The 71920-nt window shown below is 41.1% G+C and overlaps 3 protein-coding genes and 1 pseudogene across 6 annotated transcripts; 1 reads left to right on the forward strand and 3 right to left on the reverse strand.

The window, feature by feature from the left end:
• The first annotated feature begins 9843 nt into the window (after positions 1-9843).
• Positions 9844-30009, forward strand: gemin5 (gem nuclear organelle associated protein 5). Of its 2 annotated transcripts, none has more exons than XM_021618008.3 (28): positions 9844-11182; positions 11287-11441; positions 11572-11753; positions 13347-13501; positions 14373-14474; positions 14621-14753; positions 14891-15056; positions 15265-15477; positions 15584-15669; positions 15839-15921; positions 16492-16628; positions 16789-16862; positions 17080-17261; positions 17573-17712; positions 18003-18174; positions 18364-18570; positions 18712-18819; positions 18990-19112; positions 19760-19855; positions 25172-25309; positions 25527-25674; positions 25882-26001; positions 26149-26359; positions 26513-26773; positions 26964-27126; positions 29013-29523; positions 29632-29716; positions 29790-30009. In XM_021618008.3, exons 1-28 carry the CDS (start codon positions 11020-11022, stop codon positions 29949-29951), a joined length of 4476 nt encoding a protein of 1491 aa, XP_021473683.2. In that variant the 5' UTR covers positions 9844-11019; the 3' UTR covers positions 29952-30009. The 2 variants fall into 2 exon arrangements, with proteins under 2 accessions (XP_021473683.2, XP_021473684.2); XM_021618009.3 differs by having other exon boundaries at positions 13347-13498.
• On the reverse strand, positions 27145-28261 carry LOC149979985 (intelectin pseudogene; annotated as a pseudogene).
• Positions 30010-30405: 396 nt separating the features above from the next.
• Positions 30406-35623, reverse strand: cnot8 (CCR4-NOT transcription complex, subunit 8). 2 transcript variants are annotated; one of them, XM_021618012.3, is made up of 7 exons: positions 34662-35623; positions 32713-32891; positions 32412-32605; positions 32087-32248; positions 31787-31931; positions 31379-31489; positions 30406-31218 (listed from the first exon to the last, which is right to left on the reverse strand). In XM_021618012.3, exons 2-7 carry the CDS (start codon positions 32827-32829, stop codon positions 31090-31092), a joined length of 858 nt encoding a protein of 285 aa, XP_021473687.1. In that variant the 5' UTR covers positions 32830-32891; positions 34662-35623; the 3' UTR covers positions 30406-31089. The 2 variants fall into 2 exon arrangements, with proteins under 2 accessions (XP_021473687.1, XP_021473685.1); XM_021618010.3 differs by having other exon boundaries at positions 34801-35349.
• A 752-nt stretch (positions 35624-36375) lies between these two features.
• On the reverse strand, positions 36376-58294 carry LOC110533616 (protein FAM114A2). Of its 2 annotated transcripts, none has more exons than XM_021618014.3 (14): positions 58179-58294; positions 52602-52875; positions 51650-51749; positions 51364-51465; positions 51096-51187; positions 50860-50994; positions 50597-50755; positions 49935-50058; positions 47955-48040; positions 47641-47739; positions 47410-47549; positions 47158-47230; positions 38900-38953; positions 36376-37142 (listed from the first exon to the last, which is right to left on the reverse strand). In XM_021618014.3, exons 2-14 carry the CDS (start codon positions 52806-52808, stop codon positions 37041-37043), a joined length of 1473 nt encoding a protein of 490 aa, XP_021473689.2. In that variant the 5' UTR covers positions 52809-52875; positions 58179-58294; the 3' UTR covers positions 36376-37040. The 2 variants fall into 2 exon arrangements, with proteins under 2 accessions (XP_021473689.2, XP_021473688.2); XM_021618013.3 differs by having other exon boundaries at positions 52602-52898.
• Between the last annotated feature and the right edge of the window lie 13626 nt (positions 58295-71920).

The following is a 71920-nucleotide window of genomic DNA, read 5'->3' on the forward strand; positions in this document are numbered from 1 at the left end:
GTGTTGTAGTTTTTGTCGCACTGCTTTGCTTTATCTTGGTCAGGTCACAGATGTAAATGAGAACTTGTTATCAACTGGCCTACCTGGTTAAATAAAGGTGAAATAAAATTTTTTAAATAAAGAACAAATCATAGTTGTTATGCTGGGAAGTAGATGGTCATTCTTCCCTTTCCTCATAGTTTTCTCCCCTGAACAAAGTGACAGAATGTAGTTTATAATCCAACCCTAGCCTGTGGTTGACCAATTAGAATTCCTTGCAGTAAAATTGGGCCAAATAACAAGTATCCCATTTAATTTCAGGCTCAATGTATAGACAATTTGGACCGATGAGAACTTGCCACATGTAGCTATAAGTCCTGGACTGAAATTCCTCCCGTGTCCCTGACCCTATTTCCATTGATAATTAATTCCCTCTTGACCTATGTGTTGTGTATTTATCTTTGAATATTCTTACAATAACAAAAGAGTGAACAGGGTTATGGTAAACTAGATCAAATGAAATCTAAATCAAATTTGTAATTTGAGCAGGAATACAGCGTAGTGTGCACAATACAATGAAATAAGTAGATGACACAATCAAGGGAATATTTCATTACACAAGTTGTAAGAAAATCTGAAATCAACTCGGTGCTTGGCACGACAGATTTTGTCACATTTACCTTACCGCTGCAGGGAACTGTAACTTTTTTTAGAAACTGTATTTGTGCTGTACTATATATTTTTTTCTCAACCTTCCTAATATTAAGCAAATATTAAGCGCATTGCTTGAATTTACAACAGGTGTATAGCCTACCTGGCTGGCATGAAAATGAACGAGATTACGTATTTTTCCCCCTGCCCGTTTTGAGACAGTTACATGATAATGGTTCATTTAAAATCAAAACGAATTTCACACATATATTATTTAGTATATGTAAAGCCACAATTAAATCAAGAATAGTCTGATTAGCCTATAACTTGTGAATTATATATTAGCACTTGTGAATGAGGACCACCATAAGAAACAATGGCTTTAAAAAAAAAAATAACGTTGGGCTATAAGGTATGAGCTCTGCTTTGGTTTTTGCGCAGGCTGTACACACTACATCAGTCACTCATTCACAATTTGACAATCACTTAATAATGGATGCCGCCTTGAAATTCTAGGCATTATTATTAAATTGTGAATGAGTGACTGATGTAGTGTGTACAGCCTGCGCAAAAACCAAAGCAGAGCTCATACCTTTCATGCAACTTTTTTCAAATCATCATTACAGTCGCATCATTCAGCCTTACAATGTATTAAAATCAAAACATATAGCCCAATGTTTGTAGAACAACTAAAGTTATATTAATAACTAAAAAAAGCATACAGGAATACTTGTTTTTTTGTTAACCACTTAACACAGAATAGCTGCATGTGCGCACTCCCTCAAATCACTTGGAGAAAATATATTTTCTATTTTATTCAGCTTTATTCATTTGTATTCTTCATACTATATAATAATGTCCCGGATTTCGAAACAAATCTTGTCTGCTAAATTAACTAGTGTAGCCCACAGCCAATTGGCATAGCCAGATCAGGACACAACCTAAGAACTCAACAGTATGCTATTCTGTTCTTCTGAAATAGGCTACATTTTCTTAATATCATGCTTCTTTAGACCTGTCAAAAACACATTATGGATTTATTGTGATGGTGTAGGCTATATATTACATGGATTTATTACTTTTTAAAATGTAGATGTTCCAAAGGTCAGCATCAGTGGCTTGTGTGGAAGCCAGAAGATGTTAATGTGTTTATGTTAATTAACGGTCAATTACCGTGAGACCCACAGTTATTTGATTGACAATAAACCGACTGACGAAATTTCATGACCGCCACAGCCCTATACATGATCCAACATTTTGGACTGGGAAGCAATTTTTTGGGACTGGGAAGCAATTTTTTTGACATAACTTAAAATACATTACCTTCCATAAATCAAACTGGTGGAGAATGTTGGGAGTGCTGTGTTTTCTCACAGCACAGGTGGCACAGAAATACTTATCTGAGCCACAATACCCACAGGACCATAGATCAGCCTCCTCCAAAACTCCACACATACTGCAGATTGTGTTGGGTTGAAGACATTCCAGTTCTACTGCAGGCATGTGGAGTAGCTCCCTCAACACCTTCCAGGCCTCAACATACGCCACCTTCCTTTATTTAAGCTGATGGATGTGGAGGAGGTGCATCACTGCAGCTGGGCACAACTTCTGCTACAGAGGGAAGCGTCTGCTCTCCCAGTACTTACTAGAGAGTAGTGACAATTGTTACTGAGTGGACTATCCTGGTTAAATTAAGTTGACTAGAACTGAACAGAACAATTTTCTCACCAACCCAAGTCGATGGCAGGGGTGTAGGCGCTTTCGCGCCTCTAGTCAGGCATCTGTAAAGAAAAACAAGACAATGACAACTGATACATAGGACACATAATTATCTATCATAATTCATGACTAGTAGAGTTACTTTGCTTACACTCAATTATTTTCTTATAGGGAATGTAAAGACGGTTATGGGTAGGAAGTTGTGATTTGCATGGCCATAACTAGTCTGAAATGGCACCAGAGACAGGTGATGAAACATATGTAATATCTAATACTTTCCTAGTCTAGTGGTTCTCAACTTTTTGGGTCATTATAGCCCCGATCACATCTTGCTCTGCCAATAATGCCCAGAAAGAACCGTCTCATATGCATTTTAAATGTAGTCATATTATCATATAAAATTAGTCTTTCTAAGTACTCACTTTGGATATTGATTCCTGGTTGGGAACCACTGGCCTAATCTATCCACATAAGCCACATTAGGTCATGACTTTGTCTATCAGTTCCTTTCATCCCAATTGTCTTCTCATTTGATTGGCATAAACAAAGGATAGGGGGATTTTCCACCATAAAACCTATACCAGTCATTTAATTTCTTAAAGCGAGTGATCAAGCGCACCTTCATGTTGAGGAACATACAGTGCATTCGGAAAGTATTCAGACCTCTTCGATTTTCAAGTCTCTGTCCTTGAGTGGCGAAGCATCTCCATCCAACCTGACTTGAGAGGATCTGCAGAGAATAATGGGAGAAACTCCCTAAATACAGGTGAACCAAGCTTGTAGCGTCATACCCAAGAAGACTCGAGGCTGTAATCACTGCCAAAGGTGCTTCAACAAAGTACTGAGTAAAGGGTCTGAATACTTATGTAAATGTGATTTTTTTGGGGGGCAAAAATGTATAAAAATCTGTTTTTGCTTTGTAATTATGGGGTATAGTGTGTAATCAACTTAATCCATTTTAGAATAAGACTGTAACGTAACAAAATGTGGAAAAACTCAAGGGGTCTGAATACTTTCTGAATGTACTGTAGGCAACATCCTAATTCTCCACCCCTTTTCAGAAGTGTGCACTTGCACACACCCTGTCATTATTTTAAAATTATGTGAACGGTGTAAGCATTGGCTAGGAGTTTAAATACACACCAGAATGTGAAAATGAAAATGACTGTGGTTGATACATTTTGCCTACTTGGAAATTACCATATGAAATGTTGTTTTGAACCTGGCACCCCTCTGTCTGATTCACATCGCGTGATTTATGATGATACTATAGTTCTCGATGATATCAACTGATTGGTTCTGTATAGGGTGCAGTGTTGCCAGCTAATTTTCAGGGTAAGTTGCTAGAGGCAGGTTGATTTGTTGCTAAAAGTTGCTAAATGACATTGTGATGTCATTGCGTAATAACGTAAAACTACGTCATTACGTAGAATACACAATAACATTACTCAAATTGACTGGAAAAGGAGCCAAGATGGCGGCTTGAACAGACGTTTTTTTACTGAGCTCCTTACCAAACTTCAGAAAGATTGTGAAAAAAAAAAGTTTACAGTCATTACTATTTTTATTTGTTCAAAATATAAGACCTTTCCTGTGACTGGAATGATAATTGGATCATTTATTTCAGCGTGTCCATGCAAAGTCGTGACAAAAAAAGAAAGGAAGAAGTTAGCCGTTCTATTGCTAATCAACAAGAGAGAAACGTGCTTATAGACAACTGCCATAACTACGCTTGGCCCATGGATAATATCATGCTTTCGAATGCTGTTGAAGATGACGATGACGAATTCCCCTCTTTACCAGTTACTCCGTGCAAACCTCCACCCTCCAAAAAACCTAACATGAACTCTGACATCGTGGCTACCCTCTCCTTACTCATCAACTCCAGGTGTGACGACATTGAGAAAATGGTAGGCGCGAACACCATGGTTATCGAAGGCTTGAAAAAGACTGTGGAGTTTGTATGTGGTTAAATCAAGGATGTGAATACGAGAGTGGCAAAAGTTGAAAAAAATGTGGAAAGGGTGGAAAAGAATAACAATGTCTACCATAGACGTCTCACTGATCTGGAACAATACACAAGAAAATGGAACCTGAGACTCTACGGCTTGCCAGAGGTGGAGAATGAAGATGTGCGAGGAGAGGCTATCCGCATCTGCCAAGAAGTTTTGCCTGCAGAGAAGAACAAAGTTGGTGATACCATCGACGTTGTGCATCGCCTCGGCAAGAAGCAACAGCAAAACGATTCAAGACCTATGGGTATCATCATCCTATTCACTGCCAGATTCTACAGGGATGCTGTCTGGAAAGCTGCTAGGAAGAACGCCTTCCTTCAGAGCCATGGTATGCGTTTCGCCGAGCATCTCAGCCCGGAAGACATAGAAAGAAGGAACAAGTTGTGGCCAACGATCAAGATAGCATGAAATGAGGGGAAGGATGCTTACTTCGTCGGAGAACGAGGCTTCATCAACGGTTCAGAAATCCATATTCCTCCCTAAAACCTCACCAGAAGGAACAGGTTGATGGTTTCAGCCATGGTATTCTCATTTTCCTTATGTTGTTTACCTAACAAGCATCAGGTGACTATTTTTCAGGAATAATCAGGTATTTCAATTTTATTTTATTCTTGTATGACCAGAAGACCTATTTTGTTTACAAACTTACGAAGAAGATTGAAAGCTGTATTTATTTTTGATGTATACAGTAACTTAGATACTGTTTTAAAGGGCAGACAGGTCTGCTCTGACTTTACACGGTTATTGCTCTATTTAGTTATTAATACTTATTTCCAAAAAAGGTCTTAGGAACGTTTATATGTAAAACATTTTTTATTCAATTATTTTATGATCAGTTTTCATATGTACTTAAAATAGTAGGTACCCTTTTATTTAAATTGTTATTTGTTGTTTTATTTCTCAGAATAGTTCCTGATTACACTAAAGAGGGTTTTTAGTCTCTCTTACTACAATAACCCTTGGTTTGGTCTTGAACATAATTTCCAGTTGAGTTGAATTTCAAAGCCAGTTAACGTCTAGCTCAAAGGTTATGGAATAAGCTATTTTCACTATAAATAGACTTAAATGGTGCAGATCTCGGTTCCTTATTGTTTACGTTTACTGCTCCTACGTCTTTGACTCATCCTACTACAATTTATACTTTTATAAAAATCTTTGTTGTTTTGTCTTTGTCTATAGTTTCTCTTAGGGAGTTACGAAACAATATGAAGGGCAAGGCCTTCATTTTATTTGCTAAACAATTTCAAACAGTCTCACTCAATTTCGGCTGATGCCAACTTCTGGAGGTCACAGTGGGGCAACGATATTTTGCTTTCCCATGGTTTCTGAACGCTCTGCTGGTGTCACTACAATGAAAAATACCTTTGGTGGTAATATTCTACACTCGGAATGTGACCCCTTTGGTCACTTTATTTGTCTTGTGATCAGTTACAATGACATTACACTCATTACTGTAAACTTCTACGGAAACAACACCAAACATGAGAATGATGAGTTGCTTGAATCGATAGAGAAACATATACTTCATTGGTTATCTAAATTTCCCAATTCGTTATTATTGATAGGAGGGGACTTTAACATTACAATAGATAATTCAACTGATAGGTGGCCCCCAGGTAGGCCAACCAATCAGAATGTGGGTTTAATACTTTTTATGGAAAAGTTTGATCTTACTGATATATGGAGAGAGAGGTTTCTGGCTAACAGATCATTCACTTGGAGTAACAAAACAGGTTCCAGACAATCCAGAATAGATTTTTGGCTTATATCCAAATGTATTGATAGTGAGTGTGTTACTACAAATATTTGTACTACTCCCCTCACAGACCATAGGGCTATTTACATTGATATCAAAATATTTACCCCTGATACGAACCTTGGTAGAGCATCCTACTGGAAGCTAAATAGCTCATTATTAAATAATGATATAGTTAAATTTGAGGTTAAAGATCTGCTCACACACTTTTGGGAAAGGGCTTGTGAAGAAAAATCTTATTGCAAGAACTGGGAGCTCTTTAAATTTGAGGTGTCCAAATACCTTAGAAAATATGGTAGTAATCTTGCTAAGACCAGAAGAGCTGAGGAGGAAAAGGTGATCATTAAGATAACTTCCCTTTAAAAGCAGAAGGAGCCTTTATTAGATCTATGAAAAAATGGATTGAGGAGGGAGAACAGAATTCATCCTATTTCTTTAGACTTGAGAAATTTCACTCTAAAAATAACACTATCCATTAAACATTGATGGTGTTATTACAGATTACCAAAAATGTATCGCTAAATACTGTAGCAATTTTTACAGAAAATTGTATAGCTCTACGTACTGTCAGGAATCCACAGATATGTTTTTTAACTCACTGAATAATGTTCACTCTATCAGTGATATAGAATCTAAACAGTGTGATGAACCCATCAAAGTTGAAGAGATTATAGAGTCTATCAAACATCTAAAGAACAATAAATCACCAGGTGTTGATGGAATTACATCAGAATTTTACAAATTATTTTCTGAACAAGTAGCTCCCTTCCTATTTGAAGTATTTTTTAGAGAGTATTAAAAACAATGTTCTCCCTACTACAATGAGTCAGGGGTTAATAACACTGATACCTAAGCCTAAAAAAGAAGTGCTGCTCATCGATAACCGGCGTCCAATTTGTCTTCTTAATAATGACTATAAGATATTAGCCTTACTACTTGCAAAAAGAATTAAAGAAGTCCTGGATGCAATCATTGATGAAACACAGTCTGGCTTCATGAGGAACAGACATATTTCTAACAATGTCAGACTAGTATTATACACACTTGACTACTCAGACCTAATAACTGAGGATAGCTTCATATTCTTTTTAGATTTTTATAAAGCATTTGACACAGTAGAGCATCAGTTTCTCTTCCACTCCCTTGAGAGACTTGGCTTTGGGGATTTTTTCTGTAAGGCTATTAAGACTCTCTATGCAAATGGTAACAGCTCTATCAAATTGAAATATGGCACCTCACCTAGATTTGAGTTAAAGAGAGGAATTAGGCAAGGTTGTACTATCTCTCCGTACCTGTTTTTATTAATCACCCAACTTCTTGCAAATTCTTTAAACAGTCCTGTACAAGGTATTTCCATAGCTGGTAAAGAAATTATTATAAGCCAGCTGGCTGACGATACTACACTTTTTTTGAAAGACGCTAACCAAATTCCCATATCGATCAATGTGATACAATCCTTTTGTCACACCCTGACGTTTCTTGTTTTATTAGTTTGTTCATGTGTAGTTTCTTTATTAAAGAACCATGAATAGTAACCACGCTGCATTTTGGTCCTCCTCTCCTTCAACTCAAGAAAACCGTTACACCTTTTCCAAAGCGTCTGGTCTATATCTTAACATGAATAAATGTGAACTCATAGCTGTCAAAGATTAACCCTCTTATTAAAAAAAACAGAAGAAACTAAATCAATGGCTACAGAGGGACTTATCTTTAAAAGGTAGAGTCCTAATAACCAAGGCTAAAGGTATCTCTAGACTAACATATGGTGCTCTATCTTTATATCTTGACAGTAAAATAAGCCAGGAGATAGACCAGATGCTTTTCAACTTTCTTTGGAGAAACCGTACCCATTACATTAGGAAAACTGTTGTAATGAACACTTATGAGAATGGTGGACTGAATTTTCTGGACTTTACTACTTTAAATAATACTTTTAAGATCAATTAGATAAAACAATTCCTAAGAAGACCCACTTTATCTGGAATTTTATTCCTCATGTCTTCTCTACTTTTGGTGGCCTTAACTTCATGTTGTTTTGCAATTATAATATTGACAAAGTTCCAGTGAAACTATCTGCTTTTCATCGGCAGGTTTTCTTGTCATGGTCCTTAATTTATAAACACAATTTTTCTCCACACAGGTATTATATATGGAATAATCGGGATATATTGTATAAAAACACCTCTTTGTTTTTAGAATATTGGTTCTGAAGTAATATCCTATTGGTGAGCCAACTGGTAAATGCAGAGGGTCTTTTACTCAGTTATAAAGAATTCTTATCACTTTACAAGGTCCCTGTAACACCTGTAACACCAATTGTTTTAGATGCCATTCCCTCAGGTGTTGCTATGTTATTCAGGAACGTGTCAAGACCTGACCCTCAGAGCCTACCTTCTATTGACCCTGTTGACTCATCAGTAGGAAAGATTTGTTTCTCTTTTGGTCCATTCAACAACAGAGCGATACGATTCTTGTGTCAGCCTTATTGGAATGGATTTATTGATAATATCTGTTGGAAAAAAGTTTGGATGTTGCCACACACATACCTACTTGTTAACAAAATGAAGGAAGTTTCCTTTAAAATTATTCATAAATATTATCCTGCCAACCACTCTATGAAGAAGTTTAAGGAAAACATCAACTCAAATTTCTCCTTTTGTAATGACCACCCAGAAACAGTGTTGCATCTTTTTTGGCATTGTATGCATGTAAGAAACCTGGCAAGACATCCGTAGGTTTATAATTGAACATATTTATGAAGATTTTACACTATTGTGGAGAGATGTACTGTTTGGATTCTTTACATACAATAGAAATAAGCTGAAACATTTTTATGTAATTAATTTCATTATTCTTTTGGCCAAATTTCATGTACACAAATGTAAATTTACAAACAGAAAACAACATTTTCGTACCCTACAAAAAGAAATTGAACTGTATTTTAAGACGGTTAAATGCACTACTAACAAAAAAGCTGTTTGAATTGTAAGTATATGCATGTCCCTTATTAAGGTCCTTGTGTAATTGTAATGTGATATTGTACCCCCTAGCTCGATTGTCCATTGTTTGTAGTCTATGTCTGCTTGTGTTCCCTCATGTGCTTTATGTATTGATTTGTTGTTAATAAAAAAAATTTAGAGGGGAAATGCATGCATTTTAGCGTTTGAGTCACTTTAGCGTTTGAGTCAAGTTGCTAAAAGTTGCTAAAAGTTCAAAATATATATATTTTTTAAATAGATACATTTGTTGTTAGGTGCTGTTTGGATAAAAAAAAGTTGCCAGGGTAGTCTGAAAAGTTGCTAAATCTAGCAACAGAATTGCTAAATTGGCATCAGTGGGCACGTCTCGTCAAAGAGTACAGTATGAAGATATACAGTATGAAGATAGGCTAAAACCAAATACTTTTCCAATGGGAACAAATTAGTCATAGTGGGCAGAACAAGCAAGGAGGCGGGCAGAGCCAAGCAAGAGCTAGCGAAATCCCACTGGTGCGTTCTAGCATCATTTGCATATTTCATAGGGGAGCGTTTGCAAAGGGTAAAGTCTTCAAAACGTAGTCCACTCTGGAAACGACAAACTGTATTGGAATCAAATGTTTAATGATGAGAACATTTCCAGAATGTCGGCCCAAATCTATTGCGTTCCATCTTCTCCCACTTTAGGCCAGTGGGCTTCCTCTACCATATTTCAAATGATATTTGTCACGTGCCGAATACAACAGGTGACACTGGCCATATTCAGCTGGTGTCGAGTGTTCGTAAATGAATCAGTTATTCTGCGCTCTCGAATTAACAATGACCATCGCGAACGCACAAATACTATAACTCTTAGCTAAGAATGACATATAGTTAATATACTGGCAAGTTCGATGTACTGGTACTAGCTAACATCACTCGGGAGCCCCAAGTTTGACTTTTTATTAAACTAGGCAAGTCAGTTGAGAACAAATTCTTACTCACAATGACGGCCTACCAAAAGACAAAAGCCTCCTGCGGGGATGGGGCTGGGATTTAAAATGTTTTAAATAAAAATATAGGACAATACAAACGTCACGACAAGAGGGACCTAAAACGACAACATAACACGGTGGCAACACAAAACAGGGTACAAACATTGTTGGGCACAGACAACAGCACAATGGGCAAGAAGGTATAGACAACAGCATGATATGCTGCGGTTCGTAAGGATAGCGTAGCTAACACGTCAGCCAACGTAATATATTTGAAAAGTCAATGCTTTATTACAATGCTCAACCTTTCTTAACATTTGTCATAATTGTCAGCAATGAAATTGTATCCGATAACGTCGGACTTCGGCTGCATATTTTCCACAATTTTCTTGAAATCTGAAACCGTTGTGAAGTCACGCCCTTCTCTGAAGAGTTAGCATTATGGCCCTAAAAGCACGTACATAGTGTGCACTGCTTGAATATTTCGTATGCTGGCGTATTTAGTACGATATCCATGATATAACCAATAAGCATACTACATACTCAAATGCGTCACAAATAGTATGGTTAGTGCAGTTGGTATAAGTATTCGAACACAGCTCGCGTTTAGCCTATCTTCATACTGTACTGTTCTTGTTGTGGTTTCGTTTTATCATTGTTAAAATCTTCATATACAGTCAATTATTAAAATGCATAATATAGAAATATGAGCTGATAAGACAAAATGTATTTATCAAATGCGAAGGAAAAAAAGGCAAGCATACTGACATAGTTTAACCCTTCTCTGGTTCCGTACTCTTTACGACAATTGGGTCAATCATACGGCTTTCGTTCTGTTTATGATGCTGCATGAACGCTCTACTTGAATAAGACATGTGCTTTTGAATCGTTCTTTATTCCCCAGTGATGTGAATAGGTTTTGATTTACTGTATATCAATTTAGATTCTGAATGTCGATTACTCCTTTCACAATGCACGAGAGACTTCTTCCAGCCTCTCCAAACTGGTACTCTTCGCGATGCAGTGACACGAATGACAAGGGTTTATTGGCGTTTGGAGCTAAAAACACCATATATTTGGTTGACGTTACAGCATCATCCTCTACAGTTGTTGGTAAGTACCCTATTATTCTTATGTTAGCCATTGTGTGTTCTAGAAGTCAGTCAGTGGACATGTATCAAATAAACATGGCTAATTCTAATTTGTCTTGCTTTCAGGTGAACTGGTTGGCCACAGAGAGAGAGTGTCTGGCTTCTCATTCTGCCAGCATGCCGGCCAAAGCCATAATTGTGCCAGTACTTCTGATGATGGGACTGTTAAATTCTGGGACACAAATGAGAAGGTCCTGGTAAAGGAGCATAAAACTCACCAGGTAAGTTCCACTCTGAGACCTTTTTGAATAGTGTTGATTCCATATTGTCTCTCTCTCCCAGGTATAAGATACAATACTTTGAAAAACTTTTTTCTATGAGAAAATGTATCTAAGTCTATTATGTGTACAGAACACCATCACAGCCCTCCACTGGTCCCCTGGGGAAAAGAACCTTGTGGTGTCAGGGGATGAGAAGGGCATTGTGGTCTGCTACCAGTACAACACTGGTGAATCTCAAAGCTTCTTCCCCGAACCAAGGAATATCTTCTGCCTGTCCTGCTCCCCTCACAACTGGCACTATGTTGCTGTGGGGTATGATATTTAACCTCTAGTGGTGCATGCATGCACAATAATTGCTTATGCTGAGAAGTGTACATTTTAGGGCTGTCCACGACTAAAAAAAATCTTGGTCGACCGAAAGTCGTCTGCTCAAAACGTGTATTTTTCCATGTAAATATACACCCTATGTGTTTTAATAAAATAAACAATAAATGCAATGAGCTGTCTGATGCTTTAAGCTCACTGTTTGATGAAATAAGACACAAATTACTCAAAGGGGAGCTAGAGATCAAGATAAACAGAAGAAGAAGAAAATGTAACGAGTCCCGACCATCCTCCCACTCCTACTGGCTTTCCCAAATTCTGTCGTTACTCTCCTGAAGTTGCTGGCAATAGGCTACACGAGGAGTCTGCAAACTTTCTCATGTGGAATGCCAATTTATCTTACAATTTCTATCGATCTGTGGGCCAGTTATGGTTTTCTTATGCATATTTTCGTGGAAGTTTCATTGAATTTATAATAACGTCTTCGGTATTTCAACATCATTGTCATGTGGTTAATCAAAATTCGATGAATATTATACAAACCCAAAAAGTAACTCCCATTGCCAACTATGTAAAAAAAAAATAGCCTATAAAGCTTAGAAATAAAAACATTCCAGCCTGCAGGTAGAAAATATCTTGAGTTTAAATATAAATATCCTATAAGTCACATTGGCATGGCATGTCTGCAACGAACTTCAAAGATTGTATCAACTATTAACTTGGCTCCGGCCTGAAGCTCCTTGCAATCAGAAATATGTTCAGATCCCCAAATGGGCACATTTATATTCCTACATTTGTGCACCGGCCAGGTAGCCTATAGGCCTACTTCAAAGCGTAATCAGGTGCACGTCCTTACTCAACATTGACAGGAGCGCTCCAAACAAAAGACTGACTAAATTTACAAAACTCATGAATGGAATGAAATTAACCAAAATGTGTTTCTTGTGTAGCATAGGTTGTGCGCTCTGCAAACAATGTGTCCACTTTGACAATGAGAACAGTAAAATACTGGAGTCATAATATATTTAATGCATTAACAGACATTACAGTAACCAAACAAACATTGTAGATTAGGAATTAACGGTAAATATACTACTGGCAATATATGTAATGGGGAATTGATGTACACTAACAATAAAACGCAAACAGTTCACACAATGAAGTTATGAAACAATGAATGTGCACAATGGCTGGAAAGTGCATTCTGGAGAGAGATGTGCCTTGTGCAGCCACATTCCCCTTCTTGGACTGTCCCATCCCACAGCCTCCGCAATGGATTAGATCACTGAGATGGGCGTCAATAAGATGGGTGTCTCGTGTGCCATTAAAAACTAATATATATTAATATTTTCTACTGCTCGACAACAACAACAAAAATCTAGGTTGAAGTAATAAATACATTTAATTAAATAACCAAAAAAATCTAGGTTGACCAACAGCCTATCGACCCGTTAAATAATTGGGGTCAGCCCTAGTACATTTCACAGCATCCATCGATATGCATCACGAACGGCAAATACCAGTGACAAATTACTTCCCAGGAAAACATTACATATGGTTATGTATCTTAATCTCTCTTAGGTACAAAGATGGCATGATTGTGCTGATTGACATCAGTAAGAAAGGTGAGGTGGTGCATCGTCTCCGTGGCCATGACGACGAGATCCACGCCCTGGCATGGGCTCCACTACCCAATGAGGAGGTGCTTTACAGCAGAGTAGACGACAACACAGGTGGTGTGTTATGAAAGATGCTGTGCCGAGCCATCCTAAATGTATTCAGTCAGTGACAAGTGGCATGATGAGAGAACTATCTATTTTTTAGTCATCAATGTTTTTAAGATACGTTTTACCCCTTTGTCCACCAATGCAAAGCCTAAGGCCAGAAACCTTGGTGTCTTTTTTTTTTACCCTGACCTAAACCTCGAGCTGCATGTGAAGAAGGTTGTCCAGTCCTGCTCATCTAAGAAATATAGTTAAAGTCAAGTATTTTATTTCAGTCACTGATCTGGAGAAAGTTATACATGCTTTTATTTCCTCACACCTATATTACTGTAACTCAGTCAGAAATCACTCCGTCTATAGTAAGTTCAAAATGCAGCTTGGCTTTTAAGAAGCACTATTTCTTAGCCATTACCATACCATTGCACCTATTTTAGCTTCTCTTAGCTGGCTACCTACCTGTCACTTCGAAAATAATAGAAAATTGTACTACGCGTTTAAGGCTTGGTTTAGCCTCATCCTATATCGGATCTTTTATCTCCCTACGAATCAGGAAGCAGCCGGAGATCCTCTGGCAAGGCACTGTTGACAAGGCACTCATACATTAAAAGACACTGAAATCCTGATCATCTCTGGCAGACTATTCCAAAGTCTAGGTTGAAAACAGAGAGACCTTTTGCCCTTTAGGGCCCCTAGACTTTGGAATGGTCTGCCAGAGGAGATCAGGATTTCAGTTTCTTTTAATGTATGAGTTTAATTAGCTTTTCTTTTTCATTGTCCTTTCTCTTGTCTTTTTGTTTCTTTGTTATTACTGTGTTATTACTGTTTTATTATTCTTATGTGAATCACTTTAATTTGTTACTTATAATTAAAATAATATTTTCAGAAACGACCAATGGGATGACCGAGGGCAAAGAAAAGGGGTGTTATCTTGCATCTGGGAGCAAGGACCAAACCATAAGAATCTGGAGCACGCTGAAGGGCAAAGGTGAGACGATATCCTAACTGAGTTAACAACCTGCATCCTCCATAGCTTTATCTGCGTATCATACTACTATTGAGAGTTTGTGCAGTATGCTCTTTAAGAGGGTCCCATCTCTTGGAGTTAAAGATGATTATGTCTCTCTCTGTCAGGTGTGATGACCATGAAGCTACCGTTCCTGAAGAGACGAGGGACAGGGGTGGATCCTGCAGTCAAGGAGAGACTCTGGCTCACTGTGCACTGGCCCAAGGGGAAGCCAACGCAAGTCGTGTCAAGCTGCTTTGGGTATGAACTATAAAAACATAATTGAGGATGGTACAGTTAATTGTGATAAATATGTTTTAGTCGGTAACTCGCTAATACTTAATTATTTTGATCATTCGTTTTGCCCAGACTGTACTAACATCCCCCTGTATGTGAAGGGGTGAGCTGATCTTGTGGGACCTCACCAAGGGAGGCAAGCAGAAGTGGAGCCTGTTAGGAGCATCCTCAGAGGGCCAGAACCACAGCAGGATTGTGTTCAACATGAGCTCAGTGTGTGTTGAGGACAACAGAGAGCTCCTGCTCAGCACCTCAATGGACAGAGAGGTGAGATGAGGGTTAAACCCTCTCGATGTAGCTTTAGCAAGCAATTTACTGACTGTCTATTGACAACAGTGACATTTTGAGTATGGTGTGAAATTGTGCCCTATAAGTGGTCAATCAAACATGCGGTTTATGAGCAGTACTTAGCGTGCATATGTGCCGAGAAGGATTACAGAATTTCTCACAAATTTGCTTCTTATCATTATTCCAGATAAAATGCTGGGATCTGTCGTCGTTGGACTGCTGCTGGACCCTTCCCACCCTGGGGGGGTTTGTGTACACCCTGGCCTTCTCTCCTGTGGGTACAGGCTGCTTGGCCCTGGGGGTGGGAGACGGCATGATCCGCGTGTGGAGCACCCTCTCAATCCAGAACAAGTACGACACCAAGACCTTCTGGCAGGGCATCAAGTCCAAAGTCACAGCGGTAAGAGACTCTTAGGGCATATTGATATCAGTTATTGACTAATGGTTTATGGTAAAACTGAATATGGCTAGCGTGTGTGTGTTTGACAATTATTTGTTCATTACAGCTGTCCTGGCATCCAACAAAAGAAGGATCCTTAGCTTTTGGAACCGATGACGGCAAAGTTGGCATTTACGATGCTTTCTCTAACAAGTAAAACTCTTCATCTACAACTTTCTCTTAACTCTAGTATCTGAGATACTGTATGTTGGCAGTTTAATCAAATCCATACTGTTAGTGATTATCAACACTTCTCACCAAGATAATGACATTTCATGTCTGTTATGACGTTAATGAAAGGTCTTTATTGTGTTGTTTCCAGGCCGCCTCAGGTATCCAGCACTTATCACAAAAAGACTGTGTACACATTAGCCTGGGGACCCCCAGTCCCTCCTCTGTCATTTGGTAAGCTCTTAACTTAATAAGTGTAAGTGTGTGTGTACTGTATGCTGAGCACCCTCTGACCCAGCAACTTCTCTGAGTGGACGTTGTGCCAAAGCCATGAGTCAGCAGAAAGCATGCATCTCTTGACACTTTTTTAAATTTACTCCATAATTCAATGAGTTGCGAAAACAATTATCTCTCTCCCTGAGCCATTCATTGGGAAATGAAGATGGTGGAAAGTACATTTTACCAGCTGCCGGCAGATGACATTTTGATTACCGTATCAGTCATTCAGTATTTTGAAGCAGTAAACATAATTGCTCCTGTGAGAAAGATTTGCTGATGGTTTCTAAACCAACAAAGACCTGTTAATTTGTTTAGACACTTTCTGTTGGAAAGGCTCCAGAATGTCATGTGGACATTGAGATTGAGATGTGACGTCTTGAGGGTTATCAATAACTGATTAGTGTTGTCAGACTCTGCAACCATCAGATAATATACCATAATATACGCTGGATGAGTATGATTGTGTGTGAATAAGCAAGACAAGGGGGTGCTGGAACAGTGTATAACAGTCAGCGTGTCATCCAGGTGGAACAGGAGACCGTCTGTCCTACAGCCTGTATAGCTGTGCTGGAGAGGGCATCATCCTACAGCATGACCCCTGGAAACTGGCGGGAGAGGCCACAGACATTGACAGGGTCATCAAGGACACCAACAGCATCAAGGTGAGATGGAAAGGCTATCTACATTTATGCATTTCCTTTTCAGCAGAATCCTCTACTTAATTAAAAGTATTTTACCCAATCACTGCATGTGGCGATGTGCAATTGAATATAATGTTGGTAATTCGAATAGGTTTTGAAGGTCATGTTCTATTTTCTGCAGCACAAGCTGTCACCCCACACAGATCTCAGCTGGAAACCAGATGGTAAAGTTGTGGCCATCGGCAATGAGGACGGGTGAGTCCTCTCATTCCCTTAAACTGTGTATATAGGCCTGGAGAATTGCCTGGAACCAACTGTGGTCTAGAATGATTGAGTGCCTATCTAAAATAAGACTACAGCTGTAATGATGCATTTACTGTAATGTGGTAGATTTTATTTATGTATCCATTTACAGTAGGTCACAAAGTGCTTGAAACTGACTAACTGTATTTCCTGGCTTTGTCTCTTTCAGGTCTGTAGAGGTATACCAGGCTCCGACTCTCAAGCTGCTGTGTACCATCCAGCAGCACCATAAGATCATCAACGTGCTGCGCTGGCACCATGACCACAGTTCCCTGCCCGAGCTGCAGTACCTCCTGGCCTCTGGGTCCAGCAATGCCTTGGTCTATGTCCACGACCTCCGCACTGTCATAGGTGAGGAGAGTTCCCCAGGGGTGTATTCTAAGAGCTGAATCTTATTTTGAGATCTGAGTGTTTAACTTAAATATTCTATTGATATGTTGTCAGATCTGTGTGAAAGACAAGTGTGCATATCTCAAGGTATGATGCAGTGAGGGTAATATGGGATGTAGAGACAGCAGTAGGCCAGCGGAGGTCTCCATTGTGAACAGTAGCTATGATAACCAATGGCCTTGGAAGATGTTTTTGCTATGCAGGAGTTAGCCATTTCTGGTTAATTTCACAGTATTTTGAAGTGGTCACTGTTTTTCTTTGTCCTTGTTCAGAGACTCCTCCAGAGATTCCCGTTGTGATGACCGAGGCGTATCGGAGCCTGGCGGGTCACACAGCCAAGATCACTGGCCTGGCCTGGAGCCCCCACCACGACGGGAGACTGGTCACCGTCTGTTACGACGGTACAGCACAGGTCCGTCCCAATGTGTTATTTACCTAACGACAGCTACACGGACCCAGCCTTTACACCTTTTACTAGTGCCTACTGTTTTCTTCCATGTGGTTCTATATAGTGATGGAGGGAAAATTGATATAGTTGCATGTCGCAATATTATTTTGATCGATTTTATTATATTGATACATGGACTCCAAGTATCGTTTCTTTTTTGTTGTTGCTAGGTGGCGTTTGCTAGGTAGCGTTTGCTAGTGCTAGTTGGCTGTACCTGTGCCATTTATAGCAAATTAAATCTATATGGTCCCCAGGTGTGGGACGTGCAGAAGGAGGAGGGGCTGTGCAACTACAGGGGTCACAGGGGCCGGCTGCTGTGTGTCCAGTGGTCTCCTGTGGACCCGGACATGGTCTGGACAGGAGCAGATGACTTCACTGTGCAGGAGTGGGCTGTGTCCAAGCAGGAATTCACCAAGCCCCCCAAAAGTAACAACATCTTTTTTATTTCTAGTTTTATTCACAACGTTGCTTTTTAGAATGTTGCTGGTTGTGTAAATGGTCAACATTTGATAATTTTCATATATTTGATTGTAAAGATCCATAACACTTAGAGTGCAATGAATTGTATATTGTTCTAATGATAATACAAAGGTAAAAATGTATTTCTCTTCTTAGCGAAAAAGACACTTGACCAAGTTAAGGCCAAGTTAAAGGCCAAGAAGAAGAAGAAGGCAACTGGGAAAGGAGGAACAAAGGCGGAGGAGAGCTTGTCTCTAATTGGAGAGGGGAATAAAGGAGGGGCGTCCCCGGCACCAGGAGAAAGACCATCTGACAACGAGGAGGAGGAGGGGAGCGAGACCACTAGCATCTCCTCAGTGACAGGTAGCACTGCAGTCATGTCCAATCTACTATTACATTCAGTCTGTCTCAATCCAGTCATCTCCTTCAATTGCATCTGCCATATGCAATCTGTAAATAATGACAATATCATACAGCTCACACATACTACTCTTTTTATTTTAGTCTCTTCATCCAGTAATCAGATGGACAGACCTGTGATGGAGAAAGTGCAAAATGGAGGGAAATCCTTACTCACTGTAAAGAAAGAAATAAAAAAAGTGGAGAAAACAGGTACTGTATGGAATCCTATCAAAATACACAAAGAAATTGTTCATAGGGCACAGAGTTTTTCCTAACCACGTGAACTAACCAAGAAAAACATAGGGCCCTTTATTAAATGACAAGTGTAAGTATCCGTCTCCATCCACTCCAACCCCTCTTGTGGTCTGTCTTTCCTCCAGAGGTGACTCTGAAGAAGAGGAAACCTCGCTCCATGCTGCCCCTCAGTACCTCCATGGACCACCGCCCCAGAGAAGACCTCCAGCAGGACTGTCTCAACCTGGCAACAGTCAGGCACTCTGAGGGTGAGACTCAATCCATCCTTATCTGGATTATACTACAAGATTAGACATGTAGCCCAGTAGCTACACCTTTTGAGGACCTATATCAGGGATCATCAGCTAGATTCAACTGTGGGACGATTTATTTGGGGGTCGGGGGGCCAGAACATAATTACAAATAGGTGGTAGACTGCAAATTGACTGCAAGAAGCCCAAACAGTTATTTTTGACTAAATTATTTTTGACTAAAAGGTAATCATTTCAAACCTCACTTACATTTGTATACAATCACGTGTCTCTCTATTATGCGTAGGGAAAAATAAATAAATATATATATATATAGGAACAGATTTCTTAAATTAAAATCACTTGGCGCTGATTTCCTGATGTTTTTAGTCTGTTTTTTTGCTCAGAATTTAGGGGGCCAAATAAACCCCAGTTGGGGTACCCTGACCAAAACAATGAACAAGTACTCAACTATTGTTTCCTGACTACATTTTCCTGTGTAGGCACCGGGATAAAAAAAAGCACCAGGATTTGTCTTTATTTAAGTCTGCATCATAAGATTCATGAGACATGGTCCAGAAAGATAAGTGGTCATTTTTTTTCTGTCCACCATAGAGCAGCGTTTGACTCTGACCCTGTCTTTGTCCATCCCTGTCTATCCTCAGCCTCTCCAGCCCACTGTGTCCCAGGCCTGGGAGATCACATCCAACTGGGTCTGTTCGCAGACAGAGATGCCCTCTATAGGATGTTCCAAGAGGAGGGTGAGTACACTATCTTATGTTGTATTATATGATTGTTATTACACGTTCATAACGATTACATACTTTTTAACACTTTAATAGCACTTATTATAACACTTTCATAATACATATACATGTGTTATAATGCTTTCTCTATGTGTCTGTGTATACATGTATGTGTGTATATACAGTACCAGTCAAAAGTTTGGACACCTACTCATTCCAGGGTTTTTCTGTATTTTTACTATATTCTACATTGTACAATAAGAATGAAGACATCAAAACTATGAAATAACATGAAGTAACCCACTTTTTTTTCTTCTTTTTTTTAACTAATCAAAATTTATTTTAGAATCTTCGAATTAGACACCCTTTGCATTGATGACAGCTTTACACACTCTTGGCATTCTCTCAACCAGCTTCACCTTGAATGCTTTTCCAACAGTCTTGAAGGAGTTCCCACATGCTGAGCACTTGTTGGCTGCTTTTCCTTCGCTCTGCGTTCCAACTCATCCCAAACCATCTCAATTGGGTTGAGGTGGGTGACTGGAGGCCAGGTCATCTGATGCAGCACTCCATAACTCTCCTTCTTGGTCAAATAGCCCTTACACAGCCTGGGGGAGTGTTGGATCTTTGTCCTGTTGAAAAACAAGTGATAGTTCCACTAATCGCAAACCAGATGCGATGGCATATCGCTGCAGAATGCTGTGGTAGCCATGCTGGTTGTGTGCCTTGAATTGGAAATAAATCCCAAAAGCAAAGCACACCATCACACCTCCACTTCCATGCTTCACGTTTGGAACCACACATGCGGCTATCATTCGTTCACCTACTCTGCGTCTCACAAAGACTCATCAGACCAAATGACAGATTTCCACCGGTCTAATTTCCATTTCTCGTGTTTCTTGGCCCAAGCAAGTCTCTTCTTCTTATTGGTGTCCTTTAGTAGTGGTTTCTTTGCAGTGATCGATCATGAAGGCCTGATTCACGCAGTTTCCTCTGAACAGTTGATGTGAAGGTTACTTGAACTCTGAAGAATGTATTTGGGCTGCAATTTCTTAGACTGGTAATGTCTGCAGCAGTGGTAACTCTGGGTCTTCCTTTCCTGTGGCAGTCCTCATGAGAGCCAGTTTTATCATAGCGCTTGATGGTTTTTGCGACTGCACTTGAAACTTACAAAACTCTTGAAGTGTTCCGCAGTGACTGACCTTCATGTCTTGAAGTAATGATGGACTGTCATTTCTCTTTGCTTATTTGAGCTGTTATTGCCATACTGTGGACTTGGTATTTTACTAAATAGGGCTATGTTCTGTATATCATCCCTACCTTGTCACAACACAACTGATTGGCTCAAACGCATTAAGAAGGACATACATTTCACAAATTAACTTTTAACAAGGCACACCTGTTAATTGAAATGCATTCCAGGTGGCTACCTCATGAATTTGGTTAAGACAATGCCAAGTGTCCAAAGCTGTCAAGGCAAAGGGTGGCTTCTTTGAAGAATCTCAAATGAAAAATATAGTTAGATTTAACACTTTTTGGGGGGAGGTTACTACCTGATTCCATATGTGTTATTTCATAGTTTCGATGTGTTCACTATTATTCTACAATGTAGAAAATAGTAAAAATAAAGAAAAACCCTTGAATGAGTAGGTGTCCAAACTTATGACTGGTACTGTGTGTATGTATGTGTGTGTGTATATTTCACACACACTACATGACCATAGAGTATGTGGACAACTGGTGTGGATGAAATGGCCAATTCCCCTCATTTGAAAGGGTGTCTATAAACCTTACTGTATATACAGTGCATTTGGAAAATATTCAGACCCCTTTCCTTCAACATTTTGTTACGTTACACCTGTCTGTATAACGTCCCACAGTTGACGGTACATGTCAAGAGTAAAAACCAAGCCATCAGGTCGAAGGAATTGTCGGTAGAGCTCCAAGATAGGATTGTGTCGAGGCACAGACCTGGGTTAGGGTACCAAATAATATCTGCAGCGTTGAAGGTCCCCAAGGACACAGTGCCCTCCATCATTCTTAAATGGAAGAAGTTTGGAAACACCATGACTCTTCCTAGAGCTGCTTGTCTGGCCAAACTGAGCAATCAGGGGAGAAGGGCCTTGGTCAGGAGGTGACCAAGAACCCGATCGTCACTCTGATAGAGCTCCAGAGTTCCTCTGTGGAGAAGGGGGAACATTCCAGAAGGACACCCATCTCTGCAGCACTTCACCAATCAGTCCTTTATGGTAGAGTGGCCAGACGGAAGGCACTCCTCAGTAGAAGGCACTCCTCAGTAGAAGACAGCCTGCTTGGAGTTTGCCAAAAGGCACCTGAAGAAACTCAGACCATGAGAAACAAGATAATCTGGTCTGTTGAAACCAACATTGAACTCTTTGACCTGAATGCCAAGCGTCATATCTGGAGGAAACCCGGCACCATCTCTACGATGAAGCATGGTGATGGAAGCATCATGCTATGTAGATGTGTTTCAGCATCAGGGACAAGGATACTAGTCAGGACCGAGGCAAAGATGAACAGAGTAAAGTACAGAGAGATCCTTGATGAAAACCGGCTCCAGAGCACTCGACGTCAGACTGGGGTGAAGATTCATCTTCCAACAGGACAACGACCCTAAGCACACTGAGGCTAGAAATGTGCATCCTGTAGCACAAACTCAAAAAAGATCTGTGACACTGTAAAGTCCATGGATAATAAGAGCCCCTCCTCCCAGCTGCCCACTGCACTGAGGCTAGGAAACATTGTCACCACCGATAAATCCACTATAGTTGAACATTTCAATAAGCATTTTTCTACGGCTGGCCATGCTTTACACCTGGCTACCCCTATCCCAGTCAACTGCCCTGCAACCCCCCACAGCAACTCGCCCAAGCCTCCCCATTTCTCCTTCACCCAAGTCCAGATAGCTGATGTTCTGAAAGAGCTGCAAAATCTGGACCCCTACAAATCAGCCAGGCTAGACAATCTGGACCCTCTCTTTCTAAAATGATCTGGCAAAATTGTTGCAACCCCTATTTACTAGCCTGTTCAACCTCTTTCGTATTGTCTGAGATTCCCAAAGATTGGAAAGCTGCCACAGTCATCCCCCTCTTCAAAGGGGGTAACACTCTAGACCCAAACTGCTACAGACCTATATCTATCCTACCCTGCCTTTCTAAGGTTTACGAAAGTTAACAGATCACCCACCATTTCGAATCCCACCGTACCTTCTCTATGCAATCTGTTTTCAGAGCTGGTCATGGGTGCACCTCAGCCACGCTCAAGGTCCTAAACGATATCATAACCGCCATCAATAAGAGACATTACTGTGCAGCTGTATTCATCGACCTGGCCAAGGCTTTCGACTCTGTCAATCACCACATTCTTATCGGCAGACTCAACAGCCTTGGTTTCTCAAATTACTACCTCGCCTGGTTCACTAACTACATCTCAGATAGAGTTCAGTGTGTCAAATCGGAGGGCCTGTTGTCCGGACCTCTGGCAGTCTCTATGGGGGAGGGTTCAATTCTCGTGTCGACTCTCTTCTCTGTATACATCAATGATGTCGCTCTTGCTTCTGGTGATTCTCTGATCCACCTCTACGCAGACGACAACATTCTGTATACTTCTGGCCCTTCTTTGTACACCGTGTTAACTAACCTTCAGATGAGCTTCAATGCCATACAACTCTCCTTCCGTGGCCTCCAACTGCTCTTAAACGCAAGTAAAACTAAGTGCATGCTCTTCGACCGTTCGCTGCCTGCACCTGCCCGCCCGTCCGTCCAGCATCACTACTCTGGACGGTTCTGACAACTACAAATACCTAGGCGTCTGCTTAGATTGTAAACTCTCATTCCAGACTCACATTAAGCATCCCCAATCCAAAGTTAAATCTAGAATCGGCTTCCTATTTCGCAACAAAGCATCCTTCACTAATGCTGCCAAACATACCCTCATAAAACGGACCACCCTACCGATACTCGACTTCGGCGACGTAATTTACAAAATAGCCTCCAACAGTCTACTCAACAAATTGGATGCAGTCTTTCACAGTGCCATCCGTTTAGTCACCAAAGTCACATATACTACCCACCACTGCAACCTGTACACTCGTTGGCTGGCCCTCGCTTCAAACTCGTCGCCAAACCCATTTGCTCCATGTCATCTACAAGTCTTTGCTAGGTAAAGCTCCGCCCTATCTCACCTCACTGGTCACCATAGCAGCACCCACTCTTAGCATGCGCTCCAGCAGGTATATCTCACTGGTCACCCCCAAAGCCAATTCCTCATTTGGCTGCCTTTCCTTCCAGTTCTTTGCTGCCAATGACTGGAACGAACTGCAAAAATCACTGAAGCTGGAGACTCATATCTCCCTCACTAGCTTTAAGCACCAGCTGTCAGAGCAGCTCACAGGTCACTGCACCTATACATAGCCCATCTGTAAATATCCCATCCAACTACCTCACCTCAATACTGTTATTTATATATCTTGCTCCTTTGCACCCCAGTATCTCTACTTGCACATCTATCCCTCCTGTGTTTAATTGGTATATTGTAATTACTTCGCCACCATGGCCTATTTATTGCCTTAACTCCCTTATCTTACCTCATTTGCACACACTGTAGATAGACTTTTTCTATTGTATAATTGACTGTATGTTTGTTTATTCCATGTGTAACTCTGTGTTGTTGTATGTGTCGAACTGCTTTGCTATATTTTGGCCAGGTCGCAATTGTAAATGAGAACTTGTTCTCAACTAGCCTACCTGGTTAAATAAAATAAATAAATAAACACAGCCAAGACAATGCATGAGTTTCTTCGGGACAAGTCTCTAAATGTCCTTCAGTGGCCCAGCCAGAGCCAAGACATGAACCCAATTGAGCATCTCTGGAGAGACCTGGAAATAGCTGTGCAGTGACGCTACCCAGGATCTGCAGAGAAAAATGGGATCCCCAAATACAGGTGTACAAAGCTTGTAGCGTCATACTCAAGAACACTGAAGGCTGTGATCGCTGCCAAAGGTGCTTCAACAAAGTACTGAGTAATGGATCTGAATATTTATGTAAATAAAATATTTCTGTATTTTTTGTTGTAATAAATGTTAAATTTCTAAACCTGTTTCCGCTTTGTCATTGTGGGGTGTGTTGTGTGTAGATGTACATTTCTTTAATCCATTTTAGAATACAGCTGTAACGTAACAAAATGTTGATAAAGTGAAAGGGACTGAATACTTTCCGACTGCACTGTGCGTGTGTGTGTGTGCGGATAAAAGGTGACTGACAAATCACTTCCATTCTTCTTATGTTGTGGTGTCCCTTTGAATCCTGTAGAGGAGGGCCATGTGGAGGCAGGTCACTATGAGTCTGCGGTGTACCTGAGACTATGGAAAGGTGACATCGCTGGAGCTCTGCAGGTGGCCACTGAGAAAGGAGAGTTGAGTGATCACCTGCTCTCAGTTGCACCTATGGGTAAGTAATTTTAATTGTAAAATGGTTTTATTTCTTTATTTATTCCATTTTAGAATGCATTTTTCGAATATTAAGTTGTTCTGATTCAACAACCAACTAGTCAATTTGTTAGTTTTTGATTAGTATAATTTTTTTGTTCTCTTGCTCTTTGACATGGTGAAGTACTGTATGAATGGATGCATGCAGGTGTGTAATAACACTTGTGAAACCCTCTCAGCTGGTTACCAGGTGTGGCTGACGACCGTGGAGGTCTATGTGAAGCAGCTGTGTCTTCAGGAGCAGTTCCTCAAGGCTGCCTCCCATCTTCTCTCCATCAACAAGGTCTACGAGGCCATCGACCTCCTCAAGTCCCACCAGCTCTACAGGTCATTCAGCAGACACACACACGTTCGTCTGTTTATTTTACACATAAATGATGAAATAAAGAATAAAAAAGTTAGTGTTGTAGGAGGATCCATTAGAGTAACTTCTAAGTGGTAGGGTTTTAGATTGTGCTACCTGTGACTGACCTATCAATGGGAGTGATCATTGTAATCTCTTAAGCTGTGAGTGAAATGTTTGTGCTTTCTCAGGGAGGCCATAGCCCTGGCCAAGGCTAGGCTGCAGCCAGATGACCCTGTGCTCAAGAAGCTCTACACCACCTGGGCAGCCGTGCTGGAGAAAGACGGCCACTTGTCTACTGCTGCTAAATGGTAATTAAGACTAACCTTTACCTATTTTCATTAATAAAACTGCGTCTTGGTGTAAAAGTGCACTGTGCAAAGCAGGTAGAGTAAAATCTGGTTCCTCTAAATAGCCGACTTGATGCTAAAGGAACTCGCTGTGTATTTATCACTCAGTTATCTCGCCGTGGACTCCAGCTTCGACGCAGCCAAAGTCATCGCCAAGAAAAACGACCCTGTCTCACTGAAGACGGCCGCCAGTCTGGCGAGGATCGCCGGCGAAAGCGACCTGTCCTATTCACTCTCCCTGAGATGTGCCAAAGACCTGGCGTCCTCTCAGGATTGGCTGGGAGCACAGCAACTCCTCAGCACACATGAGAGCCTATTGGTAAGTTGCCCTGAATTGGCCGATGCTTATAGATGAAGATGCTTATAGATGAAGATGCTATATATAGTCCCATTGATTAGCTATAGATGATGGTCAGATAAGAGTTGCGTGTTGATTTTCATGCTTTATCTATACTGTCCCCCTCTGCTATAGGCCCACCGGTTACATTACTGCACTATTGAGCTGCTCACTGTGAGTCTAACAGGGACCGACATAGTGACTTGGACCTGTTCCTCCATCCATCCCTGGTCTGCTCCTTGTAAGAATCAAGATGGCTTCCTGGCTACCCTGAGGGCTGTGTGGGAGAGAGGGTTTGCTGTCTCCCCCAGCAACCCAGAGATACTCAAAGCTCTTCACCAACAACTGAAGGCTATAGAGAATCCTCAAACAACACCTAACGTTCCTATGAAACAGGTAGGCCATCAGTGGACAGAGGCTGGGCTGGGGTGAAATTATTCTGCTGATGGGATGGAGAGATATTGATAGATCTTAATCTGAAAATGTAAGTTTGTAGACATTTAGGAGACGATCTACTCTGTAGACAGTGGTGCCTCTGCCTGTGTTTTCATCTGAACCCACTGTAAATGCTCTTGTCCCCCTCCAGCTTCTGATCCAGGTGTCCCTTGACCTGACCCTGGGTGCAGTGAGCTGGTTGCTAGGTGACTGGGGGGCAGCCCTAGAGAAGCTGTTGCAGGGCGTGGCCAGAGGGAATGAGGCGGGTCACTTCTTGCTGATGTCAGAGACCTGTAGGCTGTTGTTTCCTCAAGGTGACTCAACATCTTAGTTTACCCATCTTTATTATCCATGGCAAGGATTACACACTGACACATAAGAATATAAATTTATACAATGGATTATTTTGTGCACATATACTGTATTTGTACAGTACCTTCAATTTAGAAATGCTACCATAGAGCAATGCCCAATACATATAATGTTAACAGGTATTTTTTTTTTTCATACAACAGCCATTCTCTTCAGTCTTATACAAAATCCATAAACCAATCTTATACAGTTGGTGGCACAGAATGGTTAGTAAGTTAAACATTGTTTTACTGTAATATAATGCATTGATGACATGTTTAATATGGATTTTAATGGTGGAAGAGGCATGGCAGCTTCAGAGATCTCCTTAGATGCACTCCAGCCTGTGCCGTGTGCATGGACATCCCAGTCAATGGACATCCTAGTATAGGAGCGGCCCCAGGGAAGTGTCCACCTCCTCCAATACCGTAGTGTTCAGAGTTGCAGCCAGAGCAGATGGCCATGGCTGCTCGTTCATTATTGATCGCTCTGAATGTGATGACGCCAGGCTTAAACTAATTTCTTGGCTTGGGTCCATAAAAGTCTCTGGTGTGTCTGTGGTTGTAAATAAGAATGACTGGTCCTCTGTTGCAAGACCCTACATTGTATATCACCGGGTAACACTTGAAGAGTTGGTTTCCCTTTTGAAGGGTGAGGAAGTGTCTCTGTGTGGTAGAGCAGGATGGAGGCCAGGTTCCAGTATTCCATAGGAGTTGTTAGGGACCTGCTTCACTGACATGTCCTCAGCCATGGTGTCATAATACCCAGGGCTCTTGGAAGTTGTTGGCGCTTGCGCCCTCTGGTGTTCCAAAAGTGGCCCAGTTCCCCTCTCCGTCTGGGCGGTTTGTTTTTATTTTATTTAACTAAGAAAGTCCGTTAACATTCTTATTTACAATGACGGCCAAACCCTAGGGTTGCTGCCCTGCTGGCTGGACCAGCGGTTGCCTACCCTGCTGGCTGGACCAGCGGTTGCCTACCCTGCTGGCTGGACCAGCGGTTGCCTACCTCGCACTTCCCGTAAATGTTGTTCTCGTGCATGCTCGCCACAAGTGTCCAGCTGCCAGTGGTGGTCATATCACTGAAGGTCTGGTATATCATCCCACTTGCTGTGTTCAGGTAATACAGCCCATCTTCATGTTGGTCACATCGGTCCCTTATTTCTTTGCAGCTTATGGCAATGGCTTCTGTTTCAAAGCCAGTTCTGGCCACTGCATGCCTGTCCTCCTGTACTGCTTGTGCAAGTTGAGGCAGTGAAGTGAAATGAGTTGTAAGTCTGTCTACGTGTTATATATTGAAAACATCAGTAGAGGGGGATCATCAACAGGAGAACACAGATAAATGTCTGAGTCTCTGACTATAGGAGGTTCTGTTTGTGTTCAAGTCTTGGCAATACTTTTATTTATACCCATGTGCTCTTATTTCCCATGTCTGAGAGAGAACTGAAAAGAGAGCTATAAGGATTTACTGTAATGGCATTTACTGGAAAGTACTAGCCCATCTCAGCAAAATTGTGTTGATAACAAGAATGGTAAAACAGCTAAACAATGATAAGCCTAGTTGATTATCAATAACATTCACAAGAGGCCTCACGTTTGATAAAATGTACTGTTATACTTTTAATCTGTGTGAATTAGTCCATTCCAGGAAAAAAGGCCCAACCCTTTAACTGCAGTTGCACTTTAAAAAAAAAATGTGCACAGCCTGGTGACAACCTGTGCCTACAGTACTCAATATCACTGGAAGTGTGGACACTAACACTGTATGGTCCTCGTCTTTCAAATGTACGAAATAAATGCATCCTTTAAACCAATGTGAAATTCTCATATTAATTCTACTCTTTCTCTGCCAGGTATCGACTCCATCTCAGAACACAAAAAGATGGTGGACCCCTCGGATGAGAAGGCCTTGGCTGCAGCTCGGAGCCTGGAGGCGTTTGTGTGTTACCAGGACCTCTACCACATGTGGTGGAGCCTCAGCACTAACACAGCAGGAGCTCAGAGAGACATGACTGATGGACTGCACTCAGCCAGCGAGAACCACATCAATGGATTAGACGGCCACGTTACTGACACTCCAAATGGAGATGGGATGGGATGGTGTGTGAGCGCTCAGAATGGAGATGTGAAGATGGGAGTGTGTGTGAACGCTTGCCAGGTGCTGCTGTCTGAGCCCCACGCAACCTGCCAGGCCACACAGAGGGCTATAGCAAAGATCCAGCAGAGACTGGCCTCCATGGTGCACCAGCACAGCCAAACCCAGGAGACTAAAGCCAGCCATGGGGAGGGACGGACTGAAAAGCCCACCTCGGCCCAGGGCTCCACTCCAACAGACAGCCAAGAGTCCACTGATGCAGGACAAGGGTACAGCATATTTTTTCTCATTGTGTCTTTGGACATTAGTTAGCTGTTTAGACGATAAAGATAACTGCAATAATTTGTTAGTTGATGTAAGTTATGATTGTTTTTCAGAGCTGACACTGAATCTCTACCCTGCTTGATTGCCATGGTTTCTGAGCACCACAAAGAGTTGGCTGACATCCCAGAACATGTCAAAGTAAGACACCCTCATACTTTTTTACTGAACTTTTTCCTGATGCCATTCTTTAAAATATTTTATTTTATTTCAGAAATATCCATACCCAGATGTTCTGGAGTGCTGCTTAGTTCTGCTCTATTTGAGTAAGAGTTCCGATCTTGTTCCTGATCACCTAAAGAATGAAGCAGTGGCCTTGATCCACAAGTATGGAACTTCCTCTCTCCGCAAAGCCTCCCAGCAATTCCTATCTTAATGGTTATTTTTCTTCAGTCTGAACAAAGTCAATGCACATCAATAAACATTTTCACTAAGCTAAGTCTGATTTACTATACATGGGTATATGAATACCAGCCTTCAAATACATTTGTATTGATTCAGAAGTAGGATTTTAGTTCAATGTCTTTGCACTGCTGGGGGCCTAGGCCCACTCAATCGTGTACATTACCGTGGTTAGAGTATCCCTCGATCATAGGACCTGATGTCTAGTAAGGCTCTAAATAAAAATTCCAGGTCGCACAGCAAAATATTTAGGAGCATGTGAGAATTGGTTGCATGTCTGGCTCTGTCACAGCTATAGCAAAAGCTTGGTCTGGGACGAAATGGCAGCATATGGATAAAAAGGCTCTGCAGTGCAACCATTTCACGACAATGTAGCCCAATTAAACAGCAACAGAATTGGTTCAATAAGGCATGCCCAAAATAGGAAATACTATTGAAAATAGATTTTTTTTAATATACAACTGTTTCAAACAATGCATGTTGTAAAAACAATAGCAACCACAAACCATCTTTTTAAACAGAGCAGTGAACAAATTAAAAGCAAATGTTGCACAGAACTGCAGTGTGCCCCTAACACATTTATACTCAGACCAGCCTGGCACCCATCTAAAACTTCAGTGAAATTTTACTTTAAAATGGTACGATCCCTACAAGCATGTATCCAACAAAGAACTGGTTTTCTGATTGATACCAAGGCTTGAGCTACAATTGGGTTTAAATAACGTTTGTTTTGAAAAGCAGTGCAGAGAATTGTTGAGCACTTTCAAATGCTAAACTTCTTATTTGAAGTACAATACAAGAGCTGGTCCCATGCTTTTAAAAGAGTTGTTACTGCAATGCTGATAAACAAAGGTTTCTGAATACTGGTCCTGGGTGATAAAGGCTCAATAGTGGTACAATAGGGAATTTGAATGTGACAATCTGCAGTAAAATCAACTATGACAGAACAAAATGGGTTCAAGAGGAGAGTCTGGTAACCAATGTCCTTTTTGCAGCTGGTGAAGCTGGACACAGAAATTAATCTCATGTATTCTGGGAGTGGGGGGAGAAAATAAACATCTACTGGATAGGTTAAAACAAGTGCGGCTTCCACTTGATGGCCTCGCGGTCGATCAGTGCTTGTTGTTGGTTTCCTCTTGGGAAGAGCTCGAGATGCCGTTCTGATTTTGAGTGGACCCAGAGCCCAATCCATACAATCGCCCACAATACTTTGCGTCATCAATGTTGTCTTCAAAGAAAAGCTGCAAAAGAAGACAACTTGTTTCATGTAACTCCCAAGATGCCAGTCCTCATCGAGACTAGTTCTCAAACTTCCCAATCTTTTCCTTCCTGACCACTAAGTACAACGTTAAAATCTGTCCTTTCACCTATTAGTTGTCATGGAAGACAGACAATAGGTACCTCTTTCATCCTAAAGAAGGCCATCCCTGTGAGCAGCGAATCTGAACCGGCCTGGTGTTGTCTCCCGATCCTCTTTAGTTCCAGCTGGTCAGCCACCTCCTGGAGTCCTCCCTGAACAAACACACAATTGACATATGCTCTGCCTCAGAGGAAGTCAAAGGACATTTCATGTCAGTCACATTTTTTAAAGTTGGACACCTCACTATAGGCCAGCATTGACTAACAGGTGGTTTGATGAGCCATGCTTGTGTGATGGAGTAACCTTGCCTGAGACTTAACTTGCATTAGGTAATCAAGCTAATGCTTCAGCTCAGCAGGCTAACAAAGTTGAGACATTTGGCAGCCAACAGTGCGTTCATTGGTTTTGCAAATACCATAATAAGCAAGTTACCAGGAATGTCTCTTTACCTTCAAGTTTTTGCAGCTCTTCATCAGATATTTGACATCATAGATTGCAGGGAAGAAGAGATTGAGGATCTGGAAGAACTCATGTTCCTCCTCAGGTAGCCGAGTGTCTGTTAATAGCTTCACCAGGTAGCCAAAATCATACCCGCTGCAAATGAGAAATACGGCAAGGAGATTCATTACAACTTGATTTTGCAAATGACTACTAGGGCACTGTTGGGAGTGTTCATGACTAGGGCCCAGAGTTTATCCTGTTTACCAGAAAAAAATGCTAGGCCCACTGACATCGCAACACATCCCTACCTGTGAAAGGAGAGCCACTTGACATTTTCACACAGCACTAAACCGGATGTCATCAGGAGCTCAGCAAAGTAGAGTGTGTCAATCCCCTCTTCCTCGTGCTTTTTGAATTGGAGGCCGGAGTTCTGAAGTAAGTCTATCGAGTCCTGGGAGTACATATCCTCTCTGTTTACAAAAGAACAGAATGGAACAAACAGTGAAACAACAAACAGACTATTACTCAAGAGCCTTCTAATGAGGCATCAGATCCTACCCCAAAAACATAAGCATAGCATAGTTTTAATCTCATTACTGGCTATACTGTTTTATAACAAGGATTAAGACCCACGTTAAATTAAATTTGAAATTGAACTGCCATGTCGTCGTTCCAGGGGGATAGTCTCCATCCTCGTTCATAAATGACAGTCCCAGCTGGATGATTTTCAGAAGGTCCACGTTGCACCTCAAGAGCTGGTACTGGTAGTCTACCGTACTGCGAAACTCGCCAATGGGTCGAACCACCACTCCGGGGAATTCTGTGTCCTGTTGGAACAAGGACATCATTAATGACAAAAAAAGTTTACGCAATACATACCAAAACCTTCATAGATCTACTAAGAATTAATGAAAAAGTTAGCATGATATATTACCATGGCAATGAAGTTGTAGCTTTGAATTATCTGTCGGATTTTCCTCATTTCCTCATCCACATTGCTTGCCCAGACCTCACAGATAATCTGACTGGTATCTGCCAGTGCAGCTGGCATTTTTGCAGGTTGAGGAAAGGACTGAAAACCCTGACAATTCTGCAGCACTTTCAGGGAACAGTCTGTTGAAAAAAATTCAAGAAGAGGTTGAACGTTATCTATGCCATTCAGCTAAACATCAATTAACTGCAAAATGATAGTTAAAGTTGTGTGCAGTAGCTAGAGTTAACACAAACTATATATACACACACACACAAAAGTATGTAGACACCCCTTCAAAATGTGTGGATTCAGCTATTTCAACCACACCCATTGCTGACAAGTGTATAAAAATCAAGCACACCGCCATGGAATCTCCATAGACAAACATTGACAGTAGAATGGCCATACTGAAGAACTGTGACTTTCAACAGGTCACTGTCATATAGGATGCTACCTTTCCAACAAGTCAGTTTGTCAAATGTCTGCCCTGCAAGAGCTGCCCGGACAACTAAATGCTGTTATTTTGAAGATGAAATGTCTAGGAGCAACAACGGCTCAGTCGCAAAGTGGAAGGCAACACAAGCTCACAGAACAGGACCGCAGAGTGCTGAAGCATGTAAAAATCTGTCCTTGGTTGCAACTTCAGCACAAGAACTGTTCCTAGGGAATTTAATGAAATGGGTTTCCATGGCCAAGCAACCACACACAAGCCTAAAATCACCTTGCGCCAAGCATCGACTGGAGTTGTGTAAAGCTCACCGCTATTGGACTCTAGAGCAGTGGAAATGCTTTCTCTTGAGTGATGAATCACACTTCACAAATCTGGGTTTGTCAGATGCCAGGAGAACATTATGCATAGTGCCAACTGTAAAGTTTGGTGGAGGAGGAAAAATGTCTGGTGCTGTTTCATGGTTCAGATTAGGCCCCTTTAGTTCCAGTGAAGGGAAATCTTAATGCAACAGCATACAATGACATACAAGACAATTCTGTGTTTCCAACTGTGGCAACAGTTTGGGAAAGGCTCTTTTCTGTTTCAGCATGAAACACGTGCACAAGGCGAGGTCCATACAGAAATGGTTTATCGAGATCGGTGTGGAAGAATTTGACTGGCCTGCAGAGCCCTGACCACAATCCCATCAGTCACCTTTGGGATGAATTGGAACTTCGACTGCGAGCCTAGCCCCACATCAATGCCCTACCTCACTAATGGTCTTGCGGCTGAATAGAAGCCTACGCTGCAATGTTCCAACATCTAGTGGAAAGCTGTTATAGCAGCAACGGGGGGGACCAACTCCATATGAATGCCCATGATTTTGGAATGAGATGTTCGACGAGCAGGTATCCACATACTTTTGGTCATGTGGTGTACATGTCTGGGCGCCTAAATCAAAACCTGACTGGCCTGTGTGATGCCAGCGAGATAAAGAGCAAACGAACTTGGCTGGATAAAACAACCCCGGTGTTGGTTTTCTGCAAATGAATTAGTTTATTGTATAAACACTGAACTAGCTAAGGTTACCTAGCAACAATTAAATGACGGACAACAAACTATGCAGTAGCTAACTAGCATCCAAATGGCATGTAGCATTAGCTGCCGTTAACTAGCCCAGATACTGTGGAAACAATATTGCATGCCAATGCTAGCTAGCCACACTGGAAGTTAACTAAAATAAAATGTTCGCTACCTCGAATCAGTCTTCTATTACACATAGTTAGCCACAACAGCACGTAGCCAAGCTACATTGGGATAGCTAGCTAGCTCAGTTTGCCAGCATTGTTGACGTCAAGATGGCTATCTAGCTGGAAACCACCAGGCTAGCCAACTCACGTTGGGAATTGTTTTGACTTAAACATATTATTGTATTAGCTAGCTACTATGAAACGTGTAAAGCACAAATAACAATATCTACCTGATCCGTCGTATGATCTTGTTCCGTTGGGGCTACTGCTAGCCCTTGCTAACGTTGCTGCATAACGTTGGCTTCCTTACTCTATCGGAAGTCATAGAAATACATCTAGGCAGGCGCAGTAAAAAAAAAAAAAACTCACCTTCACGTCTCCCTTGATGCTCTGACCAGTAGCTAGAGTATGGACTGTGGAGCATACACCACCTTATTGTTATCCACCCGTTTCCCCCCCAGAGAAATGCAAACTTAAATGGCTACACATCTATAGCGTGTAACTTCAATGATGTCGCTCTTACTGCTGGTGATTCTCTGATCCACCTCTACGCAGACGACACCATTCTGTATACTTCTGGCCCTTTTTTGGACACTGTGTTAACAACCCTCCAGGCAAGCTTCAATGGCCTCCAATTGCTCTTAAATACAAGTAAAACTAAATGCATGCTCTTCAACCGATCGCTGCCTGCACCTGCCCGCCTGTCCAGCATCACTACTCTGGACGGCTCTGACTTTGAATACGTGGACAACTACAAATACCTAGGTGTCTGGTTAGACTGTAAACTCTCCTTCCATACCCACATCAAACATCTCCAATCCAAAGTTAAATCTAGAATTGGCTTCCTATTTCGCAACAAAGCATCCTTCACTCATGCTGCCAAACATACCCTTGTAAAACTGACAATCCTACCAATCCTCGACTTCGGCGATGTCATTTACAAAATAGCTTCCAATACTCTACTCAGCAAACTCCAATACCCTACTCAACAAATTGGATGCAGGCTATCACAGTGCAATCCGTTTTGTCACCAAAGCCCCATATACTACCCACCATTGCGACCTGTACGTTCTCGTTGGCTGGACCTCGCTTCATACTCGTCGCCAAACCCACTGGCTCCATGTCATCTACAAGACCCTGCTAGGTAAAGTCCCCCCTTATCTCAGCTCGCTGGTCACCATAGCAACACCCACCTGAAGCACGCGTTCCAGCAGGTATATCTCTCTGGTCACCCCCAAAACCAATTATTTATTTGGCCGCCTCTCCTTCCAGTTCTCTGAAACTGGAAACACTTATCTCCCTCACTAGCTTTAAGCACCAACTGTCAGAGCAGCTCACAGATGACTGCATCTGTACATAGCCCACCCATGATTTAGCCCAAACAACTACCTATTTCCCTACTGTATTTATTTTATTTATTTAGCTCCTTTGCACCCCATTATTTTTATTTCTACTTTGCACATTCTTCCACTGCAAATCTACCATTCCAGTGTTTTACTTGCTATATTGTATTTACTTTGCCACCATGGCCTTTTTTTGCCTTTACCTCCCTTATCTCACCTCATTTGCTCACATCGTATATAGACTTGTTTATACTGTATTATTGACTGTATGTTTGTTTTACTCCATGTGTAACTCTGTGTCGTTGTATGTGTCGAACTGCTTTGCTTTATCTTGGCCAGGTCGCAATTGCCTACCTGGTTAAATAAAGGTGAAATAAATAAATAAAATAAAAACTTTATAGTTGTCAATGTGGTTGGTTTCATGTCATGACCCTATATATCAAGGTTTCAGCACAATAATTTCCTAATTATCCAGGAGTTAATTGGTTTGTAAAAGTTTTTACAAATGAAATGCTTTATAAATTGTGTCACATTTCCTCAAATCTTCAACTGGATGGACGTTGGTATGCCACAATAATCAATGTGAAGCTTTAATAGGATGTAAGACATTATCTTTATTTGAAAAGCGTAAAATACCTGATGTAAAATAGCTCAAAAAGTCAAAGGAAAACCTGATACAGTTCCAAGACACAGATGACCACAATCACTTTTCCTACTAAGATACAATTACAATAGTTGTCATCATTCAATTACTAATATTCTGGTTATACAATTACACCTGAAGATAAACAGGGAGGCATGTGTGCCAAAGCAATATCACATTCATTTGCAATACAGACACCTGAAGTACTTATCCTGAAGGGGGTTATCCTGAAGTCCTGGTGTTATGAATAATGCATTGAATCATGGTAATTGTGAGACATGGAAAAGTCTATATTCAGAATTTCTCAATTAATGTCAGTACATAAGCACAGTATTTGTATGAGAAACGCAGACATCAATGTCATTCAAACATGTCAGCTCTAGACTCCTCAAATACTGTCCATTGGTATATCTACTGTACTGGTATATCTACTAACAGCACTACAATACTCCACAACGAGTAAACACCGTTTGTCAAAGGTAAATTTCTTCTGAGGCGTGGCACTTTAGATAGGCATCGAAATAAATATAAAATAAAGCTGAGGAAGTATTTTTAAAACCGCAATGACATGTATATGCTTTTTGTCAGGGTCCCTTGTTCGCACAGCTGGCAGAGAGATGTGGTCACTGTTGGTTAGAGTCAGCACTACTTTGAATGTGGGACACCTCTAATACAGGCATGAGGAGCTGGAAGGAATCCTGGATGTACGATGCACTGTTTGAAGCCTAAAGAAGACGAGATACATACAGTACATAGATACAGTTGAAGTCAGAAGTTTACATACACTTAGGTTGGAGTCATTAAAACTCGTTTTTCAACCACTTCACACATTTCTTGTTAACAAACTATAGTTTTGGTTAGGACATCTACTTTGTGCATGACACAAGTCATTTTTCCAACAATTGTTTACAGACAGATTATTTCATTTATAATTCACTGTATCAAAATTCCAGTGGGTCAGAAGTTTACATACACTAAGTTCACTGTGCATTTAAACAGCTTGGAAAATTCCTGAAAATGATGTCATGGCTTTAGAAGCGTCTGATAGGACAATTGACATCATTTGAGTGTACCTGTAGATATATTTCAAGGCCTACCTTCAAACTCAGTGTCTCTTTGCTAGACATCATGGGAAAATCAAATGAAATCAGCCAAGACCTCAGAAAACAAATTGTAGACCTCCACAAGTCTGTTTCATCCTTGGGAGCAATTTCCAAATGCCTGAAGGTACAACATTTATCTGTACAAACAATAGTACGCAAGTATAAACACCATGGGACCACGCAGCCGTCATACCGTTCAGGAAGGAGACGCGTTCTATCTCCTAGAGATGAATGTACTTTGGTGCGAAAAGTGCAAATCAATCCCAGAACAACAGCAAAGGACCTTGTGAAGATGCTGGAGGAAACAGGTACAAAAGTGTCTATATCCACAGTAAAACGAGTCCTATATCAACATAACCTGAAAGGCCGCTCAGCAAGGAAGAAGCCACTGCTCCAAAACCACCATAAAAAAGCCAGACTACGGTTTGCAACTGCACATGGGGACAAAGATCGTACTTTTTGGAGAAATGTCCTCTGGTCTGATGAAACAAAAATAGAATTGTTTGGCCATAATGTTATGTTTGGAGGAAACAGGGGGAGGCTTGCAAGCCGAAGAACACCATCCCAACAGTGAAGAACGGGGGTGGCAGCATCATGCTTTGGGGGTGATTTGCTGCAGGAGGGACTGGTGCACTTCACAAAATACATGGCATCGTGAGGCAGGAAAGTTATGTGGATATATTGAAGCAACATCTCAAGACATCAGTCAGGAAGTTAAAGTTTGCTCGCAAATGGGTCTTCTAAATGGACAATGACCCCAAGCATACTTACAAAGTTGTGGCAAAATGGCTTAAGGACAACAGAGTCAAGGTATTGGAGTGGGCATCACAAAGCCCTGACCTCAGACCTATAGAAAATGTGTGTGAGAGCAAGGAGGCCTACAAACCTGACTCAGTTACACCAGCTCTGTCAGGAGGAATGGACCAAAGTTCACCCAACTTATTGTGGGAAGCTTGTGGAAGGCTACCCAAAACGTTTGACCCAAGTTAAACAATTTTAAAGGCAATGCTGCCAAATGCTAATTGAGTGTATGTAAACGTCTGACCCACTGGGAATGTGATGAAAGAAATAAAAGCTGAAATAAATCATTCTCTATCCTATTATTCTGACATTTCACATTCTTAAAATAAAATGCTGATTCTAACTGACCGAAGACATGGAATTCTTACTAGGATTAAATGTCAGGAATTGTGAAAAAACTGAGTTTAAATGTATTTGGTTAAGGTGTATGTAAACTTCCGACTTCAACTGTACATAAACGATGCAACACATTTGTAAATCTGTCACACACACAAACACACATTGTTATGATTCAGCTTTCAGACAGAATGAAGAGGATGTGATATGCAGCAATGTACGATAATTAATTCGATACAAACCTCCAAAAATACTCCCGTTATGAGTGGATTGAGGACATCTCCATTTTCATTTGACTGCAAAACAAAATGTTTTGGTCTTATTAGTCAGTGAACTAGGAATCTTATACACCTATTAAAGGGATACTTAGGGATTTTGGCAATATAGCCCTTTATTTACTTCCCCAGAGTCAGCTGAACTCACTCACGGATACCATTTTTATGTCTCTGCATCCAGTATGAAGGAAGTTAGAGGTAGTTTTGCGAGCCAATGCTAACTAGTGTTAGCACAATGACTGAACGTCTATGGTATCTACTAGCATGCTTGAAAAAGAAAAGGAGAACTCGGATGCAATAATTGTATAATTAACTTTTTGACAGACAAGCTGTCTTCATCAGTGTATAATGACAAACACTGCAGTTCACTAATTTATATACTTGGAAAGAACACACACAGGTGTCTGTAATCATGGCCAAGTGTAAAATGGCCATAAAAAAAAAATTGCACTCCCCTTCCCAAATGTACACATATTTTCACATGACCCTCCCCCCTCATATAATTATCTCAAAATAATGTTTATGGCCACAAAGAACAATAACTGTAGAGAACCTGTGTTTATAAACATGGATATCGACTTAGACACTTCAGCATGCAGTCAATGCCACCATGGGCTACAGGCCAGAAGGATAAGGGTTCGTCAAACAACACAGACGAGCTTACTCTCCCTGTCTGTTTTATTACACTACAATCAGAGCCTGGTGCAGACAATGATCAGCTAGGGGGAAATCAGATTTTTTTTATGCCATTTATAATTATACAGTGCCTTCAGAAAGTATTCAGACCCCTTGACTTTTTACACATTTTGTTACGTTACAGCCTTATTCTAAAATGTATTAAATATGATTTTTTCCCTCAGCAATCTACACACAATACCCCAGAAATGTTTGTAAATGTATTGAACATTAAAAACAGAAACACCTTATTTACATAAGTATTCAGACCCTTTGCTATGAGACTCAAAATTGATCTCAGCTTCATCCTGTTTCCATTGATCATCCTTGAGATGTTTCTACATCTTGGTTGGAGTCCACCTGTGGTAAATTCAATTGATCGGACATAATTTGGAAAGGCACAGACCTGTCAATATTAGGTCCCACAGTTGAGAGTGCATGTCAGAGCAAAAACCAAGAAATGAGGTCGAAGGAATTGGCCGTAGAACTCCGAGACAGGATTGTGTCGAGGCACAGATCTGGGGAAGGGTACAACAAAATGTCTGCAGCATTGAAAGTCCCCAAGAACACAGTGGCCTCGATCAATCTTAAATAAAAGAAGCTCGGAACAACCAAGTGTCTTTGTAGAGCTGGCCAACCGGCCAAACTGAGAAATCAAGGGAGAAGGGCCTTGGTCAGGGTGGTGACCAAGAACCCAATGGTCACTCTGACAGAGCTCTAAAGTTACTCTGTGGAGATGGGAGAACCTTTCAGAAGGACAACCATATCTGCAGCACTCCACCGCCAGGCCTTTATGGTAGAGTGGCCAGACAGAAGCCACTCCTCAGTAAGAGGCACATGACGCCTGCTTGGAGTTTGCCAAAAGGCACCTAAAGACTCTTTGGCCTGAATGCCAAGCGTCATGTCTGGAGGAAACCTGGCACCATCCCTACGGTGAAGCATGGTGGTGACAGCATCATGCTGTGGGGATTGTTTTTCTGCAGCAGGGACAGGGAGATTAGTCAGGATCGAGGCAAAGATGAATGGAGTAAAGTACAGAGAGATCCTTGATGAAAACCTGCTCTAGAGAGCTCAAGACCTCAGACTGGGGCAAAGCTTCACCTTCGAACAGAACAACGACCCTAAGAACCCAGCCAAGACAACGCAGGAGTGGCTTCGGGACAAGTCTCTGAATGTCCTTGAGTGGCCCAGCCAGAGACCAGACTTGAACCTAATCAAATATCTCTGGAGAGACCTGAAAATAGTTGTGCCGCGACGTTCCCCATCCAACCTGACAGAGCTTGAGAGGACCTGCAGAGAAGAATGGGAGAAACTCTCCAAATACAGGTGTGACAAGCTTGTAGCGTCATACCCAAGAATTGCTGCCAAAGGTGCTTCAACAAATTACTGAGCAAAGAGTCTGAATACTTCTGTAAATTTGATGAGGTTTTTTTATTAACAATAAATTAGCAAACATTTTGAAAAACCTGTTTTTGCTTTATCATTTTGGAGTATTGTCTGTAGATTGATGAGGGGAAAAAACTACGTAACAAAATGTGAAAAAAGTCAACGGGTCTGAAAACTTTCCAAATGCACTGTATACAATATTTGAAACTTATTTTCCACAAACAGGTTTCTGTACCAATGCACTACACAACCAATAAACAAAGCATACAGACTTTGGGCACTTCAAAATCATGGTTTGCGTTTTCCATACCAAAATAAAAAGACTGTCAATCTCAACAAAGATAAAATACATCCCTCACTACCCAGCAGGCTTACCCAGTATTGAAGACATCTCAGAATGTCATTAAACCTTTTGGTGTTTTGTAACATATGTCTCTTTCCGTTCATCAACTGGCCGCTGCACAGTTTGGATTGATTCATTGATTGACTTATTTGTCAGTTAAAATAGTACATATATACAAAAATATTGTTTGGACAATAAAGTCTGGGACTTATTTCCATTGTGGTCCTTATTTATTTTTACATAAATATATACAATACCAGTCAAAAGTTTGGACACACCTACTCATTCCAGGGTTTTTCTTTATTTTGACTATTTTCTACATTGTAGAATAATAGTGAAGACATCAAAACTATGAAATAACACATATGGAATCATGTAGTAACCAAAAAAAGGTGTTAAACAAATCAAAATATATGTTATATTTGAGATTCTTCAAAGTAGACACATTTTGCCTTGATGACAGCTTTGCACATTATTGGCATTCTCTCAACCAGCTTCATGAGGTAGTCACCTGGAATGCATTTCATTTAATAGGTGTGCCTTGTTAAAAGTGTGGAATTTCTTTCCTTCTTAATGCGTTTGAGCCAATCAGTTGTGTTGTGACAAGGTAGGGTGGTATACAGGAGATATCCCTATTTGGTAAAATAAGCAAAGGGAAATGACAGTCCATCATGACTTCAAGACATGAAGATCAGTCAGTTTGGAAAATCTCAAGAACTTTGAAAGTTTCTTCAAGTGCAGTCGCAAAAACCATCAAGTGTTATGATGAATCTGGCTTTCATGGGGACCTCCACAGGAAAGGAAGACCCAGAGTTACCTCTGCTGCAGAGGATAAGTTCATTAGAGTTACCAGCCTGTCACGCCCTGGCCATAGAGAGGCTTTTTATTCTCTATTTTGGTTAGGCCAGCGTGTGACTATGTTCTATGTTCCTTTTTCTATGTTTTGTATTTCTTTGTTTTTGGCCGGGTATCGTTCGGTGCGCTATAGGCCACCCCCCCACAAGTGCCAAGCGAGAGTGGGCAACCAGCCAGGGCGTATTGTCCCGGCTCAGCGCGTTTGGTTTCCGGTACGCCGTTTCGGCCCAGGTAATCCTGCGCCGGCGCTGTGTGCTGTGTCTCCGGGGAGCTGGGAGGGTGCAGTGCGCCCTATGCCTGCGCTCCACCCGTGCCGGGCGAATGTGGGCATTGAGCCTAAGGGAGAGGTGCGAGTGGTATGCACCAGATCTCCAGTGCTCACCCACAGTCCGGTTCAACCTGTGCCTGCACTCTGGAGGGTCCGGGCTAAAGTGGTCATCCAGCCTGGAGGAGTGGTGCCAAGGCTGCGCACCAGAGCTCCATTGCTCCCCACAGCCCTGTCCATCCGGTGCCTCCTCCACGCACCAGGCTTTCTCTCCGTCTCCTCCCTCCAGGTTCTCCCGCCTGTCCGGCGCTTCCAGAGTCTCCCTCCAGTCAGGAGCTGCCAGAACCGCCTGTCAGTCAGGAGCTGCAGGAGCCGCCCGTCAGTCAGGAGCTGCCAGAGCCGCCCGTCAGTCAGGAGCTTCCAGAGTCGCCCTTCATTCCGGAGCTGCCAGAGTCGCCCTTCATTCCGGAGCTGCCAGAGTCGCCCTTCACTCCGGAGCTGCCAGAGTCGCCCTTCACTCCGGAGCTGCCAGAGTTGCCCTTCCCCCGGAGCTGCCAGAATCGCAGCCCCTCAGTCCAGTGGCGCCCTCTTCGAGGGTCTGCAGTCCAGGGCCCACTGCGAGGGTGGGTCAAGACACCTAAGTGGGTCAAGACTGAGGTGGAGCGGGGTCCACATCCCGCACCCGAGCCACCGCCGTAAGAAGGCCCACCCGGACACTGCCCTTTAGAGTCAGGTTGTGCGGCCGGAGTCTGCACCTTTGGGGGGGGGGGGAGGGTACTGTCACGCCCTGGCCATAGAGAGGCTATTTTGGTTAGGACAGGGTGTGACTAGGGTGGGCGTTCTATGTTCCTTTTTCTATGTTTTGTATTTCTTTGTTTTTGGCCAGGTATGGTTCTCAATCAGGGACAGCTGTCTGTCGTTGTCTCTGATTGAGAACCATACTTAGGCAGCCTGTTTTCTGTTTTGTGTTGATGCACCTTACAGGACTGTTTCGTTCGTCAGTTTGTTGTTTTTGTTCAGTATTCATCTTTATTAAAATTATTATGAATACGTACCACGCTGCACTTTGTCCTCTTCTCCCGACAACAAACGTTACACAGCCTCAGATTTCAGTCCAAATAAATGCTTCAAAGAGTTAAAGTAACAGACACATCTCAACATCAACTGTTCAGGGTAGACCATGTGAATCAGGCCTTAATGGTCGAATTTCTGCAAAGAAACCACTACTAAAGGACACCAATAATAAGAAGAGATTTGCTAGGGCCAAGAAACACGAGCAATTGACATTAGACCGGTGGAAATAAGTCCTTTGGTCTGATGAGTTCAAATTTGACATTTTTGGTTCCAACCAGCTCCAGGCTGTGTAAGGGCTATTTGACCAAGAAGGAGAGTGATGGAGGTCTGCATCAGATGACCTGGCCTCCACAATCACCCAACCTCAACCCAATTGAGATGGTTTGGGATGAGTTGGACCGCAGAATGAATGAAAATAAGACTAAATGCTCAGCATATGTGAGAACTCCTTCAAGACTGTTGGAAAGGTATTCCAGGTGAAGCTGGTTGAGAGAATGCCAATAGTGTGCAAAGCTGTCATCAAGGCAAAGGGTGGGTACTTTGAGATTCTTCAAACGTTTTGTTGACGACATGATTCCATATGTGTTAGAAAATAGTAAAAAAAAATAAAGAAAAACCCTTGAATGAGTAGGTGTCTCCAAACATTTGACTGGTACAAACATTTGACTGGTACTGTCAAATATATATATATATATATATATATATATATATATATATATATATATATATATATAAAGGAAGTGAAGTTATGGCCTAAACCCAGAGAGATAGAGATATGCTGGTGACATGCTACAACACCAACATGCATTTCTTTATGTGAGATGGCTACTGCATCTACTATACAGGTATAGACATACAGAGGTAGGGTTATTCATACATTTCCGATCCAAATATTTTATATAAGCATTATATTGTTAGATTATATTAATACTCTGGTAGGCCTGAAACAGCTGAGGCGGCATTGGTACGCACTACGCTCTTAAACTCTTGATGGTTGCTAGTCAGTGCACAGTTACCGTCATCCTGACAGTTCTAAACTTTGCAAGGCATGTCACTTGGCCCATCTCTTCGCATAGCCCACCAGTAAGAAATACCGTGGGAATAAATATCACTGAATGACGAAAATATTGGAATAAAGAAGGCTAATGCAATTCAAAGTCATCTTATCATTGTGATACATATGAAACAATAGCCTCCTGTGTGTGGCACACTGGTCTCATAGACTAGACGTAACATAGTAAATGTAAATCTGTGATATCCAGATTAGTATGATATGCACAGCCAGAAGAGGACTGGCCACCCCTCGGAGCCTGATTCCTTTCTAGGTTTCTTCCTAGGTTCCTGCCTTTCTAGGGAGTTGTTCCTAGCCACCATGCTTTTACATCTGCATTGCTTGCTGTTTGGGGTTTTAGGCTGGGTTTCTGTACAGCACTTTGTGACATCGATTGATGTAAACAGGGCTTTATAAATACATTTGATTGATGTTACATTTGGTATGGTTACATTAGAAAGAAGGTTACCTAAGGCAAAAACAAAAGTACGGTGGTGGTCAGGATGGATGGGTGTGAGTATAATGTGAATGTCTTCAAATCTCATCATGGACAATTTTAGCTAATTAGCAACTTTTCAACTACATACTGCTTTAAGCTACTTTGCAACTAATTAGCAGGTTAGCTAACCCTCCCCTTAACCCTAACTTCTAAACTTAATCCTAACCTTAACCCTAACCCTCAGCTTAGCTAACGTTAGTCAGCTAGCTAATGTTAGCCACCAAGCCACCTAGCTAGAATTTGTAACATATTGTACATTTAGCAAATTTGTAACATACAATACACATTGTAATTCGTAATATATCATACAAAACGGGTGATGACATCCACAAATGAATACATACCATATCATACTAAATGGAGTGTGAATAATATGTAATTATCTGAGACCCCGTTGTGTGTGGTCAACTAGATGATCATTTCAGCATGATTTTGATTGGGACAGCGACATCGCACTGCTTTGAGACAGTGTAAGATTTTTGTTTTCACTGAATCTCCGTTTGGATATTGGTTAAGCTACAATTAGTCTGGGAAAATGTTAGCTAAATTGCTGTGAGTGCTGCTCATGGTCATCTTGTATAGTTGGCTCAATTATTAGAAAATGTTGCCATGTTATGTAGTTTAACAAGTGGATTATTTTGCTAGCAGTCGCTTAGTAGCCTAGGCCTACTCCCGACTAAAAACCTGTGACTTCACTGACTTCTCATCCCTAATTGCTCCTGAAAATTGCTCTGAATAACAGTATACTAAATTACTAAAATGTAAACGTAAAAATGTTGTCTGATAATTAATCAATGTGATTTTATTTCACTGAATTTCCATCTGTACAGGCTATTTGGAGGCGGTATAGCTCATCTATCTATTAGTTTGCTCATCTTGGGGCAGCAGGTAGCCTAGTGGTTAGAGCGTTGGACTAGTAACCGAAAGGTTGCAAGATTGAATCCCCGAGCTGACAAGGTAAACATCTGTTGTTCTGCCCCTGAACAAGGCAGTTAACTCACTGTTCCTAGGCCGTCATTGAAAATAAGAATTTGTTCTTAACAGACTTGCCTAGTTAAATAAAGGTAAAATAAAAAATGAATCTATCACTGATCAGAGACAAGTTGTGTGGGAAAGATATTATTTGTATTTCATTCTGTTATATTCTTACTATAGTAAGTGAGTATACCAAACATTAGGAACACCTTCCTAATATTGAGTTGTCCCCCCCTCCCCCTTTTGCCCTAAGAACAGCCTCAATTCGTTGGGGCATGGGCTCTACAAGGTGTCAAAAGCGTTCCACAGGGAGAATGGCCCATGTTGACTCCAATGCTTCCCACAAGTTGGCTGGATGTCCTTTGGTTGGTGGACCATTCTTGATACACACAGGAAACTGTTGAGGGTGAAAACCCCAGCAGCGTTGCAGTTCTTGACACAAACCATTGCGCCTGGCACCTACTACTGTTCAAAGGCACTTAAATATTTTGTCTTTCCCATTCACCCTCTGAATGGCACACATACACAATCCACGTCTCAATTGTCTCAAGGCCCCCCCATCAACACGGACTGAAGTGGATTTAACAAGTGACATCAATAAGGACTCATAGCCTTCACCTGATCAGTCTATATAATGGAAAGAACAGGTGTTCTAAATGTTTTTTATACTCAGTGTATATGTGTGTTGATAGTAATCGGGTAGGTTTGTCTTGTCTGTTTAATCAACAAAATAACAAATTATTGATTTCATTTGGATGGCGCAGCCATTGCTGCACTGACCCGTACTATAGGCCTAATTAAACTCAAAATACGCCTACCCACATCTGCACACCACAACTACCACTCGGCATAAAAGGCATATGCATAAGAGGGTCATATAAACATCGCCCTATCTGTTTTGTTTACAGGAAAAATACCTTAAATCCTATGCGAAAGCAGTTTTTGTGAAACTCAAAAGACAGTTTATACATTTTCATAGTGAGGCAGTACAATTAAGTTAACATCTGAAGCTGAGTTCTGTGAATGTGGCTTCCAAGAATGTAAGCTTAGTGACAGGAGAAATATACTTTGTGATATAGTTTGTATAGAATCACTACCTTACCCCTATTGTAGTTAAACAGGAGGTGAACTTCTTGGAAAGTAGCGATATCTCTTTACACAACACAATTGTTATTCTGTAAGAGGAGAACAAAATGTTGAGTTAGAGCACAATCGCACACTGGAATATGACAACAATGAGGGTATCAATACACACACGTTATGTCTGAAGGTTAGGGATGTGTGAACCAAAGCTATATCTATGACTAGTAATATAACACTCTGTCTAGATGGCTGATGGTGTGTAGGAACTTACTGCGAGAGGATTTTGGCCTGCTCCAAAGTGGTGACCTTCTGGTTGTTACAGAGCAGGATCATCTCGGCCACTTTGTGGAACTGCTCTATGGATCTGGCTGTTAGCTCAGCCAGGCTTTTGATGGCTGATGAGTGGACATTCTGAGAGGAATCAACAACACTCACATCAGTAGTTACAACAGAAAGAAGCTCCATTCCAATAGTTACAATGTCAGATAATAATTTTGCATACCTCAACAGTATAGGTTTTTGCCACTTCCTCTTCATTCCTTTCTTCTTCCTTTATGGGTTTGGTCATTTGGGCAATCTGGTCACATGCATTCTTACTCACCTGATGAGTGTTTGCAGAGAGAAAATAGGTTCGAGATTAGTGATCTACCATGCCGAAAAAGCAAAGTCGAGTAGTGCTCAGTCCTTTCAAAACGCAGTCCTGACAAAACTCTCCAGAAGATGGCAACAAACACTGCTATATTATTGTACCGCTAGCATGAGGCCATAAGATCACTGGCTTGAAATTCAACCAAAACAGAAATGTATTGTGCCAACCTTGCCAAGTTTGTCAGCTGTTGTGGGTATGTGTAGTCCATCAAGGGCCTCGGTTAATTCCCTCAGAAACTCAGCGGCATCTTCATCTGAAAATAAATATGATTAAACAAAATGTATTGCTTTTGCTCATTGTATTTATCACAAAAACATACTGCCATCTTTCCCTAAAACAAGATAACAATGCTGATGTTTTTCAGTTGAATTATCACCCACAGAAAAAAAAAATAATAGAACAAAAGTATTTTGTTTCTGTTGTGAGTACAGTGGTGACCCATCATTCTGGGCAGGTAGGGCAGAGACCCACCTGTTTTGAGCCCTACCTGTTTAGCAAAAATATATACAGTACCAGTCAAAAGTTTGGGCACATCTACTCATTCAAGGGTTTTTCTTTATTTTTACTATTTTCTAAACTGTGAAGCATTTATTTGGGCTGCAATCTAATGAACTTGTCCTCTGCAGCAGAAGTACAGTGGGGCAAAAGAATTTATTCAGCCACCAATTGTGCAAGTTCTCCCACTTAAAAAGATGAGACAGGCCTGTAATTTTCATCATAGGTACACTTCAACTATGACAGACAAAATGAGATAAAAAAAATCCAGAAAATCACATTGTAGGATTTTTAATCCTACAACAAAAAAAAAAGGTTGAATACATTGGCTATACTCTCAAAACAACTGGGAACTTGAAAATGTCAGACTTCTGAGTGTTCAAGACAACTGGGAACTTTGAAAAAAACAAGCACCGACTGATAAAACTACATGTAGAATGGTCATCCTACTTGGAATTGCAAGTCGGGCACTCAGCACCATAAATCCAGAGAATGCCAGACTTTGATGACACAGTTTGCCCAGAAGGACAGCTCGCTTGCTCATTAATGTCTTTATCAAAATTACGGCTTGCCTCTTATCAGCTCATCGTTCCCGTATGCCATAGTTTGTACATCTCGACTGTTATATTGCTTATATAGGTATATTTCATTATTATCTTATTCATAATTTTCGGCAATGTTGAAATTATGCAATTATGTTGTGGTCTGTAATCATGTTTGCCAGTGACAGTTTCTTCCCATTCAAATATATATTTATTTTCAACAAAAAGTACAGTAATAGACCCATGTAATTCCAGTTGATATTGCGAGGGTTGTTTTGTTTGCGCAATGCGCTGTCTGTGCGTCGGTATTGTGGTAAGTGGATCCTCGTGATTGTATTTTCCTTCCTTTTTAGACCACATAGGCCTAATAAAATACATAGAATGTTAGGCTAACCGTGTTGCTCTCTCTCTCTGTGTGGTGACTTAAAGAAGAGTAGAGTTAAGGCCTGAACATCTTGCTGAATTTATCTAAACTAACATCTGAATTTCTGTCTGTGTCCATTTTGAAAGTGCAGAATGAAGGCCTACCTCGTTTGCTTGCACTTGCTGATACTTAGAGCTAAGTGTTAATGATAGAAGAACAAACATTATGAATTTACTGAACATACATTTTATAATGTTTGTGTATGGTTCAAAAGTAAAAACGAATTTGTTATTATTGAAGGAGAATGCGGTTCTTATTGAGTTACACAAATCCACAAAGAGTCAGTGGAAACCATATTTATTTAAGCAAGTCAGCCATATCAGCTATGGTTTTTAAAAAAGGCAGTAAATGAGGTTGATGGAACTGTTTTCCTGCCAGACTAGGTTCCACTGAAAGCCAGGTGTAGCGGTGGTACGGATTCACTCTATGGTGCTGAAAGGAAAGCTCTGCTGTTGTGACAGCTTTATGTAGGCCCTAACAGTTTGTGGGCACTGTTTGTCACTGTTATAGTGCTGTTTAATGTATTGTTTAATGTTGTGTAGTGGCTTTGTTGGCACGCATCTAAAAAAATTGGCTGCCCCAGCAAGATTTACATGCTAAAATTGTCACTGTTTGAGTACTAAAAGACTGTAAATGTAACATTGTGATAGTAGACTTTATTTGACTGTTCTGTGACGGTAGGCTACCTTTCTTTTCTTCCACCTCCTCGTCGTCAAACTCTACCAGAGAGAAGGGTTCCTTGATGAGCTTCAGGTCCTCTTTAAGTTGGGCCAGCTCCTCTCCAGACAGAGTGGTTATAACAGACTTCACCTACACCACACAACATACAACTGATTCAGTCATAGATAAGATCTACTAAAACGGGTAGGCAACTAGATTCAGTGTACAATTGGTACACTGAAAATTGACTACAACTAGACCCCAAAAGAGATTGTATTTAAAAATAACAATTTTATACCTTGAGACACAAAAAGAGACATGCTCACATATGTATATTTTTACTTTATTTGTGGGAATACTTGGGAACAGATTTCCTATATTAAACTCGTTTTTAGCTGAATACTTGGTGATTTTACAGTTTCAAAGAAAATCACTTGCTAGCCTGTTGCTAGCCCCTGTACTAAAAGAAGCCAGGAGGATTTTAAAGTGCCATGGACCTGTTTTTATATTTCAAGAGGTTGCAATGGCTGTAGGTTCTCCATTTACAAGTGAGCAAAAATACAGCTAACATGATGTTTTATTAATTTCAACGGAAGGCTGTGTGCTGTGTGCAATCAATAATGTTTTGAGAGGCTGTTTACTTGTTTCTTTGTACGAGGTACAAAATGTGGAACTTGCTCAGTATTACCTTTGACTCACTCTCCCTGGAGAGAATCTCCAGAGCTTCCAAGTGGGCTAGGCCCTGGAATTCATCGAACAGCATTCCGTAATGGGCCTTCTTTTCCGTGTCGGAGGAAACCTCCCTGGCTGTTTGATGCTGCTCACGCTCCTTGGCCTCCCGTAAGACCTTCAGCCAAAGCAAAAACCTTATTCAATCTTGGTCAGAAAGCTTTCAAATGCAAATAAAGTGTAAGCACAACACAGGAGGTGGCTTCTCTAACATCCATTCACCTGAGAAAGAGTGTTAGTCTTGATCATCAGACCCTTTGTTTTCTTGAAACCTGGATCTCCCTCTGCTATGACATCCATGGTCTTCTTGCCTATGAACTCCAAGGCATCCAACCCCCCTGTTAGGACTGTTTTCCCCTGGAATATAGATATTTAAGTCAGTAACCAAGTCACTTTTGCCCATAAACAACATATTATGAGGGTAATCGTCAAAAAAGCAGAGAAGCATTGTTTCTTACAGTGCTTTGAACAACACTGCTGAGGGATGAGAACATTCCCATGGCTGATGCTCCATCTCCTTCCCCTTTATCAGTTTCATTACTGGGTTCACCTAGAAGTAATATACATGTCAGACATCAACCTAATGTGCATAGTTGCAACAGTGAAGTACTCTACATCTCCACAACAAACGCATCCTAAATATACTAAGGCTTATCACGGCTGATGCTAAATCCAGAGTGATGACTCGTGTTGATAATGTTGATGACCAGCGTGTGCTATCATTACCTTCTTGTTTGTCCTCCTCTCTAATTGGCGCAGACAGCTCTGTGGAGCTGGGGATTCCCAGTGAAGTCTCTGCCTTCTCAATAGCCTGGGTGATCCCTTGGCCTCAGAATGAAAAGAAAGGAATACATTTATTTGTAGATCTTTGAAAGTGTACCTATGCTGACTGAAAGAGCAGACATATTGTTTAACATGACACCATAATGATAATACAAACTGACTATTACTCAGAGACAAACCAAAAACTCTGACATTAAAATATGTACATCCATTTTTTGGATCTCCTCACCTACAGTGGCCACAGTGGCCGAGGCCGTTAACATGATGGACTTTCCCCAGCTCCCCCAGTAGCCCCATCCTCCCCGGGCTACTGTCAACTCACTGGATGCCTGGAGGAGAGTGAGAGATGGAGAAAGAAAATGTTGGTACCGGACTCTACCGTTTGTAGCCTGTACAGCTATAATAAAACCTAAACCATATCCAGACCTTAAAAGGGACAATCAGCAGTTGCTACATCAGTTTTTTTTTTAGATATACACTACCATTCAAAAGTTTGGGGTCACTTTGTTTCTGGCCATTTTGAGCCTGTAATTGAACACACAAATGATCAATTAGCCTTTTAAAATGATAAACTTGGATTAGCTAACACAACATGCCATTGGAACGCAGGAGTGATGGTTGCTGATAATGGGCCTCTGTGCACCTATGTAGATATTCCATTAAAAAAATCAGCCGTTTCCAGCTACAATAGTCATTTACAACATTAACAATGTCTACACTGTATTTCTGATCAATTTGATATTATTTTAATGGTCAAAAAATTGCATTTCTTTCAAAAACAAGGACATTTCTAAGTGACCCCAAACTTTTGAACGGTAGTGTAAATGAATTATATGTACCCACTAATTCTTGAAGAAGCTGAGCTTAGTTGCACTGTCATCCCATCAGAACCAAAAATATGACCTTGTTTTACTCAAATGTTTATAAGCAAAGTAAATATTAACAAACACTATATAGCCTCAAAACATGGTTAAAACTATAATGTTGATATCATGGATGGTCGGTCCCTGCATCCATAGCTCTATCTATGAATTTGAGAGAAAAAAATTATTCAGACCCATCACTCAGCTTTTTACCAAAACAGTTGCGGGAGCACGCTTTGTTATTGTTTCAACTGCTGATTGGTCTTTTAAGTTAAGCTTATTGACTCTTTCACCCAGCTGTATGACATCATGTCTTACCTTGGCAGGCTCTTCTTCTACTTTGGGTTTCTCCTCCTGAATCTCCTGGACTTCAACTGGAGGTTTTGGCTCTGGTCTTTTCCTGGTCTTCCTTTCCTTTCTGGTCGGGGTGACATCTGTGGAGTTATCTGTGGTGCTGTCTCCAGTTGGTATCTGTGGAGAGCTGTCTGGTGTCTGTTGAGCACTGTCTGTTAGTGTCACAGGCATGGGTTGCTGCAGTGGGGCCTCTGTCTCTGCGAACTCAGAACTCCCAGCAGGGTCACTGGGGGCTTTGCTGTCCGACATATTAACACATACCTGTTGTTATTTGATGAAAATAAAATAAGAACTTCATGTGCAATGTACAATGGCAACTAAAAACAGGTTTAAAAAGGACATTCTATCCAATCATTAAGCTGGAGGTAGAGGTCTCGTGCCATACTGACAAGGCATTTTCTTGCAGATTTAGTCTACCTAGCTAGCTAGATTAGCTAAATGACAGATTAGGTACTGATACTCAGAAACTAAGATAACAGTTGTCTGAGCCAAACATAAGATGGCAAGGTAGGCAGTGTTACATAAAACACATTCAAGGTGAAGTAATTCTACACTCCCTGGAGGAATATTACTTGTATTATTTATTTTTTTACATTTTCTGACAAGCGAGCACTTAGATGTGGTAATTTTCACATTCTCATAAATTCATAGAATGTTTGGTAATTACTATAGTACGGCATTTGTGAAAATTCTATAGCAATATAGAGTGGGAAAGCAGCCGTGCGTTTGGACAATTAATAGACACTGCAGTAAATAAAACCTAATAAAATAAAAAACATCTGTCCTGTCCAGGACCAGAGTCCACGTAGACCGGTGCGGCATAGCCAATCAGTTTTTTTATTTTATTTTTTATTTCACCTTTATTTAACCAGGTAGGCCAGTTGAGAACAAGTTCTCATTTACAACTGTGACCTGACCATCTGGTGACCACCCTGGTGAAGACGACGAGCACGCAGATGAGCTTCGCTGAGACAGTTTCTGACCATTTTTGACAGGTTGTGCAAACCCACAGTTTCATCAGCTGTCCGGGTGGCTGGGCTCAGACAATTCCACAGGGGAAGAACCCGGATATGGAGGTCCTGGGCTGGCGTGTCTGTAGTTGTGAGGCGGGTTTGACAAGCTGACAAATTCTCTAAAACGATGTAGGAGGCGGCATATGGTAGACAAATGAACATGACATTTTCTGGCAACAGCCTGACATTCCTGCAGGCAGCATACCAATTGCTCGTTCCTCAAAACTTGAGACATCTGTGGCATTGTGTTGTGTGACAAAACTGCAAATGTAAGAGTTGCCTTTTATTGGTCCCAGCACAAGGTGCACCTGTGTAATGATATATATTTAAGTTTAATCAGCTTCTTGATATGTCACTCCTGTCAGGTTGATTGATTATCTTGGCAAAGGACATATGCTCACTAACAGGGATGTAAACAAATATGTGCACAACATTTGAGAGAAATACGCTTTTTTGTTGTTGAGAGAAATAAGCTTTGAACATTTCTGGGATCTTTTATTTCAGGTCATGAAACATGGGATCAACACTTTACATGTTGCATTTATATTTTTGTTCATTCTACATATTTAAACAATTTGTTCAGGTGTATTTTGTGACTTTTGGCGAACGTGTTCTAATGCTCTAAAGTCATGCTGTTGCTACTGCCTGTAAACACACAGTCCAGTTCAAAGTGAATGATGGCACGCCCGTGTGGCAAATTGCTTTTTTGCATATAGGCCAACTGTAGCCACGCTCAAGGTCCTAAACAATATCATAACCGGACCTCTGGCAGTCTCTATGGGGGTGCCACAGGGTTCAATTCTCAGGCCGACTCTCTTCTCTGTATGCATCAATGATGTCGCTCTTGCTGCTGGTGATTCTCTGATCCACCTCTACACAGACAACACCATTCTGTATACTTCTGGCCCTTCTTTGGACACTGTGTTAACAAACTTCCAGACGAGCTTCAATGCCTCCTTCCGTGGCCTCCAACTGCTCTTAAATGCAGTAAAACTAATGCATGCTCTTTAACCGATCGCCGCCCGCCACGCCCGCCCGTCTAGAATCACTACTCTGGACGGTTCTGACTTAGAATATGTGGACAACTACCTAGGTGTCTGGCTAGGCTGTAAACTCTCCTTCCAGACTCACATTAAATATCTGTAGTCCAAAATTAAATCTAGAATCGGCATCCTTCACTCATGCTGCCAAACATATCCTTATAAAACTGACTATCCTACTGATACTTGACTTTGGCGATGTAATTTACAAAATAGCCTCCAACACTCTACTCAGAAAATTGGATGTAGTCTATCACAGTGCCATCCGTTTTGTCACCAAAGCCCCATATGCTACCACCACTGCGACCTGTACGCTCTCGTTGGCTGGCCCTCGCTTCAATTCCTAATTTGGCCACCGTGGCCACCTGGAGGTCACCAGATACTGACTGGTTTTCTGATCCACGCCTTTACCTTTTTTTTTAAGGTAGCCATGACCAACAGATGCCTATTCGTATTCCCAGTCATGTGAAATCAATAGATTATGGCCTAATGTATTTATTTCAGTTGACTAATTTCCTGATATGAACTATAATTCAGTAAAATCTTAGAAATGATTGCATGTTTCATTTATATTTTTGTTCAATGTAAATACCACGGGAGTCCTCTTACATTTGGGAACATCACAGTCCAAACAACCATTAAAAGGAAGGCTCTTTCCCTCAGTTGCCCATGCACATCAACAACAACAGGATCAACAACTAACGCTAGCAGAGCGAGATTAGCTAAAAATCTAATCAGGGATAAACCCTCTCAAATTTGTTCAGCTAGTTGGCCGTCAAAATTGCACTGATAACCGATGGGGAATAATAACCCGCTTGTCCCGTTGTCAAGGAAGTGAGTTTGTGTTTATACAGGACCTCCCGCCCCCAACTACAGTCAATCAATCATGTCAATGCGGAGCCCTCAATATTGTTAAAACATTTTGGATGCGCACAGCGATGCGGTATGGAGTGCAATTTGGCCTCTGCGAGACAACGCAAATACGTCACACCCTCCACCAAGAGCCCTTACAAAAAAAGATGGCAGTTTTGAATCTGCAATAAAAGTAGTTGTTGACTGTGTTATTTTGGACGCAGTAATTGCAGAATAACTGCAAAGTACTACAGTTGAACTGCAGCTATACTTCACTGTAACTGCAGTTACACTGCAAAAGTACTGCAGTGAAAAAAAGTGTTATTTTGGATGCAGTATTTGCAGTTATACTGAATTCTGACTGCAACCTTTTTTCGTAAGGGAGCCTCCAACCATATTTTCGGATTAAGCATAAATTGGCTTTGACTCGATTGCATATCTCACTGCTTTCTTCCTGCTTCCATGCACTGTGCTCTCCTGACGCCAAATAATCAGCATTTCTTAATATTAATTCAACGGATTGTGGTCAGTGGAATATGGTGTTAGGAAATTGCATACCTACTGTTAATAACAGTATTTATGAAAATGTATTACAAGTGCATAACTAGATTGTCATTTTCCATTATGAAATATTGTTGGAAAAATACTTTTTTATCATTATTTTGGTGCAATGTTTTCATAAACCATGTACCATGTTGATTGGCAAAAAAAAAATGTTGACGTTTGTCACATTACTGCTAAATAATGTGTTTGTCATGATGTGCGCACTCTGCAGTTTAAAAATAATCCAAAGGGTGGCAGCCTAGACCACAAATTAATGTTTTGCATGAAACAGTGTTCTGTTTATGTGCAATATAGCAGGATTGGGATTTTAGGCTGCCATTTTTAGGATTATGTTGGAATTGAGTAAACTCACATTAGCAGAAGGTTTATATTATAAATGTAGAGTGGGGGGACACAGACAACCTTTGCAAATAATACGTACAAACTCATGCACCAAACACGCTTGAAAATACACATTTTATAGTATTGGGGTAATAAATCAGATTCCAAGGTAAATTATTTCTACCTATTTAATTACACAAAAACAAATATACCCCCTCCAACCCCTCCCTTCCCCTGAGGAACCTGAGAAAGTTTGTGAGTTTTACGTTTCACAATTTTGAACAAATGTACATACCAACATACACCCTATATTACACAGTAATAGGATGTTAGTCCATCCATGCAGATTAGAAATTAAACAAAATTATACTGTAGGTAAAAAAAATCCCAAGTCTTTGTGTGTGTTACGTTACAACAGTGAAAGAAAGCTACTTTCCTGTTGAGGGTAGCATCAATCTACATCACCTATTTGTCAGCTGTGCAAACCTGTTTATGATTTCACTCTTTTCCAAGTGTGTTAACTATATCTTTGTCAAATGTCAAGACAGCCTGGTGATGCATTCTATCTTGGGTCATTGTGCTCCTAAACCAGGTATGTAGACATCTTAACGCACTGAAAGATCTCTCATAGCTGCTAACTGGGTTGGTCAGCGCAGCCTGTATGATTGATTTCAGTGATTGGAACATACCAGGGTCTAACAGTTTATACAGTTTATACTCACAAGACATGCCAGAAGTGGCATCTTTTTGGGGGGTACTTCCTATGGCTTGAAAGGACTATGATACATGTTTGTCTTGTGTGGGCCTTCCCTTTCCTGTGTTCTCCTCTCTCGCTCCTCCCTTTTCCATGCTGTCTGAAATTGTGCTTTTCCTGAATCCACTATATTATTACAATGAATAGTATCAGTACAGTTGCACAATGGAGTATTCTGAACACAAAAACAGAGAGTGAAAGAGAGAAGCAATATGAAGAACTGGAGAACTGTTATATAATATTTACCTGAATTGAGCTAAAGGTAAAATATGGGATAAATTATGTTCCTTAATGATAATAGCAGTTCACGCAATCTTAAATCTGATGAACATTTAACTGTCTTAGTTTATCACTAACCACGATATCTGTGTTTTCTCTCTCTCTCTGTTCTACTGTACGCTCCTCTGTCTCTTTATGTAGATGCAGAATAATATCAGTGCATTTGCAATTGTGGGCAAAAGACGGCGGGGCTGAGCCAAAATCATTCAGGGCTTGCCAGGTCTGGTGACGTCAATGGTTCAGGTTCAACATAGAAGTTCTATCTAGCAAAGCAATTCACGTTTCTTGCCAGCCAACCAAATGACACCTGCATCTTTAGCTGTAGCCACCAAAAAAAGATACATGGGGAAAAAGTCGGTCACTCACCCACTCCTCCAATGACAAGACATCCTCCCAGCAGTTAGCTAGCTAATGTTAGGCTCCTTGTTTTCAGCTTGCTAAATAAATAAATATCTACATAAATAGATACGCTAGCCTAGGGGTGTCAAACTCAATCACCGAAATGGCCATATTGAAAACGCTAGCTTGTTTTAATTTCTTCTAGAAATGTGACAGATAAAAGTCTACGAAATAAGCTTACTAGCTTCTTTTTAATCTTAATCTAATCTAAATCTGATGATTTCTGGTGATAAAAGTCTACGAAATAAGTTGTAATTTATTTGTTTAAACAATGTTGTAATTGTTTAAATAAAGGCCACAAACTATTGACGTTACAAACCTAGCAATTGTATCCGAAAAGTCATAATATTCTTGATTTTATTCTTTATCTTGCAAGGGCTTGTGCTACTAGCCACGTCACACGATGATTTGTTTGGGTTGAGAGTTTCCTCTACTGCTAGGCGCGTGGATTTCCTGTACAAAATAGTACACATCGCCACCTGCTGAGCGGGAGTGAAAAAACATTCGCCAGTTGGTTTAATTAGTTTATTAGGGCCAAAATCAAATGACCAAAGATAGCGCCTAGATAACTAGAGATAACAACTTGCAATATAACGAACAATGTAAATGTCAATCAGCATACTGTACTTTGAACGTCTATGTTGATCTATCTATGCAGATTCTGACCACCATACATACAGTGCCTTCAGAAAGTATTTACAGGCCTTAAGTGCTAGAGTGACCACATGTCCGGGACAGTCCTGCATTTTGGCCCTTAGTTCCGGGTCCCATAACTAAACTATAATGTCCTGCATTTTATCAACAAATTCAAGCACCACTAATTTAGGAAAACAAGGTTGATTTGTCCCGTATTTCAGTCAGACATTCTAAATGGTCTATTATAGTCCTGTTGCGCTTATGAAAATATATCTACTGGTGACGTTAAACCCTTCTCAAATTGTTTTTTAGATCTTATATTCTGCGCAGCGCAAGAGGAGACATAGGCCAATATCATAGGCAACAAATTTTTATCAAAATCCTTTCGAGCTAAATTCCAGCTAAACTTGGAGAGGACAGTTAGGTGTAACTACTTACAAAATGTGTGCTTCTGATGAAGGGCTACAAAAGTAGCCTAAGTAAATGGCATTATTGGACTAAATGCATATTCCCATGAAATTGATTTAGAACAAATGATTGGCATACGATGCTGCCAACATGTTGTAGGCTACACTATCCCGCAAATGTCCCACAAAATCATTCTGTTGGGTATTTTAAATGTGGTCACCCTACTCTTGACTTTTTTCACATTTTCTTACATGGATTAAAATGGATTAAAAATATAGTTTTTGTCAGTGGCCTACACACAATAACCCATAATGTCGAAGTGGAAATATGTTTTCAAAATTTGTACAAATGATTTAAGTATGAAAAGCTAAAATGTCTTGAGTCAATAAGTATTCAACCCCTTTGTCATGGCAAGCCTAAATAAGTTCAGGAGTGAACATTTGCTTAACATGTCACATAATAAGTTGCATGGACTCTGTGTGCAATAATAGTGTTTAACATGATTTTTGAATGACTACTTCACCTCTCTACCCCACACATACAATTATCTGTAAGGTCCCTCAGTATAGCAGTGAATTTCAAACACAGATTCAACCCCAAAGACCAGGGAGGTTTTCCAATGCCTCTCAAAGAAGGGCACCTATTGTTAAAAAAAAAAGAAAAAAATATATCCCTTTGAGCATGTTGAAGTTACTGAATACACTTTGGATGGTGTATCAATGCACCCAGTCACTACAAAGATACAAAGGTACAGGCATCCTTCCTACCAGAAAGGAAGGAAACCTCTCAGGAATTTCACCAATTGAGACTTTAAAATAGTTACAGAATTGAATTCCTGTGATAGTAGAGAAATGTGGATGGATCAACAATATTGTAGTTACTCCACAATACTAACATAAATGACAGACTGAAAAAAAAGGACCCCTATACAGAATACAAATATTCAAACATGTTTGCAACAAGGCACTAAAGTAATACTGCAAAAAATGTGGCATATGTGAAAATAAATTGTTATATGTGGGGCAAATCCAGTACCACTCTCCATATTTTCAAGCATATGGTGACTTCATCATTGTTATGAGTATGCTTGTAATAATTAAGGACTGGGGAGTTTTTCAGGATAAAAAGGAAATGGAATGGAGCACAGGCAAAATCCTAGAGGAAAACCTGTTTCAGTGTGCTGTCCACCAGACACTAGGATATTAATTCACCTTTCTACAGGACATTAACCTAAAACACAAGGCCAAATCTACACTGGAGTTGCTTACCAAGAAGACAATTAATTTTCCTGAGTGGTTACAGTTTTGACTTAAATCTGCTTGAAAATCTATGGCAATACATGAAAATGGTTGTATCTATGATCAACAACCAATTTGTTCTCAAATAACTTTTTAAAGAATAATGGGAAACTATCGTACAATCCAGGTGTGCAAAGCTCTTAGAGACTTAGCCAGAAAGACTCACAGCTGTAATTGCTGCCAAAGTTGATTTGAACATTTATTGTGTGAATCCTTATGTAAATGCATATTTATGTATTTCATTTTCAATAAATGTGCAAACATCTCTAAAAACATGTTTTCACTTTGTCATTATGGGTTATTCTGTGTACCTGGGTAAGATTATTTGATTTTTTTAATCCATTTTGAATTCAGGCTGTAGCTCAACAAAATGTGGAATAAGTCAAGGGGTATGAATACATTTTTTTTTAAATCTACATATACAAACATATACATATTGAACAACAACTTGCAGACGCACATAAACAATGACTACATCTCATCTGTCCAGACCCACATGCTCACACCCCCATCCCTAGTAAGTGCATTATTGTTTGCCACTTGGCCTTAATTGTATTCATTTGTTTTTCTCTTTTGCCCATGCGATTTTTCCATTGTGTTAGTGATTGCGGATTGATTGAGTTCCATGTTTTTAGTACACGTTTTTTCAAGTTGAGTGATGAGAAGAGAATCGTCCTGCCCATTGGGTATCTCACTACACCCCCATATGCCATGTCTCGAAATATGCAGAGAGACAGATCAAAAGTACATTTACATTGTATTATTCTGACAGACAACTTTCTAGCTCCGCCCACAACTTCTGGACTTTCTAGCATTCCCAGAAAGCATGGATTATTCGGTCATTATTATTTTCACACTTAAGATATAACTCTGTCGTTGTGTTGTAGAATTTGTGGCTTTTGTCTCTTGTATAATAAATTCTATACATTAGTTTATACAGGATTAAGCGTACATTTACGTTAACTGTAATTTCATTAGTTATGCTTCAACTTCTCCTCCATATTGTGCCAACATCAGTTCTTTTGAAGTCTTGGTTCCAATAGTTTATATATTTTTTATATCATATCTATCAAGGCACAAGGCAAGACACAGATGTAGACACAGGAGGCAGATGGTTGGAGTCTTACAATATTTAATAAACCAAAGGGGTAGGCAAGAGAATGGCCATGGACAGGCAAAAAGGTCAAAAGCAGATCAGAGTCCAGGAGGTACAGAGTGGCAGACAGGCTCATTGTCAAGCAGGCAGAATGGTCAGGCAGGCGGGTACAAAGTCCAGAAACAGGCAAGGGTCAAAACAGGGAGGACTAGAAAAAGGAGAATCACAAAAGGAGTACGGGAAAAACACGCTGGTTGACTTGACTAAACATACAAGACAAACTGGCACAGAGTGACAGGAAACACAGGGATAAATACACTGGGGGAAATAAGCGACACCTGGAGGGGGTGGAGACAATCACAGGAACAGGTGAAACAGATTAGGGCGTGACAATATCATTTTCTCACTCAAGTAAGATTCCCTCAAGGTTGCTTTGATGTCCAAAACATTTCAAAACTAAATTTTGTGATATGTAACTTTTAAGTTGCATGTACAGTATTTAAAATTATCTACATTGGTCAGTCTAAAATTACTTTTTCATTCTATCATGGAAATAAATGTATTACCTGTTACCAAGTCATTTGACTGCCCTCGACCAGCAGCCCACTGCACTGAGGCTAGGTAACACGGTCACCACCGATAAATCCATGATTATCGAAAACTTCAACAAGCATTTCTCAACGGCTGGCCATGCCTTCCGCCTGGCTACTCCAACCTCGGCCAACAGCTCCGCCCCCCCCCCCCCCCCGCAGCTACTCGCCCAAGCCTCTCCAGGTTCTCCTTTACCCAAATCCAGATAGAAGATGTTCTGTAAGAGCTGCAAAACCTGGACCCGTACAAATCAGCCGGGCTTGACAATCTGGACACTCTATTTCTGAAACTATCCGCCGCCATTGTCGCAACCCCTATTACCAGCCTGTTCAACCTCTCTTTCATATCGTCTGAGATCCCCAAGGATTGGAAAGCTGCCGCAGTCATCCCCCTCTTCAAAGGGGGAGACACCCTGGACCCAAACTGTTACAGACCTATATCCATCCTGCCCTGCCTATCTAAGGTCTTCGAAAGCCAAGTCAACAAACAGGTCACTGACCATCTCGAATCCCACCGTACCTTCTCCGCTGTGCAATCTGGTTTCTGAGCCGGTCACGGGTGCACCTCAGCCACGCTCAAGGTACTAAACGATATCATAACCGCCATCGATAAAAGACAGTACTGTGCAGCCGTCTTCATCGACCTTGCCAAGGCTTTCGACTCTGTCAATCACCATATTCTTATCGGCAGACTCAGTAGCCTCGGTTTTTCTGATGACTGCCTTGCCTGGTTCACCAACTACTTTGCAGACAGAGTTCAGTGTGTCAAATCGGAGGGCATGCTGTCCAGTCCTCTGGCAGTCTCTATGGGGGTGCCACAGGGTTCAATTCTCGGGCCGACTCTTTTCTCTGTATATATCAATGATGTTGCTCTTGCTGCGGGCGATTCCCTGATCCACCTCTACGCAGACGACACCATTCTATATACTTCCGGCCCGTCCTTGGACACTGTGCTATCTAACCTCCAAACGAGCTTCAATGCCATACAACACTCCTTCCGTGGCCTCCAACTGCTCTTAAACGCTAGTAAAACCAAATGCATGCTTTTCAACCGTTCGCTGCCTGCACCCGAAAGCCTGACTAACATCACCACCCTGGATGGTTCCGACCTAGAATATGTGGACATCTATAAGTACCTAGGTGTCTGGCTAGACTGTAAACTCTCCTTCCAGACTCATATCAAACATCTCCAATCGAAAATCAAATCTAGAGTCGGCTTTCTATTCCGCAACAAAGCCTCCTTCACTCACGCCGCCAAACTTACCCTAGTAAAACTGACTATCCTACCGATCCTCGACTTCGGCGATGTCATCTACAAAATTGCTTCCAACAGTCTACTCAGCAAACTGGATGCAGTTTATCACAGTGCCATCCGTTTTGTCACTAAAGCACCTTATATCACCCACCACTGCGACCTGTATGCTCTAGTCGGCTGGCCCTCGCTACATATTCGTCGCCAGACCCACTGGCTCCAGGTCATCTACAAGTCCATGCTAGGTAAAGCTCCGCCTTATCTCAGTTCACTGGTCACGATGGCAACACCCACCCGTAACACGCGCTCCAGCAGGTGTATCTCACTGATCATCCCTAAAGCCAACACCTCATTTGGCCGCCTTTCATTCCAGTTCTCTGCTGTCTGTGACTGGAACGAATTGCAAAAATCACTGAAGTTGGAGACTTTTATCTCTTTACTTTCCGAAGGCACTGTACTCTCCAAAAAGGCAAAGAATGTGTTAAGGTGTTTAGCACCATACCCCACAATGCCACATACACGTCACAAGATTGTCTAAACGAGATCATAGCGCTCATGAGTGAGATTGTCACTGAGGAAATAGTTAAAGAAATCTGAGAATCTTGGTACACACTGAAGGTAGACGGGATCAAGGATCCTACTGGATGTGAAAAAATATCCACTGGACACTACAGTAGGCAACCAGGACAGAGGAGAAGAGACTGAATGTAAATGACTGTTCTTCAGCATGTTGGATGCTGTCATTGGTGAAATGTCAGAACGATTCTGTGAACGCAACAGTCAACTGGTGGAAGCCCTGTGTTTCCTTGACCCAGAGAGCCATTACTTTCTAGATGTGAAAATTGTGAAGCCACTGCTGGATCTAAGCAAAACAGATTTGGAGGAAGCTGAGTTTAGTGTTGCTCTGAAATTAACTGAAATTACACGCTCTGGCTCCAATGAGGACAAATAGACCCCACTTGATATCCTGCAATGATTCTTTGGACCTCTGTCCGCTATGACAACCGTGCTTACTGCACTGAAACATGGACAGACTTTTTGGGCATCCACAACTACATGCGAGAACTAATTTTCCACTTTTATAAACGTGTTCAGCCAGCACAGAAGAAGCATGCTACACCTGAGGAAAGCTCAATTAATCCAACTGGCATTTGAGGGGAATCTTACAAGAATATTTTGGAGAGAATGGAATGATTGATTACTCAGGAAGTTCCACATAGCATCAAGGAAGCTGCAACTCTTTTGTAAAGGTAAGATTGAAACCAAATCTAGCTGGTTGGTTTTTATCAAAATCTTGCTTTGGTGTGAAGGGCGCTATCCATGGGGCTGATAGAGCGCAGCGCGATTTTGTGCCATTGAACCTGTCACTTCTTGGTCAAAATAATTGTTTGATCTTTTGTTTATTGTGGTATTTTGTGATATAAGCAGAATTCATTATAATTCCAATGCAAGAACTCAAATGGCACCTGTGGATAGAGCTACTACATAATGCTATTTTTCATCATACAAATACACTGAAGAAAAATATAAACACAACATGCAACAATTTCATAGATTTGACTGAATTACAGTTCATATAAGGAAATTGAAATAAATACATTAGGCCCTAATCTATGGATTTCACATAACTGGGAATATGGATATGCTGGTCACAGATACCTTAAAAAAAAAGTTAGGGGCGTGGATGAAAACAAACTGTCAGTATCTGGTGTGACCACCATTTGTCTCATGCAATCTCCTTCACATAGAGTTCATCAGGCTGTTGGTTATGGCCTTTGGAATGTTGTCCCACTCCTCTTCAATGGCTATGCGAAGTTGCTGGATATTGGCGGGAACTGGAGCACTCTGTCGTACACGTCGATCCAGAGCATCCCAAACATGCATAAAGGATTTGACATGTCTGGTGAGTACGCAGGCCATGTGGGACATTTTCAACTTCCCGGAATTGTGTACATATCCTTGCGACATGGGGCCATGCATTATCCTGCTGAAACATGTCACAATATCTCTGTACATTCAAATTGCCATTGATAAAATGCAATCGTTTTTATTGTCCATAGTTTATGCAACATTGACATCAGCAAACCGCTCGACAACAGGCTGTCTGCCATCTGCCCGGTACAGTTGAAACCGCAATTCATCCGTGAAGAACACACTTCTTGGTTGTGCAAACTCATAGTTTCATCAGCTATCCGGGTGGCTGGTCTCAGATGATCACGCAGGTGAAGAAGCTGGATGAAGGGGGTCCTGGGCTGGTGTGGTTACATGTGGTCTGCGGTTGTGAGGCCTGTTGGACAATCTACCACATTCTCAAAAACAACATTATTTTAGAGAAATGAACAGCTCTGGTGGACATTCCTGCAGTCAGCATGCCAATTGCACTTCCCTAAAAATTTAAACATTGTGTTGTGTGACAAAACTGCACATTTTAGAGTGACCTTTTATTGTCCCCAGCACAAGGTGCACCTGTGTAATGATCATGCTTTTTGGCAAAAGTGAAATGCTCACTAATACGGATGTAAACAAATTTGTTGAGGAAAGTCCACCAGGAAAGTTGCCAGAGAACTGAATGTTAATGTCTCTACAATAAGCCTCCAAAGTCTCCAACGACATTTTAGAGAATTTGGCAGTGTATCCAACCTGTCTCACAACCGAATACCATGTGCATGGCGTCGTGTGGATGAGTGGTTTGCTGACAATGGCATAAGCTAAGGACAACGAACACAATTGCATTTTATCAATGGCAATTTGAATGCACAGAAATACCATGATGAGATCCTGAGGCCCATTGTTAGGACACATTTTTTAAAGGTATCTGTGACCAATAGATGCATATGTGTATTCCCAGTCATGTGAAATCCATAGATTGGGGCCAAATGTATTTATTTCCTCATATGAACTGTAACTTCGTAAAATCTTAGATACTGTTGCATGTTACGTTTATATTTTTGTTCAGTATAGAAAAATAATTTAAAGTATTATTTGACTCAGGGAAATAGGTGTAATTCTACTATATTTCCAGTTGGTGGGGGTGCTGCACAAAACTTTTACAGTGCTAGCATGGGTCTCTCAAGTGGGATAAAAGCAATACTTTGTGAAATTAAATGCCATATTGGATAGCTATAGGGACAATTGATAGTAAGGTTGAATAATAATTTAATTCTTACTGTTGAGTCACACCTAATGGCATGTGCTCTACATACATGATTCCTACTTGCCTACATGTGAAATGGGTTTGTATTCTAGCAATGACTATACATAGTTAAAATTACATTTGAATAGCATTCAGGTTAAATGGCAATTGAAGACTAACTTACTTGGCTTCAGTGGGTAAACAGTAAGAACTATGGGGACAAACTATTACAGGGACATACAGTGCATTCGGAAAGTATGCAGACACATTGACTTTTTCCACATTTTGTTACGTTACAGCCTTATTCTAAAATGTATTAAATACATGTTTTTCTTCATCAATCTACACACAATACATAAGTATTCAGACCCTTTGCTATAAGACTCGTAATTGAGCTCAGGTTTATTCTGTTTCCATTGATCATCCTTGTGATGTTTCTATAACTTGATTGGCGTCCACCTGTGGTAATTTCAATTGACTAGACATGATTTGGAAATACTCACACCTGTCAATATAAGGCCCCACAGTTGACAGTGCATGTCAGAGCAAAAACCAAGCCATGAGGTCAAAGGAATTGTCCGTAGAGCTCTGAGACAGGATTGTGTCGAGGCACAGTTCTGGGGAAGGGTACCAAAAATTGTCTGCAGCTTTGAAGGTCCCCAAGAACACAGTTGCCTCCATCATTCTTAAATGGAAGAAGTTTGGAACCACCAATACTCTTACTAGAGCTGGCCGCCCGGCCAAACGGAGCAATTGGGGGAGAAGTGCCTTGGTCAGGTAGGTGACCAAGAACCCACTGGTCACTGACAGAGCTCGAGAGGTCCTCTGTGGAGATGGGAGAACCTTCCAGAAGGACAACCATCTCTGATGAAACCAATATTGAATTCTTTGGACTGAATGCCAAACGTCACTTCTGGAGGACACCTGGCACCATCCCTATGGTGAAGCGTGGTGATAGCATCATGCTGTGGGAATGTTTTTCTGGGGTAGGGACTGGTAGACTAGTCAGGAACGAGGTAAAGATGAATGGAGCAAAGTACAGTGCGATCCTTGATGAAAACCTGCTCCAGAGCGCTCAGGACCTCAGACTGGGGCTAAGGTTCACCTTCCAACAGGGTAACGACCCTAAGCCCACAGTCAAGACAATGCAGCAATGGCTTCGGGACAATTCTCTGAATGTCCTTGAGTGGCCCAAATACAGGTGTGCCAAGCTTGTAGCGTCATACCCAAAAATACTTGAGGCTGTAATCGTTGCCGAAGGTGCTTCAACAACAGTAAGTAAAGTAAAGGGTCTGAATACTAATATAAATGTGATATTTCAGTTTTGTATTTTTATACATTTGCGTTAATTTCAAAACCTGTTTTTGCTTTGTAAAAATGGGGTATTGTGTGTAGATTGATGAAGGGGAAAAAACATTTAATCAAATTAAGAATAAGGCTGTAACGTAACAAAATGTGGAAAAAAATCAGGGTGTCTGAATACTTTCCGAATGCACCCTAGACACCTCTTCCTACCTACCTCTTCTTTCCTCTGTGTATGTTTCAAATCAAATCAAATGTATTTATAAAGCCCTTTTTACATCAGCAGATGTCATAACCAGCCGAAAACCCTAACAGCAAGCAATGCAGATGTAGAAGCATGGTGGCTAGGAAAAACTCCCATGAAATGCAGGAACCTAGGAAGGCACCTAGAGAGGAACCAGGCTCTGAAGGGTGGCCAATCCTCTTCTTGGGATCCTGAGTGGCGCAATGGTCTATTGCACTGCATCTCAGTGCTAGAGGTGTCACTACAGACACCCTGGTTCAAATCCAGGCTGTATCACAACTGGCTGTGATTGGAAGTCCCATAGGGTGGTGCAAAATTGGCCCAGCATTGTCCAGGTTTGGCCGGTGTAGGCCGTCATTGTAAATAAGAATTTGTTCTTAACTGTCAGGCCTTGTTAAATAAAGGGTCAATAAAAATGTTTTACAAATTCTGGCTATGCCGAGTGGAGATTATAAGAGTATATGACCATTTAGGCCATCTTGATCTTCAAGATGTTGAAACGTTCATAGATGACCAGCAGGGTCAAGTAATAATCACAGTGGTTGTTGAGGGTGCAACAGGTCAGTACCTCAGGAATAAATGTCAGTTGGTTTTTCATAGCCGAGCATTCAGAGGTCAAGACAGCAGGTGCGGTAGAGAGAGCGAGAGAGAGAGAGAGAGAGAGAGAGAGAGAGAGAGAGAGAGAGAGAGAGAGAGAGATGGGAGAGTCGACAACAGCAGGTAGCACGTCCGGTGAACAGGTCAGGGTTCCAGAGACACAGTCAGAGCAATTGAAACTGGAGCAGCAGCACGACCAGGTGGACTGGGGACAGCCAGGAGTCATCAGGCCAGGTAGTCCTGAGGCATTGTCCTAGGGCTCAAGTCTTCCGGGAGGAGAGGGAGAGAGGGAGAGAATTAGAGGGAGCATACTTCAATTTACAAAGGACACCAGATTAGACAGGATAATTACACCAGATATAACAGACTGACCCTTGCCCCCCTGCACATAGGCCATTGCAGCATAGATACTGGAAGCTGAGACGGAAGGGGTCGAGGGACACTGTGGCCCTGTCCGGGGGTATCGTCGGACGGGGCCACAGTGTCCCTCGACCCCTCCCGTAGGCAGGATATAACCCTACCCACTTTGCCAAAGCACAGCCCCCACACCACTAGAGGGTTATCAACAGACCACCAACTTACTTCCCTGAGACAAGGCTGAGTATAGCCCACGAAGATATCGGACAGGAAGATCACGTCAGTAACTCAACCTACTCAAGTGACACACCCCTCCTAGGGACGGCATGGAAGAGCACTAGTAAGCCAGTGACTCAGCCCCCGTAATAGGTTCAGCGGCAGAGAATCCCAGTGGAAAGAGGGGAGACAGCAATGGCAGTCCGTCGCTTCAGTGCCTTGCCGTTCACCTTCGCACCGCTGGGCCAGACTACACTCAATCATAGGACCATTGAAGAGATGAGTCTTCAGTAGAGACTTAAAGGTCGAGAACGAGTCTGCGTCTCTCACATGGATAGACAGACAATCCATAAAAATTGAGCTCTATAGGAGAAAGCCCTGCCTCCAGCTGTTTTCTTAGAAATTCTAGGGATAATAAGGAGGCCTGCGTCTTGTGACCATAGCATACGATGGGTATGTACGGCAGGACCAAATCAGAGAGATAGGTAGGAGCAAGTCCATGTAATAGTTTGTAGGTTAGCAGTAAAACCTTGAAATCATCCCTAGCCTTAACAGGAAGTCATTGTACAGTAGAGAGGCTAGCACTGGAATAATAGGATCACATTTTTGGGTTCTATTCAAGATTCTAGCAGCCGTGTTTAGCACTAGCTGAAGTTTATTTAGTGTTTTATCTGGGTAGTTGGAGAGTAAAGCATTGTAGTAGTCTAATCTAGAAGTGACAGAAGCATGGATAAGCTTTTCTGCAAAATTTTGTGACAACATTTTTTGCAATATATATAAAAAATATATAAAAAAGAGAGACCAGGAGTAACGCCGAGGTCCTTCACAGTTTTATTTGAGACGACTGTACAACCATCAAGATAAATTGGCAGATTCAACAGCAGATCTCTTTGTTTCTTGGGACCTAGAACTAGCAACTCTGCTTTGTCCGAGTTTAAAAGTAAAGTTTGAGGGATGATTCATTGAATTTAACCAAAGATGCTAGTGCTAATTTCTTTATTCCTTCATCAGCCTCAAGTATAGAACAAATCTCAAGTATAGAACAAATCTCAAGTATAGAACAAATTCTGAATTGGCTGAGCGAGTTGTGCTTCTCTGGCACTCTCTTATCTTACTGAAGGACTTTGAACAAATGCACTTCAACCGCAGAAGACTAGCTCAAATTCTCACTGCTGTTGGTCCAAAGGTGTGTGCTTGTGTGTGGTGGTGTGTGATAGTGTGTCTGGGTATGTGTTTACATGTTTGTTTGCGTGTGTAGGTGGAGTGATTCATTGCCGCAGTCCCAAATAATTGATTATCGTATACCTCAGGACTGCAACTTTGGGCTCAGTTATATTCAGGTGTGAAAATATGAAATAAAAAAACAAAACATTAATATTGTAAACAAGGTCTTATGAACTCAAACCTACAGCATGTAACTGATGTTTTTAAATGATTATTTTGACTAGTTTTACCTTGGCTTTATGAACAGTGAACACACAGCACTGTTTAACTCCATTCAAAGCTACTAAAAAGCAGTAAAGGCATTCACAATGTGCTTTACAAAACTCATAGATGAAGCATAAGCAGAGGCCTCCATGAGCTCTGCAGTAGAATGGGCTGTTGCTGACCTCTTTTTTTTTAAACACAACATGTCCTTACATTAATACTTTTTCTAAGTCATTCAACATCATCACATATCATTTTTGAGTTGAAATGACCTGGAAACAACATTGATTCAACCAGTTTTTGCCCAGTGGGTTCATTCCATTCACTGCCCATATAATATATAATTTAAACATAATTGAAAGGTTTTCAATGACCGTTGGAAATATTATTTATTGTACTGTCTCAAAGAAGTAATTTGGCTAAGCAGGTTTTAGTTTAGTTCAAATTAAATTTGAATTGAAAAATCATTGGAAGGTTACTCAGATACAAAGCCAGTGCCAAACATTGTTTCCATGTGAGTTTATCAGCTTCAATATTGTGTTTTCTGGAACTACTGTGGCTTTGGGTGAAAACATTAGGTGCCAACTCATTATAAAAGATAATAAAGATGTTTTATTGTCACATACACTGGATAGGTGCAGTGAAATGTGTTGTTTTACAGGGTCAGACATAGTAGTACTGCACCCTTTGAGCAAATTAGGATTAAGTGCCTTGCTCAAGGACTAAGCGACAGATTTAATCTGCTTTAACATTTATAACCTACTTAATTTAATGTTTGGGATTGTAGACCTTGAAGGCTAACTTCAAGAGCTCACAAATGAAATGTTTCAAAATAATAATAAATAGAAATACATAAATGTCTGAGATTATTTATTTTCTTCCTTTGCAAATCACAGACATTTCTGAGTAAAGATTGGCTGCCTATGAAGCATCATTGTAATGAACCCCAGCAGTACTTTCCCCATGTGTAATGTATACAGAACAATGCAATAATAGAGTGTATAATCTAGTGATTATTCTGGGTACAGGTGGTAGGAATGGAAATAAAAGCATCTTACTTCAGGAAATAGAATAGATAAGAAACTCAAATATGTTGAGTTTATATTCTGCTTCAAGTTTTGAGAAAAATAAATGAGTAGAAAATCCCTGAACCATTTTCTTTCGTCCCAATGAACTTTGACATCTGAGCCTTGAACCGTTTGACCAAGATCTTTAAAACTGTTTTGCCTGGACTATTCCAGCTGTCAATCCATTTGAAACACAAGTTGGTTTTGTGCGGGGTGACTGACCTCACATTCATTTTACATCCCATTTCTAAAACATTATGCACTCTGCCTACACCCTCTTAATTGCTACCAATTCTCCTGATGATATGAGATATGAACATCTGACACCATGAAAGGGAAGAAGAGATATGAGGCTGACACTAAAATGAAACAAAAAATGTAAATTGAATCCTGCAATGATTTAAAAAACTCCCAGCGATGGCTTTTATCATACTCTT

This window comes from Oncorhynchus mykiss, chromosome 10, assembly GCF_057628025.1.
Source record: "Oncorhynchus mykiss isolate SJ-2025 chromosome 10, ASM5762802v1, whole genome shotgun sequence".
Lineage (NCBI taxonomy): Eukaryota > Metazoa > Chordata > Actinopteri > Salmoniformes > Salmonidae > Oncorhynchus > Oncorhynchus mykiss.

Excerpts from the sequence above, each read along its gene's own strand:
- LOC110533616 (XM_021618013.3), bottom strand. The coding sequence starts at position 52,886 with ATGTCGGACAGCAAAGCCCCCAGTGACCCTGCTGGGAGTTCTGAGTTC. Across the intron at positions 51,466-51,649 it reads GGCCACTGTGGCCACTGTAG|GCCAAGGGATCACCCAGGCT; the intron begins GTGAGGAGATCC and ends TTTCATTCTGAG. Across the intron at positions 37,143-38,899 it reads TAACGGGAGTATTTTTGGAG|GCTTCAAACAGTGCATCGTA; the intron begins GTTTGTATCGAA and ends CGTCTTCTTTAG.
- cnot8 (XM_021618010.3), bottom strand. The coding sequence starts at position 34,855 with ATGCTCCACAGTCCATACTCTAGCTACTGGTCAGAGCATCAAGGGAGA. Across the intron at positions 32,892-34,800 it reads GCATCAAGGGAGACGTGAAG|ACTGTTCCCTGAAAGTGCTG; the intron begins GTGAGTTTTTTT and ends TTTTTTCAACAG. Across the intron at positions 31,219-31,378 it reads CCTTCTTTAGGATGAAAGAG|CTTTTCTTTGAAGACAACAT; the intron begins GTACCTATTGTC and ends CTTCTTTTGCAG.
- gemin5 (XM_021618008.3), top strand. The coding sequence starts at position 11,020 with ATGTCGATTACTCCTTTCACAATGCACGAGAGACTTCTTCCAGCCTCT. Across the intron at positions 11,442-11,571 it reads AGGAGCATAAAACTCACCAG|AACACCATCACAGCCCTCCA; the intron begins GTAAGTTCCACT and ends TTATGTGTACAG. Across the intron at positions 17,262-17,572 it reads CGACCTCCGCACTGTCATAG|AGACTCCTCCAGAGATTCCC; the intron begins GTGAGGAGAGTT and ends GTCCTTGTTCAG.